We start from the raw sequence: 50855 nt of genomic DNA on the forward strand, positions 1-50855 counted from the left end.
TATGGGTGAAATGGGAGAATTATGGTGAATACCTGGATAAAATCGCTTGAAAAGCATGCGGGCCGAACTGTGAAGGCTCAATGTAGCTGAGTTGATAAGCTCGGGCGGTCGCAAATTCGAATTTGGAGGTTCGGGAACAATCTGGCGCCGAAGCAGCGACAAGAGCTCTGTGTATTTCGCTTGAAAATGACACAAAACGGCTATTTAGGGCGTTTATAACGACAATTTTGGCAAAAACGGGTCATTGGCGCTTTTCCGCCGATGACGTCAGCATGACGTCATGGCAGGCCCGGGTACGGAGGGTGACGTGGGCGCTGAGGTGGAGGCTAGCGTGGCCGGACACGGTTGCGAGCGGATAAGGTGGCAGGGCTACGTGGAGGGCCACGCGGCGCGGGGCGGGAGATGGTCCGACGTCATGGTGACGTGTAGGTGACGTAGGAGGGAAGGTGGTAACGGGGAGGGTGGTAAGCGGTTTCCCCGCACCACCTTTGGGCAAAGGCGGTATCGGGGAGGGGGGCTCCGAACAACCCCGCCGCCTGCCACGCGTCCCATGTACGGGGGGGAAAACCACTATTCCCCGGACGCTAAAGGACGACAGATCCAAATCTGGAAATACCCGCCCACCGTTGGATCGGGGGTGGCAGACGATGGACGGCTAGCGGGCCTCCCGACGGATCGTGCATGTTGGGGGGGTCCCGCCGGCATATTAAAAATATTCGAATTAATATTTTGGGTGGAGAACTTTAGGTTTAAGGGCTTTTTGTGGGTTTTTCGGGGCAAGGGTTAATCTGAGGGGGGAAGAAGGGTTAAAAAGTGGGTTTTAAGCAGAGGGAAGGGCTTTTTGTGGAATTCTTGAGCAGAGGTGAGGTGAGGGCTTAGGGGGAGGTTATCACTCCAACCAGAGGTTTAGAGCAATCCCATGACAGGGTTGACCATAGTCCCTTGTGGACTAATGTCTCCCTTAGACAAACTTATTTAGCTATAGTGCTAAAAGGGAGGATATTTATACAATGCTTGGGATTTATACACCATGGTGTTATAATAGTAGGGGGAAGGAAAACATAAGGGATTTAGCGTAGATACAGTAAGTAGTTAGTACTAGGGGGAAATAAGAATGGGAAATGGTGTTTACTAAGTTTTTTGGGACTTAAACTTAGTTAGGAAGTAGATCAAAATGAAAGGAATTTTACACAGGAAATGTGGCTTCTTTTCAGGAATAAAGACCATCATAACACCTTAAATTCTTTCATGAATTACAACTGATGAAGGGATGTTAGTAATAAATGTGAAAGGGGGGGAAAGGAAGTTAGTCATGCTCCTTTGCTTTGCTGTAACATGATGGAGAAGAGGAGCTTCTGTATTCACTGATATTCCTTTGTGACTAGGTTATCAAACACTCAATTGAAAGGAATAACATTTCTGCAACCCCATCTGCCTACCCATCTACTTGCCTAGCATTTTTTGTTTCTTCATGGAGGGTGCACTTAGACTTGCAGACCCTTATGTGCCTTTTCTTTTCTTTGGCTTTTTCCTTTTGATTTTCTATCCAAGGCTACCCTTATTGCTTCCAAGGTCCCAGATTAAGCAGTTGGGAACCTCAATTCTCTACCTAAGCTGTTGGTCTGCCAAGATTAAACAGTTTGGACAGACTTGTTTCTCTAATCTACAACAGAAAATTGAAACATGGCATGATCCAGATTAGGCTGTTGGACCATCCATCAAAATTGGGACAACATCAAGCTATATACACACATTGTCTTCTCTTGGAAATATGGGATCTTTGCATCACCAAAGCAGAGCATATTTGGAACTTTCTTTGCCAATCATGAAATATGAAACCTATTGGTATAGGTAGCTAACAGTGGCTCCACATGGGGATGGCTTTTCATTTGAAAGGCCAAGGACAGCAGGTCAGAATGCCTTGGCCCTTGACTTCTTGTATCAAAATTGGAGTATTCCTCTATGAAAACCCAAAATTGTGCTCTTCCCATCTTGGTAAAGCTTTAAACTTATTTGGCTTTTGCTGATAACTTTTAAAAAAAACTTGAGAAACTGCATTTTTACATGTCAACAGAAAGTAATATATACACCTGGATATGTACAAGGGAAACTTAGGCTGTACTCATGGATGGTAGTCAAAATAGTGCTTCAACATCCTGCCATTTACAGGACCTTCATCCAAATCAGCTTCATCAAGACTTTTAAGGAAGTAAGTATTGTTTCCTTGTACTGCTTGAACAGCAAATGGTCCTTTCCAAAGGGAATCAAACTTTCCATGTTTTCCTTTGTCTTCCCTTCTTGAATCCCATTTGAGGACTTTGTCACCAACGTTGAAATCTTCTGCCTTGGTCCTTCTGTCAAAGGCTTTCTTTAACTTTTCTTGTAAAACTTGAACTCTGTTATAAACTTGGTCTCTAGTTTCCTGCAAACATATTATTTGATTAATTCTTCTTTGCATATCATTTGGTTCAGCTTGACTTTCTTGCAGTAGTTTCATAACAGGAACCCCTAGTGATGAAGGGAATTTGGCCTCTAGTCCATAGACTAACTCATATGGGCTGACCCCAATTGATCTCTTGGTTGTTAGTCTATCTGCCCATAAGGCATTCACAAGCTTCTTGTGCCAGTTCTTTTTATTTTCTTCTAACACCTTCTTTATGATGTTTACCAGGCTTTTATTTGATGATTCAGCAAGGCCATTTCCTTGAGGATAGTATGCAGTAGAATGGCCCAAGGTAATGTGGAATTTGTGGCAGAAATTTACCATCTTCTTAGACCTGAAGGCAGCAGCATTGTCTGTTATTATTTTATCAGGACAGCCAAATCTAGAAAGAATATTGGTCTCAAGGAACTGAATGATAGTGGAATCATTTGCTTGTCTGCATGAAACAGCTTCAATCCATTTAGTAAAGTAGTCTGTAGCTGTTAGAATCCATCTATGTTGGCCTGAAGATGAGGGATGAATTTCCCCAATGAAATCCAAGCCCCATTGTTGAAAAGGTCTCTCTGTTGCAATAGGCCTCAAAGGAAGTGGCAGTAACTTCCTCTTTCCCTCAAACACTTGACATTTATGACATGAGGTGGTGAATTTCTTGACATCAGAGAAAACAGTGGGCCAATAGTAACCAACCCTCAGTATTTTATCCACAGTGGACTTCCAATACAAGTGTCCACCACAGTCACCTACATGAAATTCTTTGGTGACATTGTTAGTCTCATTCTCAATCAAGCAGTTTAACAATATACCCTCATGGTTTTTCCAAAGCAAATTGCCATCTATAACACAAAATTTAGAAGCTTTCATTTTTAGGAACCTACACTTAGTTCTGGACAATCCTGGTGGAGCACACAGGTTTTGTAATATATAACATATATCAGAGTACCAAGGGGATTGTTCAAAGGCTACATTGATCTTTGGAGTCGCCAGCTCCGGTTCATTGTCCAGCTGGTTTATGTCTAGGGCTTGGAAGTTTGCTTCTGTCATTAGTTTGGCCAAACCTTGTCCTTTTATTAGTTTTGTGGGTTTTATCTCAATATCAAATTCCAAAATGTTGGCAATCCATTTTCCTCTTCTGCCCTCTAAGTTTTCTTGAGTGAGTATGTCTTTTACAATAGGACTTGGCACGTAAGCTATAACATGGGAATAAAGGATGTAAATCCTAAAGTCTTTAATGGCCTTGACCAAGGCATAAGCTTGCTTCTCCATGATCTGATATTTCAGAGGTGCATCTCTAAGAGCTCTACTAAAGAAAGCAATTGGTTTCTCGTTTCCTTGGTCATCTTTCTGTAATAGAACAGCAGCAATAGTATGCTGAGAGGCAAAAGAGAAAATGATAAATTCTCTATCAAATTGAGGATTTGTTAAGACTGGGGTTTGGGTAAGGGCCAATTTTATACCTTCAAAGGCTTGATTTGCTTCTAATGTCCATTTCACTTTTGAATCCTTCTTTAGCATGTTGTTCAATAATCTAATCAGTTCTGCTAAGTTTGGAATAAACCTTCTTAAGAAATTAATCTTACCCAAGAAGGCTTGCAATTCCTTGATGTTTCTTGGGTGGGGCATTTGCAAGATAGCTTGTATCCTGTCTGGGTCAATTCTGATGCCATTCTTTGAAATGATATGCCCTAAGAGCTTTCCTTCTTCCATACCAAACAGGGACTTCTTTGGGTTCAAGGAAATTCCATATTTCCTACATGTTAGGAAGATCTGTCTCAAATGTTTCAAATGTTCTTGGTCTGATTTTGAGAAAGGTGTGAGGTCATCCAAATAAATGACAAGGAAGTCATGAATCTCTTTGGCAAAAGCAATATCCATTGCTCTTTGAAATGTTGCCCCTGCATTTTTCAATCCAAAAGGCATTTTTACATATTTGAAAGTTCCCCATGGGGTTGTGAATGCAGTTTTGTCTTGATCATCAGGGTGCACTAGGATTTGATTAAAACCTGAGAATCCATCAAGTAGTGAGATCCTTGATGCTCCTACCACTCTTTGGAGAATGTGATCCATCTTAGGTAAGGGATAGTTGTCTTTGAGGGACACTTGATTTAAGTTTCTAAGATCAACACAAAGTCTTATTTCACCAGTTTTCTTTCTTGTAGGCACCAAATTTGAGATCCAATCAGAAAACCTGATTAGTGCTATGATACCAGCCTTGAACATTTTTTGCACCTCTTTCTCAATTGCAGGGTGGAGCATAGGGTTTATTCTTCTCAATTTTTGCTTAAATGGCTTTTGATTTGACTTGAGAGGGATTGTGTGTTGAATGACAGAGGTGTCATAGGATTCTAAGTCCTCATAACTCCATGCAAAGACATCCTGGAACTCTTTGAAAAGGTCAATGTATTTGGGCTTCTAATCATGAGGTAGGGATGAAGACAATTTTATTATCTTGGGCTTCTCAATGGTTCCAATGTTGCATTCTATAATGGCAGAGTTAAGGGGCTGCATTTTTGGTTTTCTAGGGACATCATTTGAATCAAAAATATCCTCTAGTGGAGTTAGGCCTGTTGGAAGAAAATTGTCTTTCAATTGTATTACTTCAGCCTCAGCATCAGCCATTTCTTCATAACTGACTTGTTAAATTTCTTGTATGTTGTCTTTGTTGAAAATTGTTGGTTGAAGGATTTTGTTAGCTGTTTTAGGTGATATTGGCTTGTGATTTTGTTGATCAGGTATTTGTGATTGACTTGCTCCATCAAGTATTTGTGATTGACTTGCTCCCTCAAGTATTTGTGATTGACTTGCTCCCTCAATGTCAATATTTAGTCCTACAAATTCTTGTTGCAAGGTCAAGAAATTATTTATTTGTGCATCATCTTCAAATACTTGCCAGTCCTTGACATTGTTTGGGACAGAAGGTCTGTGTTTTACCTCAGCTGTAAAGCAATGGTGGGGCTCAAAAGGTAGCTTGCAGGTACTTGCAAATGTGGCCAAGCTATGGGCATGCAGGTTATGGGTTCTGGGAATCTTGGTAATCTGAAATTCAGTGAAGGACTGTAGTAGTTCAGCAGCAGCAGATCTATAAGATCTTAGTCTTTTATCATTAGTAACAAAATTTCCCTTTACTTGTTGGATAATCAAGTCTGAATCTCCCATAATTGAAACCTTTATGGCTTGTAAGGATTTTACTAGCTTAATGCCTAACAAGAGAGCTTCATATTCTGCCATATTGTTGGTGCATCTGAAGTTTAACCTATAGGCTCGGCCCTCTGCATGACTATTTTGTTTATTATGTATCCAAACCCCTGCTCCTGCCCCTAACTTGTTGACTGACCCATCAAATTCAAGGAACCATAAGATTTCTTGTTCTAGGGGAGACTTAATCACTTCTCGGTGATTTGGGATTATGAGTTGAAGCTCTGGTTTTTCATTTGGTTTGTCTTTTAGGACTGTCTCATCTCTTGATTGGATCAGCTTGATTTCTAGAGCAGCAACTTTGTTTAATGATTGATCAGCCATTATTTCTGGGGTAACAGTTTGTTGATTAATGTCCTGCTCTTGTTTGAGTGTCTCGGTTTCATCATTGTTTGTAAGACCTGTATTATCATTGAAGAGAATGTATGAGTCTATATCAGAATGAACAGCATATATGGGAAAATTTTGAGGTTTTTCTTCACTGCTGACCATGTATTTCATAAGTGTTTCTCTGTATAGTCTTTTTGGTTGCCCAAAGACAGAGATAGTGGCATATGACATGTCTAACTGCAAAGAACCTTGGAGTTTAGCCCCCCATGACCTTGATAACAGCATCCCATATTTGGGTGGGATATCAGCAACTACAACATCCATCAGGATTGTCTTATTGGGATATTGGACGAGTGAGACACAGAGATCTTTTATGAGACCTAAACACTTAACTTGGCTGGAGTCAAATGAGAATAGGTCCTTATATGGTCTTGTAATATCTAGATTCAATCTTTCCATGACTGATTTAGGCATCAAGTTGTGAGAGGCACCTGAGTCAAACATTGCATTGTGTAATATCTTATCATGAACATGTAAACTGACATAAAAAGGTAGGATACCTGCAACAGCTGTCTTTCCATCGACTTCTGGACCGAAAAGCAATTCTGGGGTGTCATCTAACACATTTACATTATCTTTATTACGAGTTAGCTGAAGGGACTTCTTGATTTGTTGCCTATAAATGTCATGTTTGGCCAGTTCTGAAAGGGGAACAACTACCTTCAATTTGCCAATTTCAGCTTCTAAGTCAAAGGGTCTTTCAGATTGGATCTTGGTGTTGTGGGTGGCAGCCTTTTCCTTGTTTACCAAGTCTTCCTCTTGTTTCTTTTCTTGATCTGGAAGCTTGTCCTTCTTACTCATTTCTTGAGAAGTGTTGCTTGGATTGGGCTGCAAGGGTGAGGAATTTATTGATTGTTGTTTTGAGGGAGAAGTTTCAGCTATTTCCTCAACGGTTACCTCATCTGTAATTGGACCCGTTTTTTCACTTGGTTCTGTGATAATAGCTTTCTTAGGTTGTGTAGTGTCCTTTGTCTTGTCAGGCTGTGTCACATTTATGGTTCTGCTTCTTAGCTTATATTGTTTATGAACTTCATAAACAGCTGTATCATAGCCTTGTTTAAAGTCAAATGATTCACCTGACCTAGTTTGGAATTGCTGAATGTCATCATCCTCATGATCTTCTTGACTTAGAAAAACTTGCTGCTCATCATTCAGGCCCATCAGGTTAATGTGGGTGTCATCTGTTTGTTCATCCGAAGTGGATGCCTCAGTATAGTTTTCCTGGAAAGGAGGTCTTATGTCTGGGTCAGAACCGGCCTTGCCAGCGTTTGGGTTTTGATTTCTCCTAAAATTTGGATTCCTGTTAGGGTTGTTTTGTGGTGCTTCCCATGATGATTTTCTCTCAACTGATTCTACTCTATCCCCCAACCTCTTCATACCAGTGAGTATTGCATCCAATTTTTGATCAAAGGCTGAGGGTTCATCTTTGAAGGTGGTTCTCTTTTCCAATCTTGCCCTGTTTCTCTTGGCAATTAGGTTAGCCTCCACTGTGACAGCAACCTTCTGGGCATCTTCAAGAGTTTCAGGGGCTCTTTCCTTTAACTGATATGCCATATCAGGGTCAAAACCATCAGGAAATTTGTACAAGGCTAAATCAGGAGGAGGTCTTAAATTCTGTGGTATTGCATTATATACATTGTTGAATCTTGCACAATACTCCAAGACAGTCTCTTGGGGGCCTCTTTTGATTGTGTCATATTCACCAAGTATGTGCAAGGGATCTTTCTTCTTCTCCCATCTGTTAGTAAAGGCTTGATAAAGCTCATCAGGAGTTGTGATGGTATTTGCAGCCAGTGATCTAAACCAAGTCCTTACATCCCCTGTCAAGCTCTGAACAAAGATTCTCATTCTCACACTATCATCATCTATTTCATAGTTCTCAAAATGGTCTTGCATCCTCTTGGCATGCTGAATTGCTGTGAAAGGGCCAGTGGAGTCAAAATATGAGATCTTGGATTGGTACTCATGAGGTAGAGCTGCAGCATTAGCAGGCAACTGCAGGGGTGCATATCTATTAGCCATGTTTACAGGATTTATAGGGTTGATTGGGACAAGTGGGGCAGCATCAACGACTGGTACAACAGGGGTGATGGGAACGGTAGATACTAGAGTGTTGGTCAAGGAGGTAAGTGTAGTGGATGAAGGTGTGAAAGGAGGGCTTTGAGATGTAGAGGGGAAACTGGGAGAAACGGGGGTAGATCGAAATAGAACCTTGATTGGAGTTGGAACTGGTTCAGGGTAAGCTGTCTCAGGGCTCAAATCAGTAGGATTTTCCTGCCTTTGCTGCTTCCTGATGATTTTGGGGATTGTATTGGGATTTTCAAAAATAGCTGGTGGATTAGGGTCAGGATTTGACCTAGTGTACCTAATTTCCTTTTTAGGAGCCAGCTTCTGAACTTCTTTTTGGTATTTTAAGGATATTTTAGGACTGTTTTAAGGGACTGCTCAAGCTTTTAGAACCACTGCCTATGGATAGACAACAGTTGAAAAACAATATGCCTACCCAGTGGAGTCGCCAATTATGTTAACACCCAGGTTGTTCCCTTTGACTCCCAAGGGAATACGGCCGGGGTAACCACTAACCAATCTTTGGATTGCAGCTTCTAGCCAGGTTGTAATCAGAGAGGGCTCTCTCTTTAAGGTTTAGCTCTGTTTGTGCTGAGATTTCAGGCTAGTTATGATGTTCAAGATTTGTTTTTGTATTTGGTTGGAGAATGTTTCAGTCAAGATATATATGTTCTCACTAGAATGTTATAGGTCATTGGGCATGGAGTCAGTGGTCCTTTAGTTGTCTGGTGTGCTATGTATGTATGATAGTGATGCTGCAGAGCTGGATAACTGTCTGGGAAACAACGCTTTGGAATTTTGATTAGGTGTGATGTATTCAGTTTATGAAAGGCAGTTAAGAATCTTTCAATAAAAGGATATGTAAAGAAGTGAGAATATTATTTAGAAGCAACTAAGAATTTCTAGATAACATTCACATTTATAGAATTAATGCAAACATGAGCATTCAAGATTTCATGTCCATGGTTAATTCAGAAGGAAAACATTTACAGCAATAAAAGACTGAGCACAGGGTGTTATGAATCATGTCCTGTACTATTCCTTTTCTCTATTGCTAGATTTGATGAAAACATGAGGATGAAATAACATAAGAAAACAAAACAGAGATTAAGAAGACTTATTGTTCCATCAGACAACACAAGAATTCTGCAACAACACGCAGGTCATCAGCAAGACATCAAATTTTCAGGAAATCACTGAGCTAATCCAGCCCTTTGTATTAGACAATTCTGAAAAGTGTACAGTATGTCTGCCTCAGAGTGAAAATTACCAACCCTTTATACATTACTAAGGGGGATATATATACAAAATTTACATGAAAAATATCAAGGAAATGAGTTAATGGCTCATTGATGTTACGCCAACTCCTGGAGCGTTGTAGCTGAGGAAGTTAATGCTGTAATAACTCCTCAGTGCTTTAGCTGTCAAAATGGTCAGAGACTGTTGACTTGGTGGCTGTTGGAGTCGGCTGAGGATACGCTGTCAAAGATATGCGTTTTTTCTTATCCTTTGGGCTAGCTGTCGTTGTACATGTGCTGAGTCACTTTTCAGCTGCCTTAAATGCTAACCTTTTTCTGTTGTTTGTCTTCTAGTGAGCTGGAGATGGCAGTGACCGAACAACTGAGGCTACTGTGGCAAAATTTGAAGCATTGCCTGCCACCAATCCTCCTTAGGCATTTGATGTCTTCGAATCTTAATTAAAGTTTCATCGGCCTCTGTATACCTGTAAAAATTAGGAGGAATTTCAAAAAGGTGCTTCACCTCACTCTCCACAAAAAACAGGCCTTCAAGTTTATTATATAAGCTCTGTCCTGTTGGAGGCCCTGTTTCCTGAGAGGTACTGGCAGATGCAGTGATTTGATTTTCAATATAAGCTGCCATCCTGTTAGCGAATTGATCTCGAGAGATCAGCTTTCCTGTACCGCTTAGTAGGCTGGGCAGTCCTTTTGCTTGCAGTGCTGCCATCTTGTGTTGGTACTCATGCACCTCAGCCTGTATTTCAAAGCACTTTCTCTCCACAGTCTGTACATAATTCCTGAGAGTGAGTACTTTCTTGGCTGTGAGGACGGCCTCTGTTCTGTTTACTATGCCAATGGCTGCCAGTTCCTCCTTTTCTTGCCTATTCAAAAAATCTATCATTCTGTTGGCCTGTTCAGGCTTGTCTCCCAGTGCTGTTTTGGCCCTCTGAATCTTTGTTTGTGCTTGGCCAATTAAATCCATCTGCTCATGTATGGTTTTAATTGACCTCCATTGTTTATCGATGGATTGGCCAATTTTGGCCCACAGAATTCTCCTTATTTCGGCCATGGCATTTTCCAGATTCAGCTCCTTTTCCAAGGCCTTTATCTTTTCTTTTAGGGCCTTTATTTCTCTGCCTTGTTCTGCCACAGTCATCTTCGATTTATCATACTTGGCATCTAATTCTGCCAATTTTTCCTTGGCCTTCTTTATTTCATTTGCCTGGAGCTCCATTTCCTTAATGGCCTTGGTTAATTCTTCCACACTTGCACTGGAACTTGGAGCTGTTGCTGTTGCTGCTGCTTCTGTTGTGGGAGCCACTGCTGGCTCTGTAGTTGTTGCAGTGGTTGAAGTAGTTGGGGGGGCTTGGGATGTGGATTCTCCCTGTTTGTCTTGTAATGCCCCTTCAAGCTCTTTCTCCAACTCAAGGATTTTCTGATTTAACTGCATTATGAGGTCTAGCTGTTCATCGACCTGCTTTTCCTTCTGTAGCTCTGCTGTCTGAGGATGCTCTGTGGGTAGCAGCTTTAACCTCTTCTTTAATGCATTGAGGTCATCCTCCTTTTTCTTCATAAGGGCCCTTACACCCTTTGGATCCTTAGGATCATGCCCTAGGTCAACAATAATGTCCTCAAGTGACTTTATTCTGTTATCTTTGGCTAGGGAGGACATTCTCTCAAAATCCAACTGAGTGTTGGTATTTTTGAGTGACTCCTTTAATTCATGGGCCAAGGTTGCCCTCTCCACCAAGGTTGCATAGACCATTTCTCCAGTCTGTTTGTGGAGTTCAATCTGGTCCATGGGATGGATGTCTTTGGCTAGGACCTCCACCCTTGTCTTCACATAATCTGCTGCTGATTTTGGATGGGGCACTGTAGGCTTGAAATGGTTGAGGATCATTTTCTCCTCCTGAATGTCATACACAGACATTAGCCTTTCCTTTTGGGCTGGTGTGGCATTGAGAAATTGTTTATAAACCTCCACCCTCAGCAGGTCATTCTGTGCCTTTATTTGCTTGAAGAAGTCCTTAGTGCCTTTGGGCTTTTTGCTCTGTTGTGAGGGGGAGGACACCTCCAAACCAAGTTGTAATCCTTGCTCCTGCTGAAAGGAGCTTGTACTTGTGTGCTGGCTGCCCTCCCTGTTTTTCCTTGAACTGTCAAGGAATTCTTCAGTGATGTCTTCTACCTCCGGGGAATCAGCTCTTAGCCTCTTGGTCTGGGGTTGCTGGGAGGATCCACTAGCAGGAGTGGACTCTTCTCTGGCTCTTTTCGTACCCCTGTCCTCTTGTGCTGGGGTCTGCAAAATTGGAGCTGTGGGTGGCTCAGTTTGTGGAGGGGGAGTCTGCTCTTGCTGCTGCTCTGGTTGCTGCCCTTGTGGCTGCTCACTTGAAGGGGCAGACTTTTCTTTCACGGTTTCATCTTCAGCACCCATTATGCCTTTCCCTTTGTCTGTAGCTGGTGCTGCTGTGGAAGGTGCCTGTGTGACTGGTGCAGTCCTTGAGGCCGAGGTCCCTTCTCCTGCTGAATAAGGCCGTTTGAAGGGTACCTGCTGCACAGAGTCTAGGTCAAGAGTTTTTTCAAGTTCCTTGACATTCTTTAACATTGTCTCTTCTTCAGTTAGTTTTTCAATTAGAGTACCCTGCTGCCATTCTTGCTGGTTGGCATATCTTTCAATATGTGGGTATTTACAATGCCTATAACCTAGAAGCCTGTACTTGATTCTTCTAGCAATAATGAAGCCTTTAGGGTCATAAGGGACCCACCGAAAACTATATGACAGCTTGTATTTGTCTTTGAGGATTAGGTCAGCATCTTCCCATCCTTCTTTCTTATTCATGATGAAGGGGCCCACCTGGTGTTTGAACTTGAGGTGGGCTTTCTTTTTGGAGCCGTGGAAGTGAGTGAGGTCAGACTGAATCAACTGCCTGTAATACTCCAAGGCAAATAACCTCATAGGCACATATTTTAGGAGCCTGTATGGACAGAGCTCACAGCCATAGACTCTGATGACTGTATGATTCTCGTATAGGTACCAATCACCTATTTTGTAATTTTTGGAAAGCTGCAGAGCTTTCTGTATCTCAGTTGATATTCTAGGAGGAGGGGACCTCATCAATAGGCAAGAGACAGGGTATACAAATTGGTCAACAAATTCACAATAGGAATAGGGTGAATTTGAGACTTTGTGATAGACAGAGGTCCAGAAGATAACAGATCTCCTTTCCCCTCTATAATCCAGCTTTTTGATGTAGCATGGAAAAGCCTCAGACTGATAGTACATGAAAAGGTGATAGACATAGGTCAAGTACTTGAAGACACCCTTTCTATCCATTGTGCCCAACTGATCATGGATCTTGTTAGCTATGAACTTGGCAAAGTTATATTTGCGGGCAGGGGGTTGGCCTGGGCTGTAAGCAGCTAGCAATACTAGCATTGTTTCATCCACATGCTCGCTGGTTCTGTATCCCAGCACATAAGCAATCATGTCCAGTAATAGTCTGCCTACTTCAATAAAATAGACATCCAGATAAGGAGGTGGCCCTGTAGGCTGGCAATCAGGTCTCATGAATGTCCTGGTGACCTTTTGAATCTCCTCACTAGTCATCATGGCACCAGTGTCCAACAGATAATTCATGGAGAATGGGAACAGCAGCTTAGTCTGATCAAAATGGAGCATTTTATTGATGGATTCAGGATTAATGTAAAAGAGGATCCTCCCAGATGGAGAGCTAATAGCTCTGTGCTACACATCATAGTTTTCAGCACATAGGCGAATGATCTCAGGAAAGACATTGACAGAGGGGAGACAATAGTATGGCAGGTTTGACTCCCATATCCCATATGTATCATGACCATTCAGGTAGTCCTCTCTCAATTGCCTGAAGGTCTGCAGAAAGCCCCTGTTACCCACAAAGTCTTCAATGAGGTAGTCCTTGTCAGCAAGGGGCAAGGACTCCAGGTCTTTATTTGGTGGATTTAATGGAGCAACACTGAGGGCTGAGGGTGCAGGGGCAGCCATTGTATAATCTGATTTTGAACAAGGTGAGTGCAATGGTTTGCAAGGTTCCTCAGAGCTTAAGTGATAGGCTCACTGTAGACAATGTTTGAAATCTTCTTCATAGTGGAAAAGGCAGGCTTGGCAGGCTTGTTTCTGCAGTTTTTGGTAAATTCACAGGGATTGTGAATTGCTAGGGGTAAATTGCAGAGGGTATGTGAGATTTACTTTGGTAAAAAGCTGCAACTGGTCTACACCCGGCAAAAGGGAACAATGCCGGGCACCTCGAGGACAAATTTACAATTTTGGTCCGCGAATTGACTGTTTTAATGTTAAATTATGGTGCTGGGGCAATGCAAGTTACCTTAGCTCACTTTTAGGTAGCAGACAGAGTTTAATTTGGAATTTGACAAGTGCTTTAATGGTGAATTTGCAGAGAAATGGTATGTATGGGCGAAATGGGAGAATTATGGTGAATACCTGGATAAAATCGCTTGAAAAGCCTGCGGGCCGAACTGTGAAGGCTCAATGTAGCTGAGTTGATAAGCTCGGGCGGTCGCAAATTCGAATTTGGAGGTTCGGGAACAATCTGGCGCCGAAGCAGCGACAAGAGCTCTGTGTATTTCGCTAAAAAATGACACAAAACGGCTATTTCGGGCGTTTATAACGACAATTTTGGCAAAAACGGGTTATTGGCGCTTTTCCGCCGATGACGTCAGCATGACGTCATGGCGGGCCCGGGTACGGAGGGTGACGTGGGCGCTGAGGTGGAGGCCAGCGTGGCCGGACACGGTGGCGGGCGGATAAGGTGGCAGGGCTACGTGGAGGGCCACGCGGCGCAGGGCGGGAGATGGTCCGACATCATGTTGACGTGTAGGTGACGTAGGAGGGAAGGTGGTAACGGGGAGGGTGGTTAGCGGTTTCCCCGCACCACCTTTCGGCAAAGGCGATATCGGGGAGGGGGGCTCCGAACAACCCCGCCGCCTGCCACGCGTCCCATGTACGGGGCAGAAAACCACTGTTCCCCGGACGCTAAAGGACGACATATCCAAATCTGGAAATACCCGCCCACCGTTGGATCGGGGGTGGCAGAAGATGGACGGCTGGTGGGCCTCCCGACGGATCGTGCATGTTGGGGGGGTCCCGCCGGCATATTAAAAATATTCGAATTAATATTTTGGGCGGAGAACTTTAGGTTTAAGGGCTTTTTGTGGGTTTTTCGAGGAAGGGTTAATCTGAGGGGGGAAGAAGGGTTAAAAAGTGGGTTTTAAGCAGAGGGAAGGGGTTTTTGTGGAATTCTTGAGCAGAGGTGAGGTGAGGGCTTAGGGGGAGGTTATCACTCCAACCAGAGGTTTAGAGCAATCCCATGACAGGGTTGACCATAGTCCCTGGTGGACTAATGTCTCCCTTAGACAAACTTATTTAGCTATAGTGCTAAAAGGGAGGATATTTATACAATGCTTGGGATTTATACACCATGGTGTTATAATAGTAGGGGGAAGGGAAACATAAGGGATTTAGCGTAGATACAGTAAGTAGTTAGTACTGGGGGGAAATAAGAATGGGAAATGGTGTTTACTAAGTTTTTTGGGACTTAAACTTAGTTAGGAAGTAGATCAAAATGAAAAGAATTTTACACAGGAAATGTGGCTTCTTTTCAGGAATAAAGACCATCATAACACCTTAAATTCTTTCATGAATTACAACTGATGAAGGGATGTTAGTAATAAATGTGAAAGGGGGGAAAAGGAAGTTAGTCATGCTCCTTTGCTTTGCTGTAACATGATGGAGAAGAGGAGCTTCTGTATTCACTGATATTCCTTTGTGACTAGGTTATCAAACACTCAATTGAAAGGAATAACATTTCTGCAACCCCATCTGCCTACCCATCTACTTGCCTAGCATTTTTTGTTTCTTCATGGAGGGTGCACTTAGACTTGCAGACCCTTATGTGCCTTTTCTTTTCTTTGGCTTTTTCCTTTTGATTTTCTATCCAAGGCTACCCTTATTGCTTCCAAGGTCCCAGATTAAGCAGTTGGGAACCTCAATTCTCTACCTAAGCTGCTGGTCTGCCAAGATTAAACAGTTTGGACAGACTTCTTTCTCTAATCTACAACAGAAAATTGAAACATGGCATGATCCAGATTAGGCTGTTGGACCATCCATCAAAATTGGGACAACATCAAGCTATATACACACATTGTCTTCTCTTGGAAATATGGGATCTTTGCATCACCAAAGCAGAGCATATTTGGAACTTTCTTTGCCAATCATGAAATATGAAACCTATTGGTATAGGTAGCTAACAGAAGTGTTGTGCAAGAGAATACATGTGTGGAGGAAGGAACACAAAATTTCTTCCACAATGTTCCGCACACATCCCCAGTTCCACATCTTGCACACATTTTCCCTCCACACACTTCCTTCGCACACTTCCATCCCGCAACGACACTACATATTAATCAATTAATTATGAGTATTGGCTTATACAAGTTTGGGGCATGAAAATTTTGTTTTACATGTATTTTAAATGGACGAGGTCATATGGTAATAACATGATTTAATTTAAATTTCAAGTCTAAGATTGACATGAACATCTGATCCCATAACTACCAAAAGAGGCAAAGACTACGTTATTTTGTGAACACCCAAACATAAAGAGCCATCCAAGTCTTGGATTATGAACACCTTTAAATTCAAATCACATGTACCCAAAAGAAACAACCTCCCAAGTCCTTTATTCTTGAGAATCATCCTAGGTAGGGTAAATTTTATAGTACTCTCCCCCAATTATTTAGTTTAATGTTTCTATCTTGCCACTATAGAGATTGTGAGTTCTTGTAATCAATTAGTTGAACTTTATTTTTCAATAGAAATTTATTTTAACTCATGTGCATCTGTGTTGTCTCCTTGCTATATGTAGAAAATCATGTAGATTCACAAGTTCATGCAATGTACTAAAGCAAAAGACAAGAATCTTCTTCTACTTTCAACCAGCGGAATCCAATAGATCGATGAAAAAAATAATAGCAAGAGGAAGACAAATCAATGGCACATAACACAATAAGTATCCAGGGAAAACCTCAGTTGAAAACCCCCACTATCTGTATTGCATTAAATCAGAAATCCAAGATGATAATACAATGCTTTTTCTCCCATCTCACAAGCAAGCTCAATCCAAACCTTAGCCTCTTCTGCTGCTCTCCAAGCCCCTATTTCCATGCGCAATTCCTATGATTGATTAACCCATATTAATGGGAAACCAGTGCATCCGAAATTGTGAAATCCACACTAGGTTCAATTCTTGATTGCATGCATGATCTATACAACTCAATAAATCATACAACTGATAGTACATTGTCCCTGCACTCTAGTCTCAACTGGGTCTTTCTCAGAATCGACATGCATGAGTTTCTGATAAGGGAATCTTCAGTTAACTGGAGTAGCACTAGTGGATGCATTAGTGCACCAATTGATTGTTAACTCTCTATTAGTTCCACAAACAGTTTGAAACTAATTTAACTGAACTTAACTTAGTAAACTGAGTTATCTAATTACAAGTCACAATTAAACTCATACTGGACCCTTAAAACTTAGGGAGAACATATACATGACTCCAAAAAGTCTTCCAACTCAAAATTCCTAAGATAACTATGTCAACTTAACTTAGTTAACTATTACAAGTTGCTATGAGAAAAGAATTTGATTTTAATTCTCAATTTAATTCAAAGACAAATTAAACTAGAATTTCTAGATTCTATTTTTAACATTTCTTGTTGCTATTTTCAACGCTCCCTCTCAACAAGAGAGGAATTCAACGCAATCTTGATCCTGAACATATGGAATGTTCTGCATGCAACACTTCTCTCTAGTGTTGTTGCTACAACAACTCCGAAAACAAAAAAACATCCAACCTGAATCGGTATGTTGCATCTGTTATTAAAGTCTCTGACTGTTATTGCCTCTATCAACTGAAAACTTTGCTCTTATGCTGACTCTGCCTTTCTGCACAGTTTTCAACCCTTCTCTGTGCTCTTCAGTATCTAATTGCTCTAGCCTTTGTCACTATGATCTCTGACTGCATCAATCCCACCAATTCCTCCCACTACTATGTACTTTGGGCTCCTGTATCAAGGTACGATCCATGAGATAAAACCTCTCAATGGACCCTGCCCAATTGCAGCCCTCTTAGGACTATCACTTCACATCACTCCACTTCACCTGGAGGTATGGCTGCATGTGATCCTTCTACCCACTTGGCTTGAAATTTCCCCCTACTGTAGATCTCTGCAAGAGTGGATGCCTCCACTTGGTCTCCTCTCAGCTTCTCCAATTGTGGCTGCTCCACAATTGTCTAATATTTCTTCTTCTCTTCTTGAGTGGATCTCTCCACTCGGTCTCCTCTCAGCTTCTGTTATTGTGGCTACTCCACAACTTCCTGAAGCTGCTTTCGAGGCTTCTTCTGGGGAAACATGTTGAGAGGTAATTTACTCTCCCTCTCAACCACCAAGTCTCTAACCTTTCCCTTGCTCCTCAAGGCCTTTCATTCATCCTCAAGAGCATGCAGGTTCTTGACCTATGAACCGATCTGTTTCACCTGCCCCGTGGTGATGTGTCTAAGGAAAACCTTTCCCTTACTAAAAACCACATCATAGCCACGGCCTTCCAATACCGTGACTGAAAAAAGATTCTTCTTTAGTCCGGGAACATACATTGCATCTTTGATCCTAAGAGGGGAGTCAGACTCCCTCTGAAAGGTAACTGTACCTATCCCAATAGCTCTATACCTCTAGTCATCTCCAAACTCCATTCTCTTCTTGAGGTCTTTCTCCTTAAAATCGCTAAAGAGATCTCTATTTCTCATCACATGGAATGAGGCACCGTTATCAAGATACCAAACGCGTCCCATGACAATGTTGGTCATGCATGCAATCAGAGCGAAATCAAGTTCGAATTGTGAAGCTAGAGCTTCACCTGTTGTCGCTACTGTCGGCTCCTTCTTGCTTGCTTTCTTCTATAGGAAGTTCTTGGCATAGTGATCGTGCTCGTGACGGTGAAAACACTTGACTTTCATCGAGTCTGTCTTATTTCCACCCTCCTCGCCTTGGGACTTCTTTCCCTTGGCCTTCTTTGCCTTACTCGCTAAGGCAAAATCCTCTTCCACTTCCTTGGAAGAGGTCCCATCTCTAGTGTTCCTCCTAATCTCCTCCTACATCAAATCTGACCACAGTCGTTCCCAATCTAGTAGCTTCTCCTCACCATTGACAGAGTCCTAATAACTATGCCAACTCTTTGGGATTCCTAGAAAAGCAAGACTCACCATGTCATCCTCGGCAACCATGATTTGAACACTTCCAAGTTCATCACGACATTGAGTGAACTTGGTCAAGTAATTTGGAATTGAGTTGCCTGCCTCCATCTTGATTTTTCGAAGTTTATCTTTCAGTGCCAACTACCTCTGTTCACTTTTGTTCTGGAAAATGTCCTTCAATTATTTCCACATAGCCTACAGAGTTTCCTTCCCATGGAGACTCGAGACAATGTGGACTCGAACTCCCTCAAGGATTATCCACCTCTCCCTTGCCACACACTTCTTCCATTCAGCTAGATTCTAAGCATCATGTTAATGGCTTAGGAATGTCTTGATCAATGAATTCCTTCAAGCCATTATCCTCCAACACGTCCTCCATCATATCCTTCCATGCTATATAATTCGAGCTACCATACAAGGCATACTCAAGCCGCGAATCGTAGAACACCATTTGTTGATCCTGAAGTATGTGTTGCAAATTTGAATTTCACCTATAACCCTGAACTCAAAACATCAAAATCTCCTCTAGTATATTGAATTCAACTCTAATACCATGTAGAAAATCCTATAGATTCACAAGCTTATGCAATGTACTAAAGAAAAAGACAAGAATCTACTTCTACTTTCAACCAACGGAAGCCAATAGATCGATGAAAACAATAATAGCAAGAGGAAGACAAATCAATGGCACATAACACAATAAGTATTCGGGGAAAACCTCAACTGAATATCCCCACTATTTGTATTGCATTAAATCAGAAATCCAAGATGATAATACAATGTTTTTTCTCAAAAGAACAATCCCAGCACTCAGTATGATCAATCTCCCAGATCACAAGCAAGCTCAATCCAAACCTTAGCCTCTTTTGCTGCTCTCCAAGCCCATATTTCCTTGCGCAATTCCTATGGTTGATTAGCCCATATTAATGGGAAACCAGTGCATCCAAAATTGTGCAATCCACACTAGGTTCAGTTCCTGATTGCATGCATGATATAGACAACTCAGTAAATCATACCACTGATAGTACATTGTCCCTGCACTCTAGTCTCAACTGGATCTTTCTCAGAATCAACATGCATGAGTTTTTTATGAGGGGATCTTCAACTAACTAGAGTAGCACTAGTGGATGCATTAGTGTACCAACTGACTGTTAAACCTCTATTAGTTCCACAAACAGTTTGGAACTAATTTAACTAGACTTAACTCAACAAACTAAGTTATCTAATTACAACTCACAATTAAACTCATACTGGACCCCTAAAACTTAGGAAGAACATATACATGACTTCAGAAAGACTTCCAACTCGGAATTCCTAAGCTAATTAAGTCAACTTAACTTAGTTAACTATTACAAGTTGCTATGAGAAAAGAATTTGATTTTAATTCTCAGTTTAATTCAAGGACAAATTAAACTGGAATATCTGGATTCCTTTTTTAACATTTCTTGTTGTTATTTTCAACACTATACAAACAACAAGTTATTGTAAACAATCACTTGAAGTTTATTTGTCAGTAGTTTAGTGCACCTTCTCACAATTATTTAAACTAGCACAATAGTATAATTTGTTGTTGGTGAATTTTTATAGGTATTGGTAATAAAGCCAATTTAATATTTGTTTGATTCATTTTTATAAGAATATGTTGTGGTGCTATTAGTTATTTGATTATGCTATGAGGGATGTGCAAAAGGTATGGAATGGTGGATGTCTCTTTTCATTCTTCCTCTTTCCACACACATCCCCAATTCCACACCTCGGTACACATTCCCACTCCATACCCTTTTTTCGCACACCTCCAACCTACACAACACTTCTTCCATATGAAAGGTTGGTTTGCATGTATAGTGAATAGACTAGGTCATATGGTATTAACATGATTTAACATAAATTTCAAGTCTTGGATTCACATGAATAGTTGATCCAATAGCTACCAAAAAATCATTATAATGACAATTGGTGGTGTAAAAACAGTTGATAGCATTAAGTAGGAAGGAGTGTGAGAAAGAAAAAATGTAAGAAATCAATTGTGTGGAGTAGTTCTTGTGCGAAAGAAGTTGTCTGCAGTGGGGAGATGTATGAAAGAAGTGTGCACAGGCGGGAATAACGATAGATTGTGGAAACAGTTGTAGAAACAGAGCCTTCTCAAATAATGCCAAAATGTTAACAATAGTCGCTTTCCTTGTTAAAATCCATGTTTTTTGTGAAGTAGGGGGGGGATTTCCAATCATAGTTTTTCCTACTCCCCAATGTGGACTCTGCATTGTCTTAATCACATTAGGATAGAGGCAGGGACTACGTTGTTATGTAGTTATCCCACTTAGTTAATTCTACAACTTATCTCCTATGCCTATCAATCACTATAGTGTATATTTTGTCGTAGGTGCGGAATGATAATTATGGTAAATACCTCATTAAGGGAAATTATAGTTTAATGAATACTTGTTTAGCACAAGTTGTCTCTAAACATCACAAAAAAACTCTCGATAAGAAAAAATTATTTTCAAACATGGAAACTATAGCAGTGAAAAGCTTCATTGGGAATCCACAACTAATGTGATTTATGGGTGTAGAAGTAAGCATAATGACAGGAAAAAAGCAATGTACATAAATGGGTAGAAAAGATGAAATGTAATTATAATTAGCATGATAAAGGGGTCTAAAGTTTAAACAAATAGGATTATCTAGTTGAGCAACACCAATGACCTTGATATTAAACATGCCTTTTCTAACATATTTTTTCTTATGTCATTTTCTTTTTCTTTATTTGTTTTGGGTCATTTTCTTTTTCTTTATTTGGTTTGGGCCATTTTCTACATGCCCATATTATATCTTTTATTTTGTGTTGAAGTCTAGATTATGTCATGCATAAACATCAGATTCTAAATTATTTGAATTTGATGTTTTAAGATAGATATTCTAATGATGGTAGGTGTGGGTGGATCACATTCAACCACAAAGGAAATCATGAAATAATTTTTACTTTGGTGATACGAAAAGTGTCCAATAATAAAGTAAAGGTGTTGATCTTTATTGTGTCGAGAGGGCTCCACAGTCCATTATAGGGGATGTGTAGGTGTTACATGTCAGATGTTAGACATTAAATTCAATTTTTTTTATTATAATTTTGTTTTTGCGCAAAGAGGCGCTCTATAGCCCATTATAGAGGACATGTGTAAGTTAATCAAATTCCCCGACCCCTTTCCTGGATGTGAATGTAATATAGACTAATCCAACAAGAATTCCATTTTTCATAATTTTATATCATTGTAAAGTCAACAATATGAAAATTGGGCATAGTTTTGATATTTGTGATGGAAATTAGGGTTTACTTTGATCCAGCTAAATGTGATGCAGTACTTGTATATGAGGAATGGAAACTCTTATATGTTAAGGATTATTTCTTTGGACATACTTCAACAGAAAATAGTTGTCACTAATGTACAAGTTTGTCTTGGCATTTGCACTACAACTCTCTTACCATACTTGCTACAACTAAATCTTTCTTTTTGGAAAAAAAGGAAGTTCGTAAGAATTTTATGCCTTTGAATAAGCTCCATTAGAGAAGAATATTATAGAAAACCCGTAGGTTATGAAAACCTGGAGTTCAAAAATTACTAATAATTTAATCAAGTCAAAATGTTTATATAACATAAGCCAAATAATATACTTTTTGTTAATTAAACTTCTAAATTTTCCTTTCCCATTGTTTTTTGAAATGAGTTTATTCCAAAAATCATCCATCATTCTTTATATCACAGCAAAAATGTGTCATGTTTTTATGTCATAACAAAAAATCTTTTAGTTGAGTCACAGAAAAAAGGGTTCGTGGAAGCATGCTTCACCATAAAAAAATTAAAAATCCCGGACACATTATTGTATCTGCTCCACGCTATGATTCCTATTACGCGATACAGCTAATAAATTTTCCCTTGGCATTGTATTTTAAAATGGTTGCAGTCCAAAAATCATCCATCATTTCTTTGATGTCACAATAAACAAGAATGTTTCTGCTTTTATGTCACACCAAGAATCTAGAAAAGAAGAAGCTCCCAGGAAGCATCATTGTATTTGCTCGGCGCTGTGATTCCTAATACCGGGTACACCTATTTTTTGTGAATCGGAATTCCGGTAAATCTTCCCTTCCCATTGTATTATGAAAAGGTTGTAGTTCACAAATCATCCATCATCTATTTAATGTCACAACAAACAATAATGTTTGTGTCTTTATGTCACAGAAGAATCTTCTGGTTGCTTCGCAGAAAAGAAAAGCATCTTTACAACCATTTCATAGTACAAATGGGAACGAAAAATTTACAAGAATTCCGATTAACAAAAATGTAGGTGTACCGCATAATGGGAATCACAGCGCCGGAGCGGATCAATAATCTTTTGGCTGCTTCACAGGAAAGAAGTTTCTTGGACGCATCATTGTGTTTATTGGGCGTCGATTCCTATTACGCGGTACACCTACATAACAAAAATGCTTGGCAGTTCTATAGATGATAAAGCGAAACTTCATGGATGGCATAGTTTGAAGCCAAATGATATGTTTTTCCATATCAATGTCTCCGCGCACAAAACAGACCGTATATTGAATGGGAGAATAAAATCGAAAGTAGGTTAAGTTTTTGCTTTTCTAAAGATGTGAGTCTTTAGACCTCAAAAATCTTACCAGTAGCTTAGTCCATACATGTAGCTATCACTATGCATTGGAATGCAGATGCAAATATGCTCTTCTGCGTTATGGACCAGGCACCTTGACTCACTCACTCTCATATCATTTGCTTCCCTTCATAAGCCTAATCAGGGGGGCCGGCCCTGCACTCGCAACAGCTGTCCAGTTTCAGCTAGCCATTTCTAAGGAAGAATAAAGTTTTGTTGATCCAAAGTCTGGTAAGGTTATAGTGTAAATTGCGTTTTGAAATGGGTTTACTTCAGAATCGAAGTTGGTTTGATGTTTGGTTTCTTTATCGTGTTTTGATTAAGCACAATTTGACATAAGTGAAAGTGTTAGCGGATTTGTGGATGGTAATTCAACCCTTTTTCTTACAAGTCTCATAAGAGAAATCCAGATCCATCGTGTTTTGATTAAGCACAATTTGACACAAGTGAAAGTGTTACGGGATTTGTTGATGGTAATTCAACCCTTTTGGTTACAAGTCTCATAAGAGAAATCCAGATCCAGCCTTCTTGACCTGTAGCAAATTCAAGTATGTCAAATTGTGCGTAAAAAACAACAAACCAACTTTATAATCAACATTTGCAGATTCTGGAGTAAACCCATTTCCCATTTCAAAACCGCAGTGTACAGTAGAAGCTTACCCGCTTTGGATCAACAAAGCTTTATTATTCCTCAATGGCTGCCATAGCTGCAACTGTACACGCTGGTGCGTTTGGAGGGCCGGTTGCCCCTAAAACAGTGTGTTGAAGAGCAACAAGTGAGAGTGAGTGAGTCCAAGATGGTATCTGAAGTCCTTGATATTGTCGGTTCCTACTGGTCTATCAATGCAAAAGAGCACATTTGCCTTGCATTCCAATGCATGGTGCCAGTTGTGATGTCTGGACAGAGCTACAGGTAAGATTTTTGGAGTCAGAGTCATGGTTTCTAAAGCTCTGGAAGGCTGCTTGGCTGGAGGTAGAGGAGGTTCAACCAAAAGTGTAAGAATACAACATTGTATCGTTCATCCTACCAAGGTTTATTTTAGTAATAATAAACTTTTTAACAACTTTCTTGTTTGAAGTGGATGGCTTCTCTAGGTCTGGCGCGAAGAGCTTTTAGAGATTACGTGATGGACGGTAAAGGAAGTGGATTCGCTGCCAATGGCTCTCTAACCAAAGCTGTGGTCAAGTCTGATTTCAATAACACTCAGGTTTGCCAAGTGCTAACCTTTAGGGTTGATACTAACCTTATCATTATTTTTTTCCAGTACGAAAAAAAGCAGCATTTATATTTATACTAAGCATATTTACATAGAGATTCAGAGAGATGTTTAGAAGCAAAATGATAAAAAAGCTGTGCAGAACAGAGCACATCTAAAGTGAAGAAAACTTTGCATAGAGAGATGAAGGTTGAAGTATGTTAGCAAAAGAGACCATCTCCGCTCATAGACACCAGGATGATCATTCAGGGCCATATATATAAAAACAACCCCACCAGATTGAGAAAGATCAAAAAGGTAATAGAGAAAACACATCTTTTGTGAAGAGGAAGAGGCATGAGCAAAAAAGATATAAGATATAAACTGAGGGCAAGGAAAATTCTTCCATCTGATATGTGGTTGATCCTATTTGAATTTCCATTTTCCATACACCAGGCTGGATTGATAGCCCTTTCTCTTCAATCTGATATGTGGTTGATCTCATTTGAATCTCCATTTTCCATACACCAGGCTAGATTGATAGCCAAATCTCCATTTTCCATACAGGCTAGATTGATAGCCCCTTCTTTGACAGGACATCTGCACGATGATTATAGGATCTGTCCACATGATTGATAGAAAAGTCCTTTCTTCTGTTCCATAATATGTTTATCCTATTCATCCACCCTGTTAACCTTATCATTATTAGTGTGTTGTGGTAATTTGATTTGCTCTATTGGTTGGGTTGTTCTTAGTGTATTTGGATCTGCCACAGCCATTGCCGCCTCACAGCATGAAAATGCAGTGATAACAGCAACCGTTGGTATTGCTTTGTGCATGGACTCTATCATTATTTTAACTCCCCTTACTCTTTTTCATTATTACGATATTCGTGTTTTCATTCGTGCCGGCTTATTCTGCAATTTTCTGGATTTCATTAAACCTGCTTCTTGGGGTCATTCTCTTTTCCTCTGCCTGGAAGGATAAAATATTTATGTCGGTGACATTTTCTATTTAGTGATTCCTGGTTACATCATTGCCGCTTATGGAATGGCTCAGGCTTCTAGTAGCCTTGGTTGCTTTGGTCATTCTGTAGCCATTTTTAAAGAGTGTATTTTGGAGGTAGCGTACATGCAGATCCTTTAACTTTTTTAGGCGAAGGTGTTGATGCGGCGTGGAAATTTGGTAGATACCTACGGTGCTGTTCAAACAATGGTGTGGGTAAAATGGACAGGTGGCAGTTGCATTCTGAGTAAGAAGAATTCGCTAGAATTTTTTGGGAAATGCCCTCATGGCTGGGGACTTCTACTGTACTCTTCTGCATTCTTTCTCAAGTTGAAAGCGCCACGGATATATTCATTTTCAGGGATCAACATCATTAAAATACCAGTATCAACATCATTAAAATACCAGTGAAGGCTTCATATCCGCCTTTGTGAATTAGTTTCCCCTGCCGATTGCTTGTACAATACGACGTGTTATACACAGTTCAACTGATGTTCTAGGTTTTATTATATATTACTACAAGTGTTTCTGAATGCAGAGGTATAATTACGCCTTACTTCCCTTTGAAATCAATTCCCCTCTTCTCTTACCTGTCTTATTATGATCCGTCTGATATAATGTTACACGATTAAACTATTTACCACCGTTGATTAAAAATGTAGTTATACCTGAAACGAATCGCATCTTGAAACCATATGAATAGCAAGAAGATGCCCGCGGCCAACCCAACTCTTTCCCGCAATTCGATGCCCGTCCTCCAAAACCCAACGCTTTCCCTGCAATTCGATTTAGTGAAGGTGTTTATATGTCTTTATTTTTCATTCTTTTATATTTAGATTCAAACCCTCATTCACAGGTTATAGTTGCAGGAGCATTCTTGGCCTCGTCTCCAACGGGTGACACTACTACTCGAAATCCATACACAAGTATCCGCTCTCCATCGATTAGGGTTTTCACTGTTGTCATTTTATTATTTTATTTTCGTAAGCATACTACTCATTTATGCAGTTTTTGTTCCTAGGTTCATGTTTCCCAGTGGGTTCTTCCTGAGCGAATTATATATATTAGTTGGGTTCTATTTTTTGTTCTTACTGTTCATCGAATACTTGTTTTTAGGTCTTCATTGTTTATATACAGGTTGTCATTTTAATTCACTCTTGGCATTGTAGTGCTACAGGAACCTCATCAGGTTCAATCCTCGTCCACTCTTGCTCGGATTGAATTTCAGGAAATTGACCTTCACTTTCCCGTTTGGTTTCAAGTGTAGTTCTTTATTAGCTACCATCCTCAGCACAAGCATAAGCCCCTGTAGCAATATTCAAAATGTGGCTAGAGTTGCTTTACAGTATATGTAGATGAGGGTATGCCCCCTTTATCTGCTATGGCGGAGAGTTGGGCTCTTGCTATGAGTACATCTTTTCTTGCCAAACATACATTTTTGCAATAGCCCAATTTTCAGCTAGCACTATGACCTTTGCTTCAGGTTTAAGTTTCCCAACATGTAACCAACTAATAACATTCATATTTAATAGAATATCTAATAACCCTTGCAATTTGCAACTAAAATTATGGTGTCTACTCAGCAATTAGGGTGCCGGACATATATAGATTTCTGGATTACCAAGACTGTAGTTAAATTCTCGTTGATAATATCTGAAAGCTTGTGGTAGTGTAATGTTTTTCCACCATGCCTCGAAGACAATTTTACTTAACTGTTTCTTCCCCATGATGGTCTAACTGGACCGTAATCCTTTTGCATCTTTGATTTTTAGTCGTTGCAATTTCCCTCCAAACACTGCACATTTGTCTTGCATTGACTCAAGCTGCAATGTTCTTTGACCTTTCCTCAGCAATTATAAGGCCAGACGTCTAGGGCCTCTTCTTAGCAATTAGCGTACCAGACAGACATCTTTTCTTGCCAGAAAGACATTTTTGCATACCAGATAGCAATTACCATGGTATTGTTTTTTTTACTTGGATTACTGGGATTGTAGTTGAATAGATTTTCTTCAACTTTGTTGTACGAACTACTATTTTATCAACTTGTCTGTTTTTGTTTGCATTATATTTTTTATTTCTACTTTCTACTTCATTTTAATTTATTTGTGTTACCATCATTGACTTAGTCTTCGGAATCCCTGTCTTTGATTTTTAGTCGTTGCAACTTCCCTCCCAACACTGCACAGTTGTCTTGCATTGATTCAAGCTGCAATGTTCTTTGACCTTTCCTCAGCAATTATAAGGCCAGACGTCTAGGGCCTCTTCTCAGCTATTAGCGTACCAGACAGACCTCTTTTCTTGCCAGACAGACATTTTTGCATACCAGATAGCAATTACCATAGCATTGTTTTTTTTACTTGGATTACTGGGATTGCAGTTGAATAGATTTTCTTCAAACTACTATTTTACCAACTTGTCTGATTTTGTTTGCATTATATTTTTTATTTATACTTTTACTTCATTTTAATTTATTTGTGTTACCATCATTGACTTAGTCTTCGGAATCCCTGTCCTCATTATGAGCGTGCTCCATAGCTTACTTTTGAAGGGAATTTCCAAATGCAATGTTATGTTTGAAAACTAACTAGATTTAAGTTTCTCAACATTCATATTTAATAGAATATCTAATAACCCTTGCAATTTGCAACTAAAATTATGGTGTCTACTCAGCAATTAGGGTGCCCGACATATATAGATTTCTGGATTACCAAGACTGTAGTTAATTTCTCGTTGCTAATATCTGAAAGCTTGTGGTAGTGTAATGTTTTTCCACCATGTCTAGAAGACAATTTTACTTAACTGTTTCTTCCCCATGATGGTCTAACTGGACCGTAATCCTTTTGCATCTTTGATTTTTAGTCGTTGCAACTTCCCTCCCAACACTGCACATTTGTCTTGCATTGATTCAAGCTGCAATGTTCTTTGATCTTCCCTTAGCAATTATAAGGCCAAACGTCTAGGGCCTCTTCTCAGCAATTAGCGTACCAGACAGACATCTTTTCTTGCCAGACAGACATTTTTGCATACCAGATAGCGATTACCATGGTATTGTTTTTTTTACTTGGATTACTGGGATTGTAGTTGAATAGATTTTCTTCAACTTTGTTGTACGAACTACTATTTTACCAACTTGTCTGTTTTTGTTTGCATTATATTTTTTATTTTTACTTTCTACTTCATTTTAATTTATTTGTGTTACCATCATTGACTTAGTCTTTGGAATCCCTGTCTTTGATTTTTAGTTGTTGCAACTTCCCTCCCAACAATGCACATTCGTCTTGCACTGATTCAAGCTGCAATGTTCTTTGACCTTTCCTCAGCAATTATAAGGCCAGACGTCTAGGGCCTCTTCTCAGCAATTAGCGTACCAGACAGACCTCTTTTCTTGCCAGACAGACATTTTTGCATACCAGATAGCAATTACCATAGCATTGTTTTTTTTACTTAGATTACTGGGATTGCAGTTGAATAGATTTTCTTCAAACTACTATTTTACCAACTTGTCTGATTTTGTTTGCATTATATTTTTTACTTATACTTTTACTTCATTTTAATTTATTTGTGTTACCATCATTGACTTAGTCTTCGGAATCCCTGTCCTCATTATGAGCTTGCTGCATAGCTTACTTTTGAAGGGAATTTCCAAATGCAATGTTATGTTTGAAAAATAACTAGGTTTAAGTTTCCCAACATGTAACCAACTAATAACATTCATATTTAATAGAATATCTAATAACCCTTGCAATTTGCAACTAAAATTATGGTGTCTACTCAGCAATTAGGGTGCCCGACATATATAGATTTCTGGATTACCAAGACTGTAGTTAAATTCTCGTTGATAATATCTGAAAGCTTGTGGTAGTGTAATGTTTTTCCACCATGCCTAAAAACAATTTTACTTAACTGTTTCTTCCCCATGATGGTCTAACTGGACCGTAATCCTTTTGCATCTTTGATTATTAGTCGTTGCAACTTCCCTCCCAACATTGCACATTTGTCTTGCATTGATTCGAGCTGCAATGTTCTTTGACCTTTCGTCATTGATTTAAGCTGCAATGTTCTTTGACCTTTCCTTAGCAATTATAAGGCCAAACGTCTAGGGCCTCTTCTCAGCAATTAGCGTACCAGACAGACATCTTTTCTTGCCAGACAGACATTTTTGCATACCAGATAGCGATTACCATGGTATTGTTTTTTTTACTTCGATTACTGGGATTGTAGTTGAATAGATTTTCTTCAACTTTGTTGTACGAACTACTATTTTACCAACTTGTCTGTATTTGTTTGCATTATATTTTTTATTTTTACTTTCTACTTCATTTTAATTTATTTGTGTTACCATCATTGACTTAGTCTTTGGAATCCCTGTCTTTGATTTTTAGTCTTTGGAATACCTGTTGTCTTTGATTTTTAGTTGTTGCAACTTCCCTCCCGACACTGCACATTTGTCTTGCATTGACTCAAGCTGCAATGTTCTTTGACCTTTCCTCAGCAATTATAAGGCCAGTTCTCAGCAATTAGCGTACCAGACAAACCTCTTTCTTGCCAGAGACATTTTTGCATACCAGATAGCAATTACCATAGCATTGTTTTTTTTTACTTGGATTACTGGGATTGTAGTTGAATAGATTTTCTTCAAACTACTATTTTACCAACTTGTCTGATTTTGTTTGCATTATATTTTTTATTTATACTTTTACTTCATTTTAATTTATTTGTGTTACCATCATTGACTTAGTCTTGGGAATCCCTGTCCTCATTATGAGCTTGCTGCATAGCTTACTTTTGAAGGGAATTTCCAAATGCAATGTTATATTTGAAAAATAACTAGGTTTAAGTTTCCCAACATGTAACCAACTAATAACATTCATATTTAATAGAATATCTAATAACCCTTGCAATTTGCAACTAAAATTATGGTGTCTACTCAGCAATTAGGGTGCCCGACATATATAGATTTCTGGATTACCAAGACTGTAGTTAAATTCTCGTTGATAATATCTGAAAGCTTGTGGTAGTGTAATGTTTTTCCACCATGCCTAGAAGACAATTTTACTTAACTGTTTCTTCCCCATGATGGTCTAACTGGACCGTAATCCTTTTGCATCTTTGATTATTAGTCGTTGCAACTTCCCTCCCAACATTGCACATTTGTCTTGCATTGATTCAAGCTGCAATGTTCTTTGACCTTTCGTCAGCAATTATAAAGCCACACGTCTAGGGCCTCTTCTCAGCAATTAGTGTACCAGACAGACATCTTTTCTTGCCAGACAGACATTTTTGCATGCCAGATAGCAATTACCATGGTATTGTTTCTTTTACTTGGATTACTGGGATTGTAGTTGAATAGATTTTCTTCAACTTTGTTGTACGAACTACTATTTTACCGACTTGTCTGTTTTTGTTTGCATTATATTTTTTATTTTTACTTTCTACTTCATTTTAATTTATTTGTGTTACCATCATTGACTTAGTCTTTGGAATCCCTGTCTCTGATTTTTAGTCATTGCAACTTCCCTCCCAACACTGCACAGTTGTCTTGCATTGATTCAAGCTGCAAATGTTCTTTGACCTTTCCTCAGCAATTATAAGGCCAGACGTCTAGGGCCTCTTCTCAGCGATTAGCGTACCAGACAGACCTCTTTTCTTGCCAGACAGACATTTTTGCATACCAGATAGCAATTACCATAGCATTGTTTTGTTTACTTGGATTACTGGGATTGTAGTTGAATAGATTTTCTTCAAACTACTATTTTACCAACTTTTCTGATTTTTTTTGCATTATATTTTTTACTTATACTTTTTACTTCATTTTAATTTATTTGTGTTACCATCATTGACTTAGTCTTCGGAATCCCTGTCCTCATTATGAGCTTGCTACATAGCTTACTTTTGAAGGGAATTTCCAAATGCAATGTTATGTTTGAAAAATAACTACGGTTTCAAGGTGGCCAAATTTTCCTTATGACATGTTGCTAATTTTTATTCAATTATGTATCCAATTTGATGTCTCACTTGAATTTGGATTCTTTTATTCTATTCATAAGATATCTCTTCATCAGTTTGATCTGATATTGTTAGTTTTATAATAGCCATCAACTAATTTGAACAATATTTTAGATGCAAGAGCTAGAAACTGAACTAGATACAGCGGTCAAGCTTTAAGATTTTGATCCAAACAAGATTCAAACAATCCTGCTATCAAATTTTTTTTGTAAAAATAATAGCCAGATTCTAGCGATTTTTGACATTCCTAGCAAATTTGACCTTCTTGGCAAATTTGATGTCTCTGTAACCAATGCCCTCATTAATTAATTATAAACCACAAGGAAAACTTCCCTTCTTCCTGTTTGTTCCTCAACACAATATCCTGCACACCTTAGATCAATTTGGCCTCTCTTTTGCGCAGCTGTACCAACTATACAGGTTGAACTGCCTCCTTGCGCAAGGTATCTCTGTCTCCTTAAGTGATGCGCTCTCCTGACCTCACACGCTGATATGGAACTATTTTATTGAGCTTAAAAACACACAAATTATGCCTAGTGAATAATCACATGTATCACCAAGTTTGCGTTCTTCTCTATATAGAATCCAACTGCTCTTCAATTCAAGTGAACTAGCGCCTTAAACCCAAGTCAAACTATTTCACCGAACTCAAGTCTAACTAGCATCTTGAACTCAAGCGAATTGGCCTCTTGAACTCGAGTCAAACTACCTAACTGAACTAAACTCGAAGTGAGATAAAATCTCAATGCATGCTGAGTTTGATTTGCTGTTTTTAACTAATGTAAAATTAGAGAATTTTCCTAAGTCAACTCTCAATGCACGCTGAGTTTGATTTGTTGTTTTTAACTAAAGTAAAATTAAAGAATTTTTTAAGTCAACTCTAAGAGAAAGTAAGACTGCGCCTTCTAACTAGCATCTTGAACTCAAGCGAATTGGCCTCTTGAACTCGAGTCAAACTATCTAACTGAACTAAAGTCGAACTGAGATAAAATCTCAATGCACGCTGAGTATGATTTGCTGTTTTTAACTAAAGTAAAATTAAAGAATTTTACTAAGTCAACATGCATGCTGTGTTTGATTTGCTGTTTTTAACTAAAATAAAATTAGAGAATTTTCCTAAGTCAATTCTAAGAGAAAGTAAGACTGCGCCTTACTTCATATGCTGGTTCTTTTACCAAATTTATTTCACTTCTAAATTTAGAAGAACCTTTCCTCCTCTAACTTCAATTAACAATTTTCTCTTCTACTTCTACATGGGATATTTCTGCTTATTTTCAGGCCTTTACAAAGGCAAAGTCCTTAAATTAATGCCACCATTTCTGTTGCATTGTGGGTTGTAAAGTGCAGAAAATCATGTACTATTTTGTGCAAAGTTTCTTTTAACACATTCTAAGCTCATGTTGTGTAGTTTAGAGTTTAGAATCAAGCCTCCTCACAAAGTTTTGAAATCTATTAGTGCAATGCAACCCTTGAAGCGTCTACCATGGAGAAAGTTGAAAGCACTTGGCACTAATAGTTACAATCTTTGGTAGGGAACCAAAGACTGCTCAGTCAGCTTTTCAGCTTTTATACAATTTATTGGTGGTTCTCTCAAATGTATTTTAAATATCACCCTATGAATTTTTTTTTGTCACCAATTGAAATGTAATAGTGACTGCATGACATTTAATTAGTGTGGTTGATGTAGGGTTGGTGGAAAACATAACCAACCGTTTTTTTCTCACGGTTGTCGGGTAACTTATTTGAGAACATTTCGCTCAGGGTTTATATGTCTTTATTTTTCATTCTTTTATATTTAGATTCAAACCCTTATTCACAGGTTATAGTTGCAGGAGCATTCTTGGCCTCGTCTCCAACAGGTTACACTACTACTCGAAATCCAACTGGTTGCACTACTACTCGAAATCCATACACAAGTATCCACTCTCCATCGATTAGGGTTTTCACTGTTGCCATTTTATTATTTTATTTTCGTAAGCATACTACTCATTTATGGAGTTTTTGTTCCCAGGTTCATGTTTCCCAGTGGGTTTCTTCCTGAGCGAATTATATATACTAGTTGGGTTCTGTTTTTGTTCTTACTGTTCGTCGAATACTTGTTTTTAGGTCTTCATTGTTTATATACAGGTTGTCATTTAATTCACTCATGGCATTGTAGTGCTACAGGAACCTCATCAGGTTCAATCCTCGTCCACTCTTGCTCGGATTGAATTTCAGGAAATTGACCTTCGCTTTCCCGTTTGGTTTCAAGTGTAGTTCTTTATTAGCTACCATCCTCAGCACAAGCATAAGCCCCTGTAGCAATATTCAAAATGTGGCTGGAGTTGCTTTACAGTATATGTAGATGAGGGTATGCCCCCTTTGTTTGCTATGGCGGAGAGTTGGGCTCTTGCTATGAGTACATATTTTCTTGCCAGACATACATTTTTGCAATAGCCCAATTTTCAGCGAGCACTATGACCTTTGCTTCAGGTTTAAGTTTCCCAACATGTAACCAACTAATAACATTAATATTTAATAGAATATCTAATAACCCTTACAATTTGCAACTAAAATTATGGTGTCTACTCAGCAATTAGGGTGCCTGACATATATAGATTTCTGGATTACCAAGACTGTAGTTAAATTCTCGTTGATAATATCTGAAAGCTTGTGGTAGTGTAATGTTTTTCCACCATGCCTAGAAGACAATTTTACTTAACTGTTTCTTCCCCATGATGGTCTAACTGGACTGTAATCCTTTTGCATCTTTCATTTTTAGTGGTTGCAACTTCCCTCCAAACACTGCACATTTGTCTTGCATTGATTCAAGCTGCAATGTTCTTTGACCTTTCCTCAGCATTTATAAGGCCAGATGTCTAGGGCCTTTTCTCAGCAATTAGCGTACCAGACAGACATCTTTTCTTGCCAGAAAGACATTTTTGCATACCAGATAGCAATTACCATGGTATTGTTTTTTTACTTGGATTACTGGGATTGTAGTTGAATAGATTTTCTTCCTTCAACTTTGTTGTACGAACCACTGTTTTACCAACTTGCCTGTTTTTGTTTGCATTATATTTTTTATTTTTACTTTCTACTTAATTTTAATTTATGTGTTACCATCATTGACTTAGTCTTCGGAATCCCTGTCTTTGATTTTTAGTCGTTGCAACTTCCCTCCCAACACTGCACAGTTGTCTTGCATTGATTCAAGCTGCAATGTTCTTTGACCTTTCCTCAGCAATTATAAGGGCAGACATCTAGGGCCTCTTCTCAGCAATTAGCGTACCAGACAGACATTTTTGCATACCAGATAGCAATTACCATAGCATTGTTTTTTTTACTTGGATTACTGGGATTGTAGTTGAATAGATTTTCTTCAAACTACTATTTTACCAACTTGTTTGATTTTGTTTGCATTATTTTTTTACTTCATTTTAATTTATTTGTGTTACCATCATTGACTTAGTTTTCGGAATCCCTGTCCTCATTATGAGCTCGCTGCATAGCTTACTTTTGAAGGGAATTTCCAAATGCAATGTTATGTTTGAAAAATAACTAGGCTTAAGTTTCCCAACATGTAACCAACTAATAACATTCATATTTAATAGAATATCTAATAACCCTTACAATTTGCAACTAAAATTATGGTGTCTACTCAGCAATTAGGATGCCCGACATATATAGATTTCTGGATTCCCAAGACTCTGGTTAAATTCTCGTTGATAATATCTGAAAGCTTGTGGTAGTGTAATGTTTTTCCACCATGCCTAGAAGACAATTTTACTTAACTGTTTCTTCCCCATGATGGGTTAACTGGACCGTAATCCTTTTGCATCTTTGATTTTTAGTCATTGCAACTTCCTTCCCAACACTGCACATTTGTCTTGCATTGATTCAACCTGCAATGTTCTTTGACCTTTCCTCAGCACTTATAAGGCTAGACCTCTAGGGCCTCTTCTCAGCAATTAGCATACCAGACAGACATTTTTGCATACCAGATAGCAATTACCATGGTATTGTTTTTTTTACTTGGACTACTGGGATTGTAGTTGAATAGATTTTCTTCAACTTTGTTGTACGAACTACTATTTTACCAACTTGTCTGTTTTTGTTTGCATTATATTTTTTATTTTTACTTTCTACTTCATTTTAATTTATTTGTGTTACCATCATTGACTTAGTCTTCGGAATCCCTGTCTTGGATTTTTAGTCGTTGCAACTTCCCTCCCAACACTGCACAGCTGTCTTGCATTGATTCAAGCTGCAATGTTCTTTGACCTTTCCTAAGCAATTATAAGGCCAGACGTCTAGGGCCTCTTCTCAGCAATTAGCATATCAGACAGAGCTCTTTTCTTGCCAGACAGACATTTTTGCATACCAGATAGCAATTACGATAGCATTGTATTTTTTACTTGGATTACTGGGATTGTAGTTGAATAGATTTTCTTCAAACTACTATTTTACCAACTTGTCTGATTTTGTTTGCATTATATTTTTTACTTATACTTTTTACTTCATTTTAATTTATTTGTGTTACCATCATTGACTTAGTCTTCGGAATCCCTGTCCTCATTATTAGCTTGCTGCATAGCTTACTTTTGAAAGGAATTTCCAAATGCAATGTTATGTTTGAAAAATAACTACGGTTTCAAGGTGGCCAAATTTTCCTTATGACATGTTGCTAATTTTTATTCAATTTTGTATCCAATTTGATGTCTCACTTGAATTTGGATTCTTTTATTCTATTCATAAAGTATCTCTTCATCAGTGTGATCTGATATTGTTAGTTTTATAATAGCCATCAACTAATTTGAACAATATTTTAGATGCAAGAGCTAGAAACTGAACTAGATATAGCGGTCAAGCTTTAAGATTTTGATCCAAACAAGATTCAAACAATCCTGCTATCAATTTTTTTTTTAAATAATAGCCAGATTCTAGCGATTTTTGAGCTTCCTAGCAAATTTGACCTTCCTGGCAAATTTGACGTCTCTGTAAACAATGCCCTCAGTAATTTTAATTATAAAGCACAAGGAAAAATCCCCTTCTTCCTGTTCGTTCCTCAACACAATATCCTACACACCTTAGACCAATTTGGCCTCTCTTTTGCGCAACTGTACCAACTATACAGGTTGAACTGCCTCCTTGCGCAAGGTATCTCTGTCTTCTTAAGTGATGCGCTCTCCTGACCTCAAACGCTGATATGGAACTATCTTATTGAGCTTAAAAACACACAAATTATGCCTAGTGAATAATCACATGTATCACCAAGTCTGCACCCTTCTCTATATAGAATCCAACTGCTCTTCAATTCAAGTGAACTAGCTCCTTAAACCCAAGTCAAACTATTTCACCAAACTCAAGTCTAACTAGCATCTTGAAATCAAGCGAATTGGCCTCTTGAACTCGAGTCAACTACCTAACTGAACTAAACTCGAACTGAGATAAAATCTCAATGCATGCTGAGTTTGATTTGCTGTTTTTAACTAATGTAAAATTAGAGAATTTTCCTAAGTCAATTCTCAATGCATGTTGAGTTTGATTTGCTGTTTTTAACTAAAGTAAAATTAGAGAATTTTTCTAAGTCAACTCTAAGAGAAAGTAAGACTGCGCCTTCTAGCTAGCATCTTGAACTCAAGTGAATTGGCCTCTTGAACTCGAGTCAAACTATCTAACTGAACTAAAGTCGAACTGAGATAAAATCTCAATGCATGCTGAGTTTGATTTGCTGTTTTTAACTAAAGTAAAACTAGAGAATTTTCCCAAGTCAACTCAATGCATGCTGTGTTTGATTTCCTGTTTTTAACCAAAGTAAAATTAGAGAATTTTCTTAAGTCAACTCTAAAAGAAAGTAAGACTGCGCCTTACTTCATATGCCGGTTCTTCTACCAAATTTATTTCACTTCTAAATTTAGAAGAACCTTTCCTCCTCTAACTTCAATTAACAATTTTCTCTTCTACTTCTACATGGGATATTTCTGCTTATTTTCAGGCCTTTACAAAGGCAAAGTCCTTAAATTAATGCCACCATTTCTGTTGCATTGTGGGTTTTAAAGTGCAGAAAATCATGGGCTATTTTGTACATACTATAGGGCTTCCTGCAAAGTTTCTTTTAACACATTCTAAGCTCATGTTGTATAGTTTAGAAGCCTCGTCACAAAGTTTTGAAATCTATTAGTGCAATGCAACCCTCGAAGTGTCTACCATGGAGAAAGTTGAAAGCACTTGGCACTAAGTTACAATCTTTGGTAGGGAACCAAAGACTGCTCAGTCAGCTTTTCAGCTTTTATACAAGTTATTGGTGGTTCTCTCAAATGTATTTTAAATATCACCCTATGAATTTGTCACCAATTGAAATGTAATAGTGACTGCGTGACATTTAATTAGTGTGGTTGATGCAGGGTTGGTGGAAAACATAACCAACATAGCCAGAAAAGGCAGTTCTCTCAAATGTACTTTAAATATCACCCTATGAAGTTGTCACCAATTAAAATATAATACTGACTACATGACTTTTAATTAGTTTGGTTGATGCAGGGCAAGTTACTTTACCAATCGACTCTTCAACTGGATGAGAGTCAATGTTAATCAGAGATGTCAACATTCTTATCATGGATGCCAAAGCTGATATCTCCACGAAGATGAGAGTCAATGTTAATCAGAGATGTCAACATTCTTATCATGGATGCCAAAGCTGATATCTCCACGAAGTTATTCATTTCTAGTCCTAGGTAGTCACCAAGGTAAACTAGACTATGAAAACCACACCTATGGGGCCATCATCACTAATGGAGAGTCTTACCCACACCTAGAAATTTCTCTCCCTATGTTAAATATGCCCTGCAAAATCCCTCTATGGCTTATCCACCCTTAATTTCACTTATTTTCATCTAAGGGCAAATCATATTGCCTTGGTTGTACATTGGACATATTTGGTTTTTAGGACATATTTGGTTTTTATATGAGAGCCATGCGTGTTTTCTTCTATTTGCCCTAATTATACAAAAACCCATGTTTTGAGCTACAAATTTTACAACATATTTGGATTTAGTGCGAATGGGAAAAAAACAATCAATAGGAAAAATGATCATATTGTCGAGTCATCAATGTCTATATTTATCAAAATTGAAGAGATATGCTTGGAATATCCCCAAAATTTACCATAAAATCTTTGAAATATCCACGTCGAGGAGCTTCCCTGTCACTAGTTATTTTGAGTGGAGCTTCAACCAATTGCACATCGAGGAGCTTCCCTGTCACTAGTTATTTTGAGTGGAGCTTCAACCAATCTTGCACCCTTGCAAGGAATGTTCAGTTTGATTTTGGATGAAAGTAGTCATGTTATTCCAGAGAAGCATGTTGTGGATATTGCTAAAGCAAAAATTACAATGGTTGGATTACAAGATGTTTCAAAACCTTGAATTTTACGTTTGCGATGTCTTTAGTTTTGTAATGTCGTCTAAAAGTATAATGAAGGAAAGTATCCCTCATTCTTCTTTTATGGGGCACTCCACAAATCAACATGGATTAGAAAACCACATCTTAAACAACAGTCTATTGGATTAATATTGAATGTGCAGGAAAGAGCAATTGATGCTTGTAGACATGCTATGCAGATAGCGAAAATGAGCATGGAAACAAACATTGGAGATATTGACAAAACTGGTCGATTGGTAGAGTAACCTGTAATGCTTGAAAAATCAGCTCAGCTTACTTCGGAGGCCACCTATTATCGGAATCTTAATGACATCAGCTCAGCTTACTTCGGAGGCCACCTATTATCGGAATCTTAATGACTTAGCATTTGTTATGTAAAAATATAAACGATATTTGTTACATACATTAGCTCAGCTTACTTCGGAGGCCACCTATTATCGGAATCTTAATGACTTAGCATTTGTTATTTAAAAATATAAACGATATTGTTTAGATACATTGCAAGTTGCAACAACATTAATGGCTTTCGATCTCAAATTCTCTATCTACTATTGCTTGGCAGCAACCTAGAGAAAACTCTGTACCCCAACATCTAGTATGTTTGAAACCTGTTCGGATCAGAAACTGATGTATAACGTTAGTGTTTTCTCTTTATGGATCAGACACTGATGCATCCAAGGTAATGTTAGTGTTTTCTCTTTATTTTCTATTTTTGAAAGGTATTTTGTTTATTCATTTTTTTCTTCAATGATTCTTTAGATGTCATAGTTCTTCTCGAATTTATGCCTTACAGTGTTTCCTTTGCAACATCTGGTGCAATTGCTAGTTTTAATTTAATTTTTAATGATTATTAGTGAAGTTATGATAGATTATAATAATTTTTTAATATAAATGTATTTGTTTTGGAATTTGATTTTCATAATTTTAATTTAAAGTTTATTAATAAAGTTATATAAATTAAATAATTGGTAGATGTTGATAGACATCAATCCATAATAAATATTACTTACAACATAATCACAACTAAAATTTTGGTAATCAATATAAATTTAGATTTTATTAATTTTGATAATCAATATAAACATAAATTTAGATTTTATTTCATAAATAAATTAATAAATTATTTAGTATAATGTGCATTTTGGAAAAAAAATATTATTTATACATGATCTCATTTTACCTATCAATAAATAAATCTCATTTTACCTCTCAATAAATAAAGATATATAGACAACTATAACGTATATATAATATATTTCATAATATTCTTTACTCGTATTATGGCATTCCTACTTGTTGAAAAACCCATTATACCATCTCTGTAAAAGTGCAGTCATACATGTGTAGGTTAGGCTTATTATTATATTCTACCCCTACCCCTGGTTCGCTATGAAACAACAGGGCTTTACAAATATTCCTTAACCGTTAATATATAAAAAATATATAACATGAATAAGGTTCTGAAAAAATTTAGAAGTCTACACCTCTAAAAATGGATGGAATACTTTATAATATAATTTTAATATCATAGTTGTATTATTATATTCTACACCTGGTTTGCTGTGAAACAACAGGGCTTTACAAATATCTCTTAAAAGTTAATATAAAATATATATATATCTATATATAAAACATGAATAAGGTTTAGAAAAAATTTAGAAGTCTGCACCTCCGAAAATGGGTGGAATATTTTATAAAATAATTTTAATATCAACTAACTTACGACGGGAGTGGAATACTTTATCAAATAAACTATGACATCACTCATAGCATGGGGAAACTTTAAAAGAAGTAATTTATAAAATAATTTAATGTCAAATAAACTATTGCATGACATCACACATATTGCAGGGAAACTTACAAAAAATTGATTATAAGTAATTTAAGTAAATCTGACATTAACATTACCTTTCATGGTTTTTAAGGAAGATTAAACCTCATTGGGAGTAAAGGAAGATTTATGATTGTAGAAAAATCAAGAATGAATCTAATTTTTTTTTTAATTAACTTATTTAATTATATAATTTTATATATTAAATTATCATAATATCAATATCAATTTACAAAATATTAAATTAAATAAAATAGATATATTTGGTTCTCATAGTTATAACATCGAACTTGTATTTTTAAAATTTTAGAAATTAAAAAGGAAATTTAAAGATCATAATCTCATTTTACTCATTATCTTTACAAATTACTTTTTTATAGTTTTCTTTAATCTCATTTTACTCATTATCTTTACAAATTACTTTTTTATAGTTTTCTTTATAGTTTTATAGTTTTCTTTATAGTTTTTTTTAGAAAGTGAAATGGACCCTCAGAATTAGATATTGACACGTAGAATAATTGTATCATATATGATTCAAAATTAAAATAAATCTTAACCCAAAAACAATAAAGTTTTTTTTCCCTTCTTTCGATCTTCCAATCTAAAATGGATTAATTATTCAATAATTGTGATAATAATATAAGAAGTTAAATTGAAGTAATTATTTAATAATTGTGATAATAATATAAGTTAAATTGAATTAATTATTTAATAATTGTGATAATATTATAAGAAGTTTGGTATGTGCTTCCACAAGGAAAGAATATTAGTGTTTCATATGTATTTCAAATCGCTGTAGCAAGGTATTAGTGTTTCATATGTATTTCAAATAGTTGTAGCAAGGTAAGTAGCTTCTTTATGCAAGCATTTATTTAATAATTGTGATAATAACATAAGAAGTTTGATATGTGCTTCCACAAGGAAAGAATATTAGTGTTTTATATGTATTTCAAATCATTGTAACAAGGTATTAGTGTTTCATATGTATTTCAAATCGTTGTAGCAAAGGTGGGTAGCTTCTTTATTCAAGCATTTATTTAATAATTGTGATAATAATATTAGCAGTTTGATATGTGCTTCCACACGGACAGAATATTAGTGTTTCATATGTATTTCAAATCATTGTAGCAAGGTGGGTAGCTTCTTTATGCAAGCATTTTGACTATCGTATCATTTTCTTGAAACTTGGGTCTTTTTGCAAATGATGGAACTGACCTACTAGTTTTGTTGAGTGGGGTCAAAGGGGTTGATATTTTGTTTGACAAAAGCTAGCTACAAGAAATAGTCCTCTCTAGGTTAAATAAGTTAAAAAACACACAATTTTTCAAGCTAAAGAAATCTATTAAAGAAAATACAATAAAAATTTTGTACTTAACAACTCTTTTTCAAAAGAAAATAAAATTAAAATTATGTACCTAATGACTCTTTTCCAACTCCCAGGCATTGCCATGATGATTATTTCAAAATGATAAGTATTCCAAATGCTACCATGCTTTAATATAGTCCTCCCTAGCTTGGGGAATTCAAATGAACATTAATTTATTATATAAATAAATTAGCGAAGTCACTAGATACTATGGTTGAAATTAAAATTAAGCAATCAACGAAAAATGTTGATGATGAAAATTTAGATCAAGTGTAGAATGCCCTTGTTATAACTCGGTAAGAAATGGGAAGGCATATAATGTAAGATTGCATGTTCTTTATCATTTGAAAATTTTCCGAGCATCACACAAATTGTACCACCTTTTTTTCCAGGAGAAAAAAACAAAACATTTTTATTAAGGAAAAATTGTTTACATAATCGTGTACAACACTAATTAACTCAGTAAGAAATGGGAAGGCATATAATGCAAGATTGCATGTTCTTTATCATTTGAAAATTTTCCAAGCATCACACAAATTGTACCACCTTTTTTTCAGGAGAAAAAAACAAAACATTTTTATTAAGGAAAAATTGTTTACATAATCATAGATCGTGAGCAACGCTACACTGATATCATTCATCTAAACAAACCAATTGCTAACAAACATTACCACCATGTGGCTACAAATGAAAACAGTGCAAAAATACACAGTGATATTAAAAAACAAAATGTATCAAGCACAGAGAGGAGATAGATACCATAGAACGATTCCATAAACATGATGAACTCCCTGTATACCAAAAAGAAACCATGGGAAAGAAGGAAGGCTTAAAGAACCTCAAAAGTACCCAAAATTTGGATTGTCCCCTCCATAATCAACGTGAAATGCATCAACCCTAGCAGGAGAGACAAAGCACACATAGGGAGTGCATCAGCTTCAAAGTTATGTTTTTTGAAAACATGCTGGAAGGAAATCACCAAGAAGAGGGACTTTAAATCTAGAATCTGTTGCATCTAGTTGAAAAGGGAGAGGACCTGTAAGGCATTTCAGTCTTGAATCCATCTGATCATTGAGAGGGAGTCCCCAACAACCATGATACTATCCACGCTAAGCCACTAAGCCACTTGAAGGCTAGCATTTCTACCTGACAATTGTCCCCAAATTTGCCAAACCACTTGAAGCGATAGGATATTTCAAAGTTAATGTGGAGGGAGACTCCACAACCACAACACCCTCCAGCAACCCCATCGAAGAAGAAAATTGGGACAGTGTTGGACAAATCAACCAATGAGATTGTCCTGGAGGATTCCTTAGGGCACTAGGGGACAATTTCCTGAAAATGTGCAACAATGCGAAGAGATGACAACTTGGCATCAAGAGAAATCTCTTCGAAGATGAACTCATTCTGAGAGCACCATATGCCCCAAAAAATGTAAAGATGAACAACCTAAAATGCTTTTGATTGTCTTTCCCATGAACAAATCCAAGCAGCAATGGAAGACATGTCGCCATCAACCTGGGTCCCCAAGAGAGAGGACAATTTCTTCCATATGTCCAGAAGAAAAGAGGTAGAGAATGAAAAGATGTAAGCAATCTTCCAAATCAGATTTGCAGAGTGAGCATCTGCCAGGTCCCACAAAACCTTTCTTCATGAGAGTATGTGTATCACTTGTGCATGAAATCAAACGATTTTCTTCACTTGGCATAAATCGATCCAATGTCAAGGGCAGTGAATCTAGTTTACGAATGTAGTTATTTGTCCACTAAATCTATGAAACCACTGCCCCTAAGAGTGCAAATACCTATATAATACATTCACATGGCCTTAAGTTGTGGAATAATGTCGATCCATTCTTATTATCCACGGGTTGCAATAAGAGGTTAAATTTGTAAACCAATCATATTCTTTAAAAATATTATTTTATTATTTTAAAAAATATATTTATTTGTAAAGTTAAGTAAAATATTGGGAAGGTCCAAGAAAATTTGATAGTAATCAAACTTAGAATGGATTGTTGGAGGTATGGACTAGAACTAATAAGGATTAAGGATTAAAACACTTTATGTAAACTATGCAATTCAAGGTTCAAATCATCCTCAGTCATCCCAACAAAAATAAATTATAAAAATATTTAATATATAAGTTAAATAGAAATACATTTAAAAGAACATTAAACAATGCTCTTAGCTATGAACACTAAAACATTTTATGTAACTATGCGATTCAAGGTTCAAATCATCCTCGGTCATCCCAACAAAAATAAATTATAAAAATAATTAATATATAAGAAATAGAAATACATTTCAAAAAACATTAAACAACACTCTTAACTATGACACTCATTCCCTCTTTACAATATAGATTCTTAATCTATAAAGAGACTTTGTTACAATAGCATGGTCTATCAACACTATACGCTCAAAAAAATCACAACTCATTCATATGACATTTTTTAGTTAATCAATTTTGGGAAAAGGGGCTTTGGAAATAAATCTCATCCTATACTACTAAGAATATTCTAGAATATTTAGTGGAGGTTAAATGCCTAAAACCCACCTAATTATGTTCATAGGAACGTTGTTAAATTTGGACAACTAGGTCCAAACTCCATGTTCTGATGCTCAGATTAAGAGGCTAATATTTTTGTTGGATTCCTCTTTCTGAGAGGTGTAAAATCCATATAAAAATAGTCTTAATTCGATGAGCAGAACTTATATTTTGAATTTATTATTCTTAATAAATTATATGTGCAAGGTCAGCCAGTTTTGTAATGTAGGCTCACATGCCCAACAGATGTGTCACACACCCTCATTGATGGAGATATATACAGGAAAAGTTGGAGAGAATTTCATCACAACAAAACTCACATCTTAGGGTTGTTGTGACACATGCTGGGCTGGCTGACCAAAGGAGACTTCGCTGGTTGAAGCATCCTGTTGACCGCCGAAACGATCACATACATTTTTCTTGTTTCTGATTTGTCTTCTGTAAGATCTGCTTATATGTTCTATCTGCATTTTGCTTATCTACTTGTATGATTGCTGTGAGAAAAGTGAAATTGCTCTTAGCATAGAACATCTACAAAACTTAACATGGTATCAGAGCCAAGTTGAAGACAAACTCTATCTATAACAATCATCTCTTGTGATCTCTCTCCACTTGTCTTTGGGTTTTGGTGGTGTGAGAGATCAAAAGGGATACGCTATCCTAAAGGATGCCCTAACTAATACGCGGTCAGGGAGGAAGGTTTCATAGCGCAGCAAGGGAGTGACCTAAACACAGGTCTAATGTTCCGTTGATTGGTTTCCATATCTACTTGTTCGTGGAATATATAAGTTCGCAACACTGTCTCACATATGATATGACCGCAATCCCTTTTCGCATAAGGTATACCCGTGTATGTCACAATCTCTGGCCCGCATATGGAATAACCGATGACTCGCTGAAAAACACAGTCACGTTATCAAATTGCATTATATATTATCACCACATTGTGTATGGCAGGGTATGGCAAACAACGTATGGCAGACAATGTTTCTTTGACATGGCAGACAATGTCATGGTATGGAAAACATCATGTTGAAACATGATATGGCAAACAGTTCTTTGACATGGCAGACAATATCATGGTATGGAAAACATCATGTTGAAACATGATATGGCAGACAGTTCTTTGACATGGCAGACAATGTCATGGTATGGAAAACATCATGTTGAAACATGATATGGCAGACAGTTCTTTCATGGTATGGCAAACATCATGTTGAAACATGATATGGCAAACAGTTCTTTGACATGGCAGACAATGTCATGGTATGGAAAACATCATGCTGAAACATGATATGGCAGACAGTTCTTTCATGGTATGGCAAACATCATGCTGAAACATGATATGGCAGACAGTTCTTTCATGGTATGGCAAACATCATGTTGAAACATGATATGGCAAACAGTGCTTTGACATGGCAGACAGTGAACAACATATATATACACGGTATGGCTGACAGGATTTTGGTATGGCTAACAATATATATATATATATGACATGGCAAACATAGTATCCATGACAGGGTAGTCTCCCTAGTGACATGATATAGTGGACGCAGTAATAAAAGGACACAGTCAACCGCAATCTAAATTCCACAGTCCTGAGGTGTAGCTGGAGTTATGTATACGCTGTGCAATTATACGCTGGGCAGTCATGTCATACATTGCAGTTATGGTTATATACATAGTCCTGTACACATCAAATGAGGATATATATATGCACGCAGAGATCCTGTACACATCGCAGAAGTCTTGTACGCATTGCAGAGGAGTTATATCAGCCGCAGAAGTTTTATACAATATTATATAGGTCACAGAGGTCCTGTACACGTCGCAGAAGTCTTGTATGCATCGCAGGGGAGTGATATTAGCTGCGGAGGTTTTATACAATGTTCCTGTACACATCGCTGAGGTTATATATACACACAGAAGATGCCAAAGACTTATATATACAAACAGAGTATGCAAATGTCCCTTATGTATATTCGCCGAGGCTGCGGAGGTTTCATACAATTGCATTGGTATATGGTCTCACATTCGTCTCTTTGATGTGGTATGACATTCGCATAATATCCCTGGTTATAATGGCAAATGATATGATCGTGATACTGTGATGATATGTGATATTGCTCTGGTGTGAAAATTGATACAAGATGTATGGCATCAGCGTTATATGACAGGGTCTCGATATATATGATCTTGCTCCAGCAGTATATAGGGTCTTAATATGTATCTGGTCTTGATGTGTATGGTCTTTATATATACGGTACACTGTACTGACGATGGGCAGTAATCGCTGGACAATATACGCTATAGTACATAAGTTATATATATATGCTGGACATGTATATACACCGGGCAGTCATGATTATATATACACTTGTCATGGTTATTAATACCAGGACCAGAAATACCAGGTATGAGGAGTCTAATGTTGTTGATAAAAGAAATAAGTTCAAAGACTTTTGCAGAGAAGCTGGCATTAAGAGGGAGACTACCACTGCATATACTCCTGAGCAGAATGGTGTTGCTGAACGCAAGAATAGGACTATTGTGGAAGCTGCCCGTGCCATGCTATGTGACCAGGGTCTTCCAAAGTTTCTGTGGGGAGAAGCTGCAAATACTGCTGTGTACATTCAAAACCGATGCCCTCATTCCGCTTTGGACTCCAAAACTCCCGAAGAGGTTTTCTCTGGTAAGAAACCTGATGTCTCACATTTTAGAATTTTTGGATGTCCTGTCTATTTTCATGTGCCGAAAGAAAAGAGAAGTAAGCTGGATGCTACTGGGAAGAAAGGAATGTTTGTGGGCTACAGTGAGACTTCTAAGGCATATAGAGTCTATGTACCTGGTCAAAGGGAAGTAGAGATAAGCCATGATGTCACTTTTGACGAAGATGCTTCCCTGAAGAAAGTAGTAGATCTTCCTAGATCTGAAGAAAACCATGAAGAAAGACCTGGAAATCTGGAAGAACCCCAGGATGAGACTATGCCTGATGTTGAAGGGCCAATGGATCCTATTGATCCTTCCCCTTCTCTAGGAAAGAGGCCATCATGGCTCAGGGTCACCCTCGAAGATGCTGAGGGTCATGCTGCCCCAAGGGGAACATTCCGAGAAAGCAAGAAGCCGTGTAGATACCAAGGGTATCTAGCTGCCATGAGTACTATTATACAATCTGAACCTGGATCTTTTGAGGAAGCCATCAAGCATCAAGTCTGGAAGGATGCTATGCATGAAGAATATGAGGCTATTATGAAGAATGATGTCTGGGATGTGGTCCCGAGACCGAAGGACAAATCTGTTGTCACCGCTAAATGGCTCTACAAGATTAAACATGGATCTGATGGGAGTGCTGAAAAGTTTAAGGCAAGATTTGTTGCCCGTGGCTTCCCTCAAAAGGAAGAAATTGACTATGACGATATATTTGCACCTGTGGCTCGATATACCACCATCCGATCCATCATAGCCCTTGCTGCTACGCAAGGATGGAGTCTTCATCAGATGGATGTCAAGACCGCTTTTCTGCATGATGCAATAAAGGAAGAGGTGTATGTAGAACAACCTCTGGGATTTGAAGTTCAAGATCGAGACACTTATGTCTGCAGGTTGAAGAAAGCCCTCTATGGGTTAAAGCAAGCACCCAGAGCTTGGTATGAGAGGATGGATAGTTACTTGATGAAGCTGGGCTTCACTCGAAGCAATGCTGATCCAAACCTTTACTTTAAGGTTGTGGAAGGAAAGCCTCTCATTCTAGTGCTGTATGTGGACGACCTCTTCCTGACAGGTGATGACCCTCTCATTCATCAATGTAAGAGGGAGCTTGCTGCTGAGTTCGAGATGAAAGACCTAGGACTGATGCACTATTTCCTAGGCCTGGAGGTCTGGCAGAGACCTGGAGAGATTTTCCTTTCTCAAGGAAAGTATATTGTGAAGCTTCTGGAAAGATTTGGGATGGTGGACTGTAAGTCCGTGTCGACACCAATGGAACTCAACTTTAAGAAGTTGAGTGGCAGCGCTGCAGGGCCTATCTTGGCCAATCCTACTGAGTATCGTCAACTCATAGGAGCTTTGATGTTCTTAGTGAACACCCGTCCGGGCATATGTTTTGCAGTGAATACTTTGAGTCAACAGATGGTTGAGCCTCATCATTTTCACTGGGTTGGTGCCAAGAATCTTTTGAGATATCTTCGGGGCACGATAAACCATGGGCTGAGATACACTGCCGGGAGTGTGATACTCCGAGGATATACTGATGCCGATTGGGCTGGCAGTGTGGTGGATCGTAAGAGCACATCTGGATGTTGTTTCAATCTTGGTTCTGCTTCGATCTCATGGATGAGCAGGAAGCAGAAGTCGGTGGCTTTGAGCACCGCGGAGGCCGAATACATTGCTGCTAGTATGGCCTGTTGTGAAGCAGTTTGGTTGAGGAAGCTCTTTAGTGAGCTGTTCCAACATGTGCTAGATACCACTGTAATACTCTGTGATAATCAGAGTGGGATTCGTATGACTGAGAATCCTGTGTTCCACGACCGATCCAAGCATATTGATATCAGGTACCACTTTATCCGGGATATGGTACAGCGAGGCGCCGTAAGGCTCGATCATATAGGAACTGATGAGCAGGTCGCGGATATTCTCACTAAGCCCCTGGGGAAGGTCAAGTTCCTAACCTTCCGTGAGAGTCTTGGTGTCGTGGAAAGACCCTATGATGTGGGTCCTGTTGGACGATGAGCTCTGGGAGCTCTGGGGGGCTTTGGGGATAGCTTCTCAGAGCTATAAGCACTCATAATGCTTCTGCCCCACCCTTGTGATTATTGAGCTGGTTCGCCACTCATTTAATCTGTGCCCCGTATGCATCCTACCCATTGAGTTCAGGGCTCATGGGAAGTACCTCTCATTTGGCCAATGAGGTGTGGAAAAGCTAGAGACTATTAGCAAAGACTGATGGACGCATCAGAGATTGCCGTACTCTCTATCTAGGATGGCATGGTCCAACCACTTGATCTGGGATCAAGATTTGTGAGGTCTGGGACCTCTGGACTGATTATGTCAGTCGGGGAATGATGTCTTTGTGACTGACCCACTTCTGTTCTGAAATAAAGAAGCCAGCAAAGCAAGTTTCGGCGGGATGACTCACGATGTTAATTGCACTAATAGATGGAGTTCTCCCTAGTTGAGAGGGAGTGTTAAATTTGGACAACTAGGTCCAAACTCCATGTTCTGATGCTCAGATTAAGAGGCTAATATTTTTGTTGGATTCCTCTTTCTGAGAGGTGTAAAATCTATATAAAAATAGTCTTAATCCGATGAGCAGAACTTATATTTTGAATTTATTATTCTTAATAAATTATATGTGCAAGGTCAGCCAGTTTTGTAATGTAGGCTCACATGCCCAACAGATGTGTCACACACCCTCATTGATGGATATATATACAGGAAAAGTTGGAGAGAATTTCATCACAACAAAACTCACATCTTAGGGTTGTTGTGACACATGCTGGGCTGGCTGACCAAAGGAGACTTTGCTGGTTGAAGCATCCTGTTGACCGCCGAAACGATCACATACATTTTTCTTGTTTCTGATTTGTCTTCTGTAAGATCTGCTTATATGTTCTATCTGCATTTTGCTTATCTACTTGTATGATTGCTGTGAGAAAAGTGAAATTGCTCTTAGCATAGAACATCTACAAAACTTAACAAACGTCTATTTTGAAAAAGGGTATGCTAAGCCTTCCATCTCAATGGGCAAAGCAAGGCCTCATCAAGAATGTGATAGGTTGCTATATTTCTGGAAGAGGACTAGGAGGGGGATACATGTTCTTTGGTGATGATCTTGTATCTGCCTCAGCCATGACTTGGGTTCCCATGCTTAGCAAATGACAATGAGAAAACCCAAATCATCTAGGCTCCCTCAAACTCAGATTGCCAAAAGCCTCCCCAAGTTTTAAACCACCGCTTTTACCTGTGATCCTTTTTCTATAGGATTTAAAGCAATTTTTATTACTTTTAATAGGAATTTGTACACGAAAGAGATATAGCAAGCTGGGAGCTCATAATTGACTCTCCCCAAGTACACCATTGATTGCATTTTTTTTATTTTCCGAATAAGGGAGTAGTTGCATCGACATTTTTTATGAACTCGGATTTTGGAAATCATTCATCATTTATCCTTGGTACAACAT

At 38.2% G+C, this 50855-nt stretch overlaps 2 long non-coding RNA genes across 14 annotated transcripts; both read left to right on the forward strand.

The window, feature by feature from the left end:
- Positions 1-22737: 22737 nt before the first annotated feature.
- On the forward strand, positions 22738-39254 carry LOC149172045 (uncharacterized). Of its 11 annotated transcripts, XR_016259040.1 has the most exons (4): positions 22755-24293; positions 24377-24505; positions 37891-37941; positions 38027-38278. It is a non-coding gene; the product is annotated as an uncharacterized LOC149172045 (long non-coding RNA). The 11 variants fall into 11 exon arrangements; XR_016259037.1 differs by lacking the exons at positions 37891-37941; positions 38027-38278 and adding an exon at positions 39070-39254 and having other exon boundaries at positions 22738-24210; XR_016259044.1 differs by lacking the exons at positions 37891-37941; positions 38027-38278 and adding an exon at positions 39070-39254 and having other exon boundaries at positions 22738-24210; positions 24393-24505.
- LOC149172046 (uncharacterized) lies at positions 24518-37677 on the forward strand. Of its 3 annotated transcripts, none has more exons than XR_016259048.1 (4): positions 24518-26295; positions 26355-26394; positions 33364-33420; positions 33671-37677. It is a non-coding gene; the product is annotated as an uncharacterized LOC149172046 (long non-coding RNA). The 3 variants fall into 3 exon arrangements; XR_016259047.1 differs by having other exon boundaries at positions 26368-26394; XR_016259049.1 differs by having other exon boundaries at positions 26362-26394; positions 33364-37677.
- Positions 39255-50855: the final 11601 nt, after the last annotated feature.

Source organism: Pinus tabuliformis, chromosome 4_2 (assembly GCF_031772625.1).
Source record: "Pinus tabuliformis cultivar Carrire ecotype Pingquan chromosome 4_2, CPIR1, whole genome shotgun sequence".
NCBI classification, from domain to species: domain Eukaryota; kingdom Viridiplantae; phylum Streptophyta; class Pinopsida; order Pinales; family Pinaceae; genus Pinus; species Pinus tabuliformis.